A 72,089-nucleotide genomic window follows, 5' to 3' on the forward strand; every position below is an offset into this window, starting at 1 on the left:
TCAGTCCTTCATGTAAGTGAGATTTAGTTTTTTTTTAGCCTTCCTTTTCCTTGAGAGAATCCATCAGACCAAGTCTTTGTTGGCTCAAATGAGTAAAGGATCAGACAAGTGCTTAATGAAATAAACTAAGAACAACACAGCCACAAAGATTTCTAGGCATCTATGATGCTTGGCTGGTGAATCATGATAGACCACTATGGGAAGGTAGCTGCACCCAGCCAAATCAAATCAAGGTGTACTAAATGCCTATCCTATAGCTCAGTAAGTCTGTTTTTGTTAACTGTTGAATGACCTAAGTGTCTCATTTTGTTCCAATATCAAACATTAACAAAACATTAGTGCAAGTCAGACCCAGTCTAGAACCCCTCAAGCATCCAAGGATATATTTCAAAGAGTCAATGGATTTTGATGGGGGAAAAAGAAAAAAAAGAATCATTATTTTTACTAATCTCTAACTGAAATTTAGTATTTCATTCAATTATTAACTTAAAAATTACTTGGCTAAAATTGAAGGAGAAAGTCAATAATATTGAAGGAGATGTGGAAAAATTGGTACATTAATTCATTGTTTGTGGAATTGTGAACTGATCCAACCATTTTGGAGAGTAACCTGGAATTATGCCCAAAACATTATTGAACTACCTTTACCCTTTGACCCAGCCATACCACTTCTAGGTCTATTTCCAAAGATGATGAGGGGAAAAGGGAAAAGATTCTAAATGTTTATAGCAGCTCTTTTTGTGGTGGCAAAAAACTGGAACTTGCAGAGATGCTCATTAATTGGGGAAAACCTGAACAAGTTGTGGCACATGATTGGGATGGAATACTACTTTGCTATAAGAAATGCTGATCTCAATGATCTTAGAAAGAAAGCCTCTGTGAAATGATGAAGAGTGAAATGAGCATAACCAAGAGGACATTGGATACCATAATAGCAATATTTTTTCAAGAACAACTTTGAATGAATGAGTTATTTTGACTATTATATATGCCCAAACCAACCATACAGGATATAGAAGAAAGATGCTATCTGAATCCAGAGAAAGAACTGATAAATGGAAGTATGTATAGAATAATTTTACATATGTGTGCATATTTGTGTCTAATGGTAGCCATATCTAGGGTAGAGGGGAAGAAAAAAAGAAATTAACATAACTTTTTGTATATTTAGAAGGAATAACAAGTTGTACATAGTAGAGTTGCAGTTTTATCTTCAATCATCTTTTTTTGTTATACTATGTTATGAAAATTTTTGCTTTATTCCAGAAATTAAAAATTAAATTCAATTTTTAAAAAAAATTTAAAAATTACTCTGAAAAGAGTTGTATAGTTTCCAGGGGTCTTTTTGTTACCACAAAAGAACTCCTATAATTATTTTTGTACCTATAGGGCCTTTTCCCCTTTCTTTGATCTTTTAAGGGTATTAACCTAAGAGTGGTATAACTGGGTCAAAGGATATGTAGTATTTAATAACTTTTAGTACTTATTCTAAATTGCTTTCCTGAATGGCTAAGTTCATTTATGGCTCCATGGTTCATTAATGGACTTTTATTCCCACTGCCTCTCTTTATCAGTCTGGTGGATATAAAGAAGAATCTCAGAAATCCTTCCATTGCCAACAGTCTTTTTTTGTAGTGCCAAGCAGAGACAACACAAACCTAGAAATTAAGTGATTTCCCATCAATTGTGTAATAGCTGAACAAATTATTGTATATGAATGTGATGGAATACTATTGGCACTGTAAGAATTGAAGGAAAAGTTTCATAGAGAAATGGAAAGACTTGCATGAAATGATGCAGAGTAAAATGCATTGAACTAGAGGAAAAAATATATGTTTACATCAATATTATAAAAAAATAAATTCTGAAATATTTAGGAAATCTGATTAACTAAATCATCAACCATACTTTTAGAAGCCTAACCAATATGAATTCTGCCCATCTCATGACAGAGAGTTGATGGATCCACAACAAGAAACATATTTTAGGATGTGACCAATATGGAAATCTATTTTACTTGACTGTTCTCATGTGTTACAGAGGTTCTGTATTTCTTTCTTTTTATCTCCCCAGTGAATAGTGGAAAGTGAAAAAAAAGAAAAAAATATATTGTTGTTTGTCCTTCATTTTCAAAGAAGACCAATAATATCATGAGGTGATACCTTGGCTTGTACATGAATTGTATTTAATTAAGGCCGAGTTGCAGAAAGTCATCAGCCTCACTCTCTCTTCCAGAGTCAGTGAAGTCCGGTGGCAAGACAAAAGTCAGGATGACTAGAGATGGCCCAGCATGCAGTGGATGACCTTGGAGTTTTTGATGTCTGATCAAACTCTAAGCCCTGTAGAACACCTATTTCAGCTGCTTCTTCATAGCCATTGGAAGTCATCACATGCTTAGGGTAGACATCCCACTAAGTCATTGACATGTTGTAGGCCTATTGGTTAGCCTCAACCTGGTTTAGCCCATCTGGTTTTACTGGGTGTGGCTGCTATGTATGCTACAGCATCTAGGAGCTAGAGGTGAGATCTAGGTGACAGGGGAACAATAAAGGTGGATGAGCAGCTTCAAAAAGGCCTGAGCAAACACTCACCCCATAGGTACTAGTCCTCTCTAAACAACTGATACATCCTTTATATTTTTTAAAGGACTTCCATTAGGTTTTATCACACTGTCAAAGAGGTCCATGACACCAAAAATATTAAGAACCTCTGCCACGGATGAATGTTGAGTCAACTACTGACAATTTTAATTTCATGTTAAAGCATTAAGAATCTGAAATCTGGTCCCTGTTATGACGTTCTTTCTGAATATTTAGTGCTCTTGCAGAGGAACTGGGAAGGACATTGTGAAGCAACTGGTTCTATTCACGGGTTTCAAAGTCTTTTAATTTTTTTTAATTTTATTATTTTCTTAATAGGTTAATATAAGATATCAATGCAATCAGCTACACTTAATTACTCTTTTTGTTTAAATTAATTCAATAAATAAATAAATTAAATACTTAGTCACTTCCTCTAAGTTATCATTAGAATTCCTTGCCATTCACTTTTCTTCTTCTATGGTCAAAGTTAATATGCACTTCATGTTTCTGTTCCTGTTTTGTTCACTCTGAATTTATCACATAGAATTTTCAAGATTTCTATGTATTCCTCATACTTGGAAATCTTCACTGGTCTGTACTATTTCATGTAATTAATATATCATAATTTATTTTGCTATTCCCAATCAGAGAATCATAAATCTAAAACCAGAAGGGACTTCAGGAACCATCTAGTCAAATTTCGTCATTTTATGGTTAAGGAAACTGATACACAGAAAAGTTAAGCATTAGATATAAAATCTGACTTCTGAGGCAGTACACTTCCCACTGCCCAATCTTTTATTGGAAATTTATGTATTTTCCCATCTTTTTAAATTGAATAAAATTTTTGCTATGGAAATCTTTGAATAAACAAACTTTTAAACTTATTATTAAGTAAGATTTTTAGGGCATATTCTAAACACTTTAATTATTAGGTCAAAGGGTATGATTATTTTTGTGGCATTTAGTGCGTATTGCCATATTGTTCTTTAAAAGATTCTGCCGGGGGGGCGGAGCCAAGATGGCAGCTGGAAAGCAGGGACTAGCATGAGCTCCCCACCGAGTAGCATCAAAAACCTATAAAAAATGGCTCTGAACCAATTCTAGAACTGCAGAACCCACAAAACAGCAGAGGGAAGCAGGGATCTAGCACAGGACACACTGGATGGTCTCTGGGTGAGGTCCAGCCCGCACGGAGCTGGGAGTTGGGAGCCGAGCGGAGCAGAGCCCAGCATGAGTGGCGCAGACCAACCAGACCAGGAGGCGGGTGGACTGTGCCCTAGTGCCCTGAATCAATGAGCTGTGGCAGTTACCAGACTTCTCAACCCACAAACACCAAAGACAGCGGAGAAGGTTAGTGGGAAAAGCTGCGGGAGTGGAAGGAGTTCAGTTTGGCCACCGCCCCTGGGGGCAGCAGAGGTGTGGCAGCTACAGAACTACAGGTGCAGTTGCTTCTGGCCCCAGGCCCACCTGGTGGGAGGAATTAAGTGGCAAATCAGAGCAGGAGTGAAGAGCCTGCTGAAGATCTAAGTTCAGTCAGGGTTGGGGGTTCTTGGGGAAGGAGGAGTGCTGGTGTGGCAGAGCTAGCACATTGCACCAGGCATGGAACATAGTTCTCTAAACTCTACAAGCAGTCATACCCCACTGAAAAACACAAGGGTCAAGTTAGTTGGCTGGGAATATGACCAGGCAGCAAAAGCACACCCAGATTCAGTCTCAGACTTTGGATTCTTTCTTTGGTGACAAAGAAGACCAAAACATACAGACAGAAGAAGTTAAAAAAGTCAAAGAGCCTACAACAAAAGCCTCCAAGAAAAACATGAACTGGTCCCAGGCCATGGAAGAGCTCAAAAAGGATTTGGAAAAGCAAGTTAGAGAAGTAGAGGAAAAACTGGGAAGAGAAATGAGAAGGATGTGAGAAAACCATGAAAAACAAGTCAATGACTTGCTAAAGGAGACCCAAAAAAATACTGAAAAATATACTGAAGAAAACAACACCTTAAAAAATAGACTAATTCAAATGGCAAAAGAGCTCCAAAAAGCCAATGAGGAGAACAATGCCTTGAAAGACAGAATAAGCCAAATGGAAAAGGAGGTCCAAAAGACCACTGAAGAAAATACTACCCACAAAATTAGATTGGAGCAAGTGGAAGCTAGTGACATTATGAGAAATCAAGATATTATAAAACAGAACCAAAGGAATGAAAAAATAGAAGATAATGTGAAATATCTCATTGGAAAAACCACTGACCTGGAAAATGGATCCAGGAGAGATAATTTAAAAATTATTGGACTATCTGAAAGCCATGATCAAAAAAAGGGCCTAGATATCCTCTTTCAAGAAATTATCAAGGAGAACTGCCCTGATATTCTAGAGCCACAGGGCAAAATAGAAATTGAAAGAATCCACCAATCACCTCCTCAAATAGATCCAAAAAAGAAATCTCCTAGGAATATTGTCGCCAAACTCCAGAGCTCCCAGATCAAGGAGAAAATACTGCAAGCAGCCAGAAAGAAACAAGTGGAGTATTGTGGAAACACAATCAGAATAACCAAAGATCTGGCAGCTGCTACATTAAGAGATTGAAGGGCTTGGAATGCGATATTCCAGAGGTCAATGGAGCTAGGATTAAAACCAAGAATCACCTACCGAGCAAAACTGAGTATCATGCTCCAAGGCAAAATATGGATTTTCAATAAATAGAGGACTTTCAAGCTTTCTCAATGAAAAGACCAGAGCTGAATAGAAAATTTTACTTTAAACATAAGAATCAAGAGAAGCATGAAAAGGTAATCAAGAAAAAGAAATTGCAAGGGACTTACTAAAGTTGAACTGTTTTGTTTACATTCCTACATGGAAAGATGACATGTATGATTCATGAGACCTCAGTATTAGGGTAGCTGAAGGGAATATGCATATATATGTGTGTATATACACATACACACACATATATATATAAGTGAATGTTTATGTACGTATATATGTATGTGTATATATATATATATATATATATATATAGAGAGAGAGAGAGAGAGAGAGAGAGAGAGAGAGAAAGAGAGAGCGGGCACAGGGTGAGTTGAAGATGAAGGGAAGATATCTAAAAGAAATAAAATCAAATTAAGGGATGAGAGAGCAACATACTGAGAGAGGGAGATAGGGAGAGATAGAATGGGGTGGATTATCTGGCATAAAGGTGGCAAGAGGAAGCAGTTCTGTGGGAAGAAGGGAGAGGGCAGGTGAGGGGGGAATGAGTGAATCTTGCTCTCATCAGATTTGGCCTGAGGAGGGAATACCATACATACTCAATTGGGTATCTTACCCCACATGAAAGAAGAGGGAAGAAGATTAAAAAAAAGGGGGGGATGATGGAGGGGAGGGCAGATGCGGGTGGAGGTAATCAAAAACAAACACTTACGAAAGGGGCAGGGTCAAGGGAGAAAATTCAATAAAGGGGGATGGGTTGGGAAGGAGCAAAATATAGTTAGTCTTTCACAACATGAGTATTGTAGAAGGGTTATACATAATGATACGCATGTGGCCTATGCTGAATTGCTTGACTTCTTCAGGAGGGTGGGTGGGAAGGGAAGAGGGGAGAGAATTTGGAACTCAAAGTTTTAAAAACAGATGTTCAAAAACAACAAAAAAAAAAAGTTTTTGCATGCAACTAGAAAATAAGATACACAGGCAATGGGGCGTAAAAATTTATCTTGCCCTACAAGAAAGGCAGGGAAAAGGGGATGGGAGGGGAGTGGGGTGACAGAAGGGAGGGCTGACTGGGAAACAGGGCAACCAGAACACCTTGGAGTGGGGGGAAGGTAGAAATGAGGAGAAAATTTGTAATTCAAACTCTTGTGAAAATCAATGCTGAAAACTAAATATACTAAATAAATAAATAAAAAGAAAATTTAAAAAAAATTTAAAAAAATTTAAAAATTAAAAAAAAAGATTCTGCCAGTCTGCAATCCCACCAGCAATGAATGAATATATTGCCTCTTCCATAATCCCCTCATGTTTTAATTTCATTCCTTTAATCATTTCCCCTAATTTAATGAGCAGGAGATGATACCTCAAAGTTATTCTAATTTGCAGCTGTCTGATTATCAGTGAGGTTTAATGTGTTTTGAAGTGATTATTAACAATTAGTATTTCCTCTTCTGAAAATTATAGGTCTTTATCCTTTTATCAAGTTCATTCTGTTTATAAGATTCAAATATTTGTAATATTCTCAGTAACTTTTTTCAATAATTGTGTTCAATCTTTTCAGTTACACAAAATAGTTGCAAACTAGACATGGAACTAAAATTTCAAAACCTAACTGAAAATACCCAGCAGAAAATTAAAAAGGTGAAGACTTTGTTTTATGGCAAGAGCATAATTTTTATGCTAAATAAAATATGAGAATTAAGAGAAATGTCCAACATTGAATGCAGGATTCATTTTAATAACAATAGTCCATATGTATGTACCATTTTGTGGTTTATGAAATATTTTCTTTCATAATAATAGATAATTATAGCTATTCATTTAGTGTTTACTTTTTTTGAGGCACTGTGTTAAGTGCTTTACAATTATTATCTCATTTAACCCTTACAACAACCCTGGGAGGTACGTGGTTTTATTATCACATTTTACATATGAAGAAACTGAGACAAATAGAAGTTTAGTGACTTGCCCAGAGTCACACAGCTACTGAATGCCTGGATTTGAACTGAGCCCTTCCTAACTCCGGGCCTAGAGCTCTATCCACTGTTTCCCAACCTTACCCTTGACAACTAGACAAAGTTGGTGAAGAAATTATGTCTCAGGGAAGGTAAGGAACCTGTCTATGGTCAAGACAAGTGTCAGAAAGAGGACTCAAAAGAACCTAGGTCTTCTAAATCCAAATCGAGTAATCTTTTCCCTACTCGAGCCTACAATCTTTTGGGGTAAAAAATCTTCCCATTATAGCTATAAATGCATAAACATGTGCAGGAAGAGTGGTACAATGGACAGAATACTATATTTGAAGTCAGAGGATGTGGTTTCACACCTAATCTCTGCTACTTCCTACTTCTATGATTTGGACAACTCACTTTGCTTCTCTAGGCTTCAGTTTCCTTGGCTCAGAACTGAAGGATTTGGAATAAATACCTTCTAAGGCCCTTTCAACTCTCAATTTATAATCCAACAAATCCAAGAAATAATAAATCATTTCCAACAATGCTCATCAAAACTGCTGATTAGATTACTCAGCAAAGAGTCTTGTTCATACCAGGAATTACTAAATGTTTGTTCGATTAAATTCAATTGAATACAATTGAGTTACAATTCTTTTTTCTGAACTTAGAGCAACCCTTAGATGATCAGACTTTCAACCTTCAACAAAGTGAGCTTTCATTTAATGACATACAGAGCACTGTGATGGACAATTGGGAAGATACAAAGTTTATTTGCATTTCTGTTGTTTGTATCCTTGCTTTAGTTAATGGCTTCAGGTCACCCAGAATTAAAATTGCAGGTTAATTGCACCTATGCCCAAAAGGCTATAAAACTGAGAATACTCTTTAACCCAGCAATACTGCACTAGGTCTTCAGCCCAAAGAGATCAAAGAAAAGGGAAAAGGACCTATTTATACAAAAATAGTTATAGCAGCTCTTTTTGTGATGGCAAAGAATTAGAAATTAGAGGGATGTTTATCAGTTGGGGATTGGCTGAACAAGTTGTAGTATATAATTGCGATGCGATACTATTGTCCTATAGTAAATGATAAGCAGAATGGTTTCAGGAAAAGCTGGGAAGACTTATATGAACTGATGCAAAGTGAAGTGAGTAACAGCAATATTGTACAATGATCGGCTGTGAATGAGTTAGCTATTCTTGGCAATACAAAGATCCAAGACCATGCCAAAGGGCCAATGATGAAAAAATGCTATCCACTACTGAAAGAAAATGGATGAACTCAGCAATTTAACTAAGAGGTTTCAGCTACACCATAATCCTTAGAATATAGCATCAAAACATATCCTAATGAAATTTACCTCCATCAAAGTCTGAAGGGATAGGTTGGTTGAGGTAGTTTGATTTGACTTACCTGGCATGTGCCACCTATACTCATTAATCAAAGGTTGTTTCTATGCCACGGTGATACATTAAAGGATATTAACAGAAGAATAGAAAATATGTAACTATTCAAAAGTAGAATTTAATAGTTGGTTTGTACTTTTTACACAGAACCCATATAAACACTAATCAATATTTGTTTTCTGATAGATCATGCTGATCAAAAGTTATTTCTCAGTTTACAGCCTTTGGTGCAACATAATATTCTACCTCAAGCATCATTCCTGGGTAAAAATGAGCTTGCTCATTGTTCATATGTGCCTGATTAACATCTTACGGTGAAGATCGTATCTAGAAAGACTACAGTTCTACTTAAAACAAACCAATCAATCTACCTACTAACTCATTTCCTGTGCATCTGGGCCCCTTTTCTTCCAGGATATTTCAATAAACAAGGCCAAAAGAAAAAGACAGTTGATCTGGTGGGGCTGTAGAAAGAGCACCGGGGGAATAATTTTGGCTTTAAAAAACTAAAGGTATCAGTAGAAGAAAAAAATGTTACAAATTGATTTTCATGGCCTTATGGTATAACATTATGAACTTGGTTGTGCAATGTTGTAATTCTGGGCATTGCCCCCCTCCAACCATCTGTTAAGCCATACTGTTTACAGTTATGCTTCTTGTGCTTAGTTTTGTTTGCTAAGAGAGTTGATATAAAAACACTGCCTAAATATGTGGTGACATATGTCAATCACTGAGGATTTTCATAGTCATTCTTTCATAGGAGCTCTGAATGATTAAGAATAAAGTGCTTATAATATGGTTTCTCCCACCAATATTCTTTGTGCTCTTCTTAGAACATATTTGGTGTACTCATAATATGTCAATTCATCCCTTCTCAATTTTATTTTAATAAGCATGTAATAGACATTACAATTTTCCATTCTGATCCCAAAATTATGAGAATGGGCATTCTAATGTCTTCTAAGAAGTGATGCCAACCTTTTAAATGCTTACTTAAAAATGCCTTAAGAGCCTCCATTAAACAAGATGAATGTGGGAGAAACATTTGATGTTGACAAATAATGTACCTGCTTGACTGGAATTTTTGATGAGACATTTGCTGACTATGAAGCTCTTTGAAATTCCAAGTAAATGAAAGTTGAGAATTGACATATGTAAATATTTCTGCTACATGATACACTGCAAAAATATGATTATGTCAATTCTATAAATAAGTATTTTCTCTACCAAATACATTCATTATAGTATTATAAGGGAAACCAAAAAAATCAAAATTCAGCAAGTAAAGAATATTTTATTTGAAAGTTTGTGTCACCTTGATAAAGGGAGATAAGAATTTCTGCTTTCCTTTTTTGCTTTTCCTGATATATCTCTAAAACAGATAATAATTTAAAAATGGAAAACTCCAATAGAAATGGCTGCACCAATAAGGGCTTACACTTGGAGAGCTTTACAATTAAGAACATGCTTTCAAGTACTTGATATCATTTAATTCCTACAACAACTCCATTTTGCTTATGAAGAAACAGAAGCTAAGAGACCGAGTGATTTATCCAAGGTGATTGAATTATAAAATGCCAAAGTTGTGACTCAAATACGGATGTTCAGACTCCAAATTCTGTCTGCTTCTCCACTGCTTTACTAAATGTAAGGGAGCAAGGCACAAAAAGTAGATCTAACTAAATCTAATCTGGGTTCTAATCCTTCCTCTGATACATACTAAATAAAGTTAGGGAAGGAAAGGAAATAAACATTTATATAGCACTTACTATATACCAGGTACTATGCTAAGTGTACATTACAAGTATTATCTGATCCTCACCACAACCCTGCAAGGCAGAAGCTTTTATTCCCATTTTAGAGCTGAGGAAATTGAGAATTTTCTTACTGAGGTTTCCCCCAGACCAAAGAAATTAAATCCCGTCCACAAAAGAAAATCCATAGTACTGATATTATAACATTGTTAAAAAATCAATTGAGATAGTGTATGGGAAACTTTGGTTAGTTATTGTTCTTCCTGCTGGAAGAGGACTAAAATGACATCATTATGTTGGAGTCAAGTCACAGTGTGTCTGACTGTGGCTGATCACACTAATATGAGCCCAGAAGGCTCTACCACAAGTTGGGCACAAAAAATCAATATGGACACTGGGAGTGGAGATGTCTCTAAATTCGCATATCTCACAGTTCTTTTGAGCTACTGCAATTCTGCTTTGCTCGTACAGCGTAGCACCTTGCTCATAGAACACAGCACCTTCTCTGATGAAGGCAAGTCATGCTAGGCTGTCCTTTGCTAGTGTGTCCCATGTCTCACAATCATTCCAAAGCTCTTCAGAGAGATCTTGGGAGTTTACTTGCATTGTTTCTTCTGACTACAATGTGAGTGCCTGCTTCCTGTGAGTTCTCTGTAAAATAGTCTTTAGACAAATCTACATTCAGCATTTGAACAACGTGGCCAGTCCATTGGAGTTGCACTCTCTGTAGTAGAGTTTGACTGCTTGGCAGTTTAGTTCAGAAAAGGTCTTTAATATCTGGTACCTTATCTTGCCAGATAATCTTCAGAATCTTCCTAAGACAATTCAGGTGGAAGGGATTCAGTTTCCTGACGTTGTACTGACATGCTGTCCAGGCATACAACAATGAAGGCAACACAATAACTCTGTAAACCTTCAATGTGGTAGGCAATCTAATACCTCTTGTCTCACACACCTTCCTTTGGCACCTCCCAAACACTGAGCTAGTTCTGGGAATGTCTGTATCAACCTCATTATCAATGTGTACATCCCTGGAAAGTATACTGCCAAGGTGAATGAACTTATCCATAGTATTCACAATCTCTCCATTTGCTGTAATTGATGGTTCCATGTATGGATGGTGTGGTGCTGGCTGATGGAGTACCTGTCTTTTCTTGGTGTTAATTCTTAGGCCAAAATTAGCACAAGCAACAGAGAATCGATCCATACTTTCTTACATCTCAACTTCAGAGGCTACAATGGGAAACATATGGGAAATTAATTAATGGGAAACATTAGTGGGAAACATTATGAAACTATTAAAGTACCATATACATGTCAGCTATTATTCAATCCAATTCAAGAAACATTTATTAAGTGCCTGCCATTTGACTATCACTATGAGAAGTGCCTGAAATACCAACACAAAAATACAACAGCCCCTGCTTACATTCTTCCAGGGATTAGTGATATTTTGGATTTTGTCACTCCTTTAAAAAAAAATCAACTTCCTCATCATGTAATGCATAGTACATATGTGGAGTAGCTTGATCAAATATTCAAAATGCCATATGTTCTTATAGACAAGTGCCTTATTTGCAAGACTTTTTCTTGCTCATGCATTCTGCTTTAACTGTCAAAAATAATGTGTCAATCTTAGGCCATTATATTCCATGATTAGTTTGACTAGATTATTAGCATGTCAATCAATTGGCAATTAAGTGAATCATGAGCATTTTATCCAGTTAACTACTAAACTGAATACATTTGTTTTTGTGGTCTTGGTGGCCAGACTAGATCAATTATTGGATTTGTAATCTTTTGCTAAACATAATACCAATGGGATAGCCAAGATACCTTACTTTATTGACATAGGCAGTGCCTTGGAATAAAAGCACTTTGAGAGCACAATATGCTTATTTGTTTTAAAGGAAACAGTATATTCAAGCCATGTTCAGTGTAAAGAATACACATTACTTAACAATTGTCCTTCAAAATTTTAACCATGTATCTAACTAATGTGAGGTTATATGGGTATGAGGTATGGAAAATGATTTCAGGAGGATCAGAATTACAGATAGTTCAAATAACAATGGAAAACACATGGTTGGACTAAGAAAGGGGTAGAATGTCATCAAAAATTACTTACACACAAGAAATGATGTAAAACATATCACCCACAAAATATTTAACTGGAAAACGAGAATTGTTGGTTGCTCAAGTAATGAGGACAGACAATAAATGAGAAATCTTTAGTACTAGAGTGGCATCCTGAGGAAAGAAAAAAAAATCCCATGCATTTAAGTATCTAAGTATCTAACAAAGATAATTAATTAAACTTAAGATAAATATATCTTCCTAACTATGGCAAGGAATAAATTATAAAGAGAAATTGCTTTCTTTTAAAAATGTTTTCAAAAAAAGAATAAGAATGCTATGGAAATGTTAACTTTCAAGTGCTACCAAAAATACCTTATGCAAATTAAAAGAAATATTTTTTCATTGAATACTTTATTGTAAGTCATTGTTATACAAATGTACTTCTCTTAAGACAGTAACAGGAGCCCTGAGGTGTTAACGATTAAACATCAGCTTTGTTGGACTGAACATGTGATCAGAATGCCACATTCTAGAATCTTCTAAACAAGAGAGATTGTAACTTCCTTCATATGAGAAACATTTCTAAAATGTTATGGGCTCTTTCATTTTTTTTTTGAAGTAAACTAACTATAAGTTAAATGCATTAGGAAATTCATTGTTAAGAGAAGCCAGGGTTGGATCTTTTGTAAAAACAGGAGCTACAATAAAATCCTTGTCTACATTGTGATTAATCCTCCCTTATTAACCTACTTTCTACATTCGGTTTGTGTTAAGTGGATCATAGCCATACTGTTGTTTAAACTAGGCCAAGAAAGACATAACAAGAAAAAAGAAACAGAGCTTTTAAGTAATGTAACACCAACAATAAAGAGACAGAAAAATAAATAGGAAGGGGGAAGAGTGTGAAATGTTTAAACACCAAGCTGGTATTTTATCTTTGATGCCAGAGAGATTTTTGAGGTAAATAGGGAGCTTCTGGACTTTATGGAGTAGCAAAGTGATATGGTCAGTGTTACAATTTAGGGCAATCACTTTGGCAGCTGAATGGTAAATGGATTGGTGAGACTTGAGGCAAGAAGAGCAATTAATAAGATATTACAATACCATAGGCAAGAAGTCATAAGGTGAGCTGGAGTCTTGCCTATGTGAGTGGAGAGAAACCGGTATACAGAAAATGTTGGAAAGCTAGAAATGAAAAAAGCAACTGTCATTTTATTGGATATTATAGTGTGAGGGAGAATAAATTGTTGATTATAGCACTGATTTTTAGATCTCAGAGTGGGAGGATGGTGGTGCACTTGACAGTAATAAACAAGTTAGGAAGAGGGATGGGTTTGGGGTAAAGAGAAGCATTCTGTTTTGGGCAAGAGTTTGAGATACCTCTAGAACATCCAGTTTAAAATGTCCAATAGGCAGTTAGTTATTCACAAGTAGAGTTCAAAAGAGACTAGGGGCTAAACATATAGATCTGAAAATCATCATAAGGCTGATAATTGAACCCATGGAAGCTGATGAGATCTCCAAAAGAAAAAGCCTACCTAAAAAGGATTAGAATGGCATTTAACGTACAAGGTGTCCCTAAAGTCTGGATACATAGGAAAATTGACAGCAATGTGGAGTTATTGCATTGAGTTCACGCGAATCTTGCAAAGCGCGTCAACCTTTGCATCACAAATGATGGAAATCATATTGAAGGTGTTATTTGTTAATATGCTATTTAAATAAAATGTTGTTGAAAATTTCATTCATTTCTTGAAAATATGCATTTTTGCCTATGTGTCCAGACTTTAGGAACTCCCTATATATTATAGAAAATATTAAATAATAAAATAATTAGCAAGAGTACTGAATAACCTCTTCATCTTTACCTTAGCTCAATACTATTTAAACACTTCCCTCAGGATACCTGTCTTCTGGCAAACCAAGTTTAGGCTCATGTTCTTGTGGGTAGGCATCTCCTCTATGAACAACAGTAGTAATTGCAGTGGAGCACCTCCCAAAATGCAGCAAGCATTAACTAAGGGACCCAGGAACTCCTGAACTACTGAGGCAACCATTTGTGAAAACTCCATCTCTCATGATTACTCTTTCTTCATATGCTCAGGGAAAGACACAAAGCCCACGTTCAGGCTTTCCTAGGTAGCACACGTGCTTGAAGCCATGTGTTAATATCTGCCATAACTATTTACGTGGGACTGTGGAAGTGACGAGGAAAGATGGACCCCCTTCCTATGAATTCCATTCCAGAGAATTCTAAACGACTTACAGTTTCAGTAGCAAGGAAGAAGAGGAGAGCAGCAGCTATCTTTCCTTTTAACTTCTACTGAATTAGCGGCTCTTCCTCCTCAGTGGAAAAAAAAGAGAATAGTTTTTTATCATCTCAAAGTGTAAGTTCTTCAGCATTGAAACATATGTATCATTACTGTTGCATTTACAGACCTACACTAGGCATTTCTGGGGACAGCTGGCAGGAGTGAGGAGACAAACCGCATAGCACAAAAAGTTGTTTTGAGGGTATGCCAAAGTCCCTTGTAAATGTGAGTAGTGGGTCTAAAGTTCTAGGGACTTTCCTTACTCAAGTATTAGGAATCAGAACTGGGAAGTCACTGTGATCTTGGATCAAGCTTAGAGCATGGTAGTATCCTCAACGCCATTAGAGTTGTCCTTCCTGCACTGAAAGATTAAAAGAAAATCATAGCTGGAGCTATCAAGTCTTTAGGCTTTACAAAGAAAATTCATATGACGATAACAGATTTAAAGCTTGGAGAGATCTCAGGGGTCATCAAATTCAATCCTTCATTTTACAGATAGGAAAACTGAGACCCATTTGCAACTGAAGCTCTGTGGGAAGGAGGCTGTTGCTTCTGCATAAAAGGCAAGTTGCTAAATAAGATGCAGGTGTTTACAAGGCAGCTGGGAAGTATAAAAATGTGGGGAAGGAGACAGGGTAATGGGAGATGTAAATAGGGTAGATAACCATGTGGAGAGTTTAGGCATTTGGGATAGGCTGTGAACCCTGGGGTACTTAGCCAATGGGGAAAAGGGGAGTGAAATGAAATCAGAAATAGGGAATAAAAAGCCATATATTTGTCTCAATCGGTGTGCCTATTTGTTGGACACCCGCTCTTGCAAGAACGTCAATAAAAGTCCTTCCAAACGCACCAGCGGCTTCGTGGAGTTCTTGGTAAGATGTTTGTTTCTTACAACTCTGCGTGGTTTCAACTCCATGGAACAAAATGCACCTTCCAGGAAAAGCTCATCAGTTCTAATCTTACCACCTTACTACTTACACAAGCTTTGGATACCAGCTCCCTCAGCCTCCTTACCCCACTGATCAGAGGGCTTTAAGTAAGAGTACTTCACTACTCCCAAAGGCTTCTTTTATAGAGAGCAAACAACAAACCCCCAGCTCACTTCCCTTTGTATCTGCAGCTCTGCCTGCATTCCACCAACAAGATGACCCTTAATACATCTGCTTTCCCTCCCCCTGCTTTCTAGTTCCCTTTTGTTTCTTTTTTCCCCATTAGATTGTAAATTCCTTGAAGGCAAGGACTATCTTCCTTTTTTCTCATTTAAATCTACATCTACAGCACTTAAAAGAATTCCTGGTACAGAATAAATGCTTAATAAGTGTTTATTTATTGAACTGAAAAAAAATTAATCAACTTGTCCAAGATCACAGAGGTGGTAAGCATTAGAGGTAAGCTTTGAACTCAGGTCCTCTGACTCCTGAATCATTGTTTTTGGATCATTCCTCTCTTCCCAATGGAAGGATATTGACTAAGAATCGCAAAAGTGCTCTTCTACTCTTCCCTAGAAAGACCTAATTCCTTCTGCCTTCCCCATCACCATAGGCACTAATACAAAACTTCACTTCTTGGGTCCAAAATACAGGATGCTCAAAGTACTTTCCCAGACCACTTTGTTACTCTTCATGAAAGCCTTCATGAAAAACATAACATAAATAGATCTTTCAAAGAAACAAAGACATCTATGAGGTAGACTTGATGTAGGAGAGAATTCTGGGTAGAATGTATAGTCTGTTCAAAGGTGGAGATATGAGAGATATGGGGATCAAAGGGAGACAGAATAAACACCTCTAACCACTACTTCTTCCCCAATCTTTTCCAAGAGAGACTAATTTCTACCAGGAGGGGAAGCAGGCATTTGCAGGGGCCTGAAGCAATTCAAAACTTAGAGAGTTGAGAGACTGAAGAGCACTCCTTTCCCTCACCAGCTCCTCCCCTTCCATCACATAGGCATGGGACATTGATCCTCATCATTAATACCAACTGGCTTTGGAACTGGAGTTACATGTGTCAGAGGTAGAATTTGAACCCAGGTCTTAATAACTCCAAGGTCAAATCTCTTTTAACAACAACTAGCATTTCCCAAAGTGTGGACGGCAGATTCTGAGGGCTCCCTCCCCGGTACTTTATTTTTTTTTTTATTAAGATTTTTTTTTATTTTCAGTTTACAACACTCAGTTCTGCATCATTTTGAGTTCCATATTTTCTTCCCCCTCCCTGCCCCCAAGACAGCATTGAATCCGATATACCTTGTACATATAACTTTGCATTGAACTTATTTACACAATAGTCAAGTTGTAAAGAAGAATTATGACCAATGGAATGAATCATGAGAAAGAAAAAACAAAACCAAAAAGAAAAAAACAAAAACAAAAAGAAAAGAGAAAAAAAGACAACAAACAGTTTGCCTCAATCTGCATTCAGTCTCCATAGTTCTTTCTCTGGATGTAGATAGCTCTCTCTCTCATGAGACCTTTGCAGTTTTCTTTGAAATTTGTATTACTGAGAAGGGTGAGGTCTGTCTGTGGTTGTGTATAATGTTCTCCTAGATCTGCTCCACTCACTCAGCATTATATTATGTAGGTTTTTCCAGGTGATTGTGAAGTCCATATCTTCCCCATTTCTTATAGCACAATAGTATTCCATTACTTTCATACACTGCAAGTTGTTCAGCCATTCCCCAATTGATGGGCATCCCCTTGATTTCCAGTTCCTTGCTACTACAAAAAGAGCTGCTATAAATATTTTTGTACATATGGGTCCTTTTCCCACTTGTGTGATCTCTTTGGGATATAACCCTAGAAGTGGTATTGCTGGGTCAAAGGGTATGAACATTTTTATAGCGCTTTGGGTATAGTTCCAAATTGTTCTCCAGAATGGCTGGATCAGTTCACAACTCCACCAGCAACGTAACAGTGTTGCAATTTTCCCACATCCCCTCCAGCATTTAACATTTTCCTATTTTAGCCAATATGACAGGAGAGATGTGGTACATAAGACTTCTTCTGATTTGCATTTCTCTAATCAGTAGTGATTTCGAGCATTTTTTCATATGCCTATAGATATCTTTAATTTCTTCCTCTGAAAACTGCCTGTTCATATCCTTTGACCGTTTCTCATTTGGGGAATGACTTGTATTCCTATAAATTTTGCTCAGTTCCATGTATATTTTAGAGATGAGGTCTTTATCAGAGACACTAGTTGTAAAGATTTTCTCGCTCTTTCCTTTTCCAGTTGGCGTGGGAGCAGTGGCGAGTGTGACTCTGGGCCAGCCCTTGCTCTCGGGCTGAGCCCAGATGTTGGTAACTATGAATTGTATTGGGTCTGTCTGTTGATATTTGTAATTTGTTTGTATTTTGTTCTGAAGTTCAGGATACTGGTTTTGTTTTTCCCCCTAACTAAAGAGATGACACAAACAGGTCAGGTCTAAAAAAATTTAATTTTATTCTATGTTTGAAGGAAAGTTAAAATACCAAAAAATGAAATCCTGGCACATAAGAAATTGAAAATGAAGGTTTAGCTTAAAGGGAAATATTAAAACTGTTTAATGTGATGAGAGAAAAAAAAGCATTATGAGGGTGTGAAATAACTAATTAAAGTATATGACATGTGGCTAAATAAAAATCATGTGCAATTTCCAAATTAACATATCTGTTATTTATTTATATATCTCATTTAAAAGAGTAAATAATCAGAAAGAATTAGTATTCGTTGTGCAAACAAGAGGGGGGGAGAAGTATGATAAAACAATTTTATAAATAGTTGCATAAGACTGCCATATCTGGAATATACGATATGCATATATGTAACATATAAAATGCACGTGTATATGGATGCATACACAGATATATGTATGCATGTGTGAATATGGGTACAAATGTGTACACATGCATGCATGCATGCATGCTTCAGTATATATGGCGATAGAAATATCCTCTACCCCTCCCCAATCCACCTGCCCTCATGTATGTTGCTAGTTTTTCCTTAAAAGGAAAATCTTGCATAATTAATTGGTTCAGGGGACCAAAGACTCAGGCTGCTAACAATACTTTCTGGTTTTCCGAGTATAAAACAGCCCCAAAGAACTCCAGGCCTTCTCTGATGCTTAGCTATTAGACCACCATAGGCTCCTCAGAAGCGTAGGAGCTGTGCCTAGCTGAATCAGTTCTTTAATGCATATCTTTACTGAGTATCCTTTCCCCCATAATGCTAAATAAATCTCCTCTTGTTAACTGTTGAATGTCAAAGAGCAGTTGTGGGAGCCTTTTGTGCCGAGCATTTCTTTTATGTGTAGCAGTTGTTTTTAGCAGTCTCATACATGATTTATATTGCACTCCCCTTTAGAGATACCCTATATGTGAGCCAAACAGACTTTAAGTAAATCTTTCCCAGGTTGCCAGGATGGAGTATAAAGGGCAGAAGAGTGCAACGAAGAATTCAGACCTTCCTTTAGGTGCTCTGGATCTCCTAGCACTGAGGCTAATGACTGAATATACGGATTCACGGCAAAGTGACCTAGAGAGGGAAAGGGTACAGTACCCCAGGCCTTTGGGCCTAGGAGTAGTTTGTAAATATTAACTATATAAGTACATACATGTATTTGTGTATACATACACATTCACATGTTATGTACATGTGTTTATATAAACACATTTTATTTCCTCCAATTTCTATTTAATCCCAGTCCTTTACACCAATGGCAAAAGTCTTATCTACTTAGCCCAATAGTCCACTGACCATGTTAAAGTATGCAGAGAACTGATCCAGCCATTCTAGAGAGCAATTTGGAATTATGCACAAAGGGCTATGAAAATGTGCACACCTTTCAACCCAGCAATACCACTTCTAGGGCTGTATCCCAAAGAGATCACATAAGTAGGAAATGGATCCATATGTACAAAAATATTTATAGCAGCTCTTTTTGTGGTAGCAAAGTATTAGAAATCAAGGGGATGCCTATCAATTGGGGAATGGCTAAACAAATTGTGGTGTATGAATGTAATGGAAAACTATCGTGCTTAAGAAATGAGGAGCATATGGACTTCATTACAACCTGGAAAGACTTATATGAATTGATGCTGAGTGAGGGGAGCAGAACCAGGAGGTCATTATATGCAATAACAGACACACTGTATCTGTAAAGACTGACTTTGATACACTTGGTTCCTCTCATCAATGCAAGGTTCAAAGACAACTCCAGAAGACTCACGATAGAAAAAACTATGCACATCCAGAGAAAGAATTGTGGAGTCTGAAGGCAGATTGAGGCAAACTATTTGCTCTCTTCTTTTTCCTTCTCTTTTGGTTTCATTTCTTCTTTCTCATGATTGAGTCCATTGGTTATAATTCTTCTTTTCAACTGGACTATTATGTAAATAAGTTCAATGCGAAGGTATATGTAGAACCTACATAGGATTACATGCCATCTTGGGGGTGGGGAACGGGGGAGGAGAGGGAGGGAGAGAAAATTTGGAACCCAAAAGCTTATGGAACTGAGTGTTGTAAACTAAAAATAAAAAATAGATTTTTTTTAAAAGTATACAAAAGCCCTGTCAATTTTTCTTTTAAAGTTTTTCATAGCTATCTCTCCTTCATTCCTGTTGTAACCAGGTGAGTTTTTCATACTCATCACTTCACACCTGGCTTGTTGCAATGAAATCCTAGCTATCCCCCTTTACACCAGAGACAGGAAATAGAAGAATGGGTATATAATGAAATGAAAAAATAAATTCACTATTTTATACTGTACAAATTGATTACAGGAGATTAATGTTAACCCAAATGACTCCCTTTGTAGAAAGCAAATGACTGAGGACAGCATTTTAACATTTAGAATTTTTTCTTATTTTAGCTAGTGCCTATAGCTAAAAAAAAAATCTTCTCTGCGTTTTTAATATTTTAAACTTTACTGTTTGGAATATGATTGTGAATGGAAAATCTTTAAAGCAGCACTAAAGTCAATGTTTTTATTGCGCCAATTAATAAAGCAATAATCAAAGGGTAGAAGATGAAGTTAAGAAAAGGAAAAAAAAATAATTTTCAACCTTCCAAATACCATGTTCTTTTCCAACATTGTGTGCTACTATATGCGAATTTATTCTTAATGTGTTGGAATTTTTATTGGTATTGTCTTTTTACATTAATATCCTTTGAATATCTCAAAGTACATTACAAGGATGATTTCACAATGACTATGGGCAGTTGGACTATGGATATTAGTGTCATTAACCCCATTTTGTGTTTTGGTCTAATGATGTGAAAGGTAACCTAGCCAGCTTCAGGTTATATACAAAGCAGGTCAAAGCTGCAGTGGGAATAAAGTAATTAATCTCACTTCTAACCCTGTGCATAGTTTCAGTTATTTTTCACTTTCAACTTTCATTTTCATATAGATTTGCTTCCTAATTCCATTAAGAATCATAAATATTCCACTAAATCTTCCAAGAGGAATAGTGTGATGAGAATTATTCCATCCACTCATATTTCTTATAGATTAAATAAGTATATAATACATTCTCAATTATCCATGATACTGAAGGATAGGAGGAAATCAAGTCTAATCAAAGTCTTTAAACACTAATTTAACTATGCCTACAAACAACACATTTTTCAAATTGTTGGCAAATAGACAAATAGGAGGACACTATTGCTACTTTTTTTAAAAAAGTTTACCATTTATTCCATACTGGAGATGATGCTAATAACCATAAAATTAAAAAACAATGAAGGATCACAATCTGATAACCAACTTGATAGCTAAGAATTAATAAGTTGTAAGCTAATATAGTATATATCATGCTAGACCTAGAGTTAGGAAGACCTGAATTTGAATTCTACCTCCAAAAGCTTATTATCTCGTTCTGAGGAAGTTCCCTAACCATATTTACCTCTAGTTTTCTCATCCATAAAATGGAGTTAATAATAGTGTTGTTGTTTAAATGAAATGAAATATTGGACATAAAGCATTTGCACACATTAAATCACTTTATCAATATTATTATTACTATTAACGACAAAAAGTCATACCTTTTTTTACTGAGGTTGATATGATTTAATTGTTTCTCTCAGAATCCAAAAGTAGGAAATATATGACTTTAAATTGCAATTCTAGAAGAAAGTCAGTCCAAAGGTTACCTTGAAGATGTTTTATCCTATAAATCTCTGATGCCAGTGCATCATATTCACAAGCTAATCATGATCAAAAATATCTCCCAGGAATCAGAGAGTAAAATGCAGCATTTTTCTAAACTGTCTAGCATATCCACATGTCTCTGTCCTTACTTTCAATCAGTTCTACTAGTTAGAAGCTATGAAATCTCTATTGTTAAATTTTACATGCTTATAAATTTTTCAGTTATAGAAATTTAGTAGTCGTGTGAAGGTGAAAGTAGTTGAAGAAGAAAAAAGAGGAGGAGGAAAAAGGGGAGAAAGAGGAGAAAGAAAAAAAGAAGGAAAAGGAAGAAGAGGAGGAAAAGAAGAACAAGAAGAAAAAGAAGGAAGAGGAGAAGTAGGAAAAGAAGAACAAAAACAAGGAGGAGGAAGAGGAGGAAGAGCAGGAGCAAGAGGAGGAGGAGGAGGAATAAAAAACTTATTCAAATTCAATAAAAATTAATAAATATCTGAAAGTATTTATGAAAAAAGTCATACAGAATTGCTCAGGGAAACTAATGCACTGAATGGAATTTAGGGTTTTGTGTGATGAGAATTTTCCAAAGCGAGTGAAAAATCTCTTCTACTTTTCAATCCACAGGGAATCTGTGGAAAGGCACAAAATGATGCTGTTCTGTAAAGCAGGTTGTACTTGAAATGCTCAATAAGGCCACGTTTGATTGAGTACTAGGTTAGAGTCAGCCACTTAATCTTCAAGCATCTGTTGAGACACACACTGAGAGCACTTATGCCAACATTTGAAAATAGGGCATGCTTCTTCAATTACATTCCAGTTGTTCTTTACACTGTCTCTAAACAGAAAAAGACAGAAAGAACTCACTGTGATGAAGTATCTATATGCAAAGCAGGGAGGAGGGCTTGGCAATGTGAGAAAAGATCATGGGATGATAAATCTAGAGATAAAAGGGACCTCAGAGGCCATCTAGTGCAACTGCTTGTTTTAGAGATGAGTAAACTGAGGCCCAGCAGGTTTCAAGGATTGGCCCAAGGTCATATAAATAATATTTGTAGGAAGTAGGATGAGAACCCAGGTTTCTTGACTCCCATGCCTGGGAATACTGTATTGTACCACCCTTAACATTCGACATTTAATCATAATCTCACCACTTGATTCTCTTCATCCTCAGACTCCTCTTTGATAAGAGAAGAGAAGTGATCTACAAGAAATGAGTGGTGAAAAGAGAAGGAAAAATGTTCTTGAAATGGAGGAAGATAAATGGTAACTAGGATTATTTTTCATAATATAGTGCATAATATAGTGCAAAGATCATTAGACTTAGAATCGAGGCACCCTGATTTCAGTTACTGGCTGTGTAAGCACAGGCAATTCATTGGAATTAATCTGTATGTATGTATGTGTGTGTGTGTGTGTGTGTGTGTAGATATATATATATATATGTGTGTGTGTGTGTGTATGTGTATACACAAACATGTATACAATACACACAAATACATACATCTGTGTATATGATTAATATGTGCACATGTATACTAATATTTTATATATTACATATACATGTGTCCATTTGCTCAAGAAATCACTTATATACTCTGTATCTCAGTTTCCTTAGCTGTAAAATGGAGATACTATTAATACTTTCATTAGTCCTACTTCATGGTGTTGTCATGAGTAAAATGTTTTAGCTTTAAGAGCTGTTTTTCTTATCATCAATTAGAATGTAAGCTCACCGAGGGTGAAGACTGTTTTGCTTTTGTTTCCCCTGTGCTTAGCACATAATGCCTGGTACATAGTAGAAACTTTAAAATACTTGTTGATTGATCGGTCACATTATGTATCAGAATGCAGTGGGGACATTCAAACTTCTATTCTCCTGATGCCTCATTTAGCTGCCATTTTATTTCTTTCTCCTGATAGTTTTAAGATCCTCAGAGAGGAACAATAGGGGGAAAGGATGTAATTTTGGCTCCCCATATACCACAGAGGCAGTTGTGGTATATATAGTACAATGATCTCCAGATATCTAGGTTTAGGTCTTAGCTCTGTCATTTATTAGCCATATTAGCATAGGCAAGCCACTCAACCTCTCTAACACTCAATGTTCTCATCTTTAAAATGGTCATAATATTTCACTTTAATAAATATTTAGAACCCATTGTGCTAGGTTCTACGAATGCAAAGATAAACATGAAACTGTCCCTACCCTCAGTGAATTTACCACAGGGAGGTATAGCATAAACAAAGATAAATAAATACAAGTTAATTTGGGGAGAATTGAAAAGGTAAAGAAAGACCAAACTGAGGAGGTGAGGCTTAGACTGTGAATGAGACACAAAGAAGATAGTGATTCCAAAAGGGTGGAGGTGAGGAAAGAATATAATTCTAGGTATATGAGACAGTATGAGCAAAAGCATGTGAGCATTACTCTCCTCTGTCTCTACAGCAATAGCTACCACATGGCAAGAAGGTATCTCCATAGAGCAATGGGAATTTTGTTACAACTTCTACACCAATTCCCCATAGACTGGTCCTTTTATGATTCTGGCAAAAAGAAAATCAAACCAATAAATAATCTGATGAATAGTCTCCCATTTCCCTTAAAGGGCATTAGTTAGACTATATATAAAGTACGTGTCTTCTATACCATTTCTCATCTGCTGGTAAAAAGGTCCTGAATTTTTTAGGGGGATTGCGACATATTAAACTGTGTTACTAGTCCCTACCACAGGTCTGGGTTTTCTGTAAAGTAGCTAAGAGTCCATCAGCCCTGTCCATGCAACTTCTCCAAGGGCCTGAGTAGATGGGGGACTTACCTTGCACTACCAACCATTTGATATTCCCAGGCTCTCCAGCTAATAACTATCCCTCCATGGGACCTCCATAAAAGAAACACTACATAATTTTGACCTTTTTTAAAGGTCTCTACTTAGGGAGTATACCTTTCTTCATTAGGGGATAGATAAATAATCGCTCTTACCTTCATACAAAGACTCAATATTACTATCAAGTCAGCTAAAGGATCCTATTTGTTCCAGATGTATTCACATTTACCATAATTATAATCAATAAAACAAAAATTTTATTAAGCTATAAAATGACCACTTATCCTCCCCCATATCAGGAAAAATAAAAGAACTTCCCAATAATTCCATTCTCCAGTCGCAAAAGTCTTTCTAGAAATGAGCTATCCAAACAAAAACTGGGTAAACCCACCATTTAAACCCCAGGTTATAGAGAAACTTCTTTTTTATTTTTAATTTTTAATTTATTTTAGTTTTCAACATTGATTTCCACAAGATCTTGAGTTACAAATTATCTCCCCATCTCTACCCTCCCTCCACCCCAAGATGACATGTATTCTGATTGCCCCTTTCTCCAGTCTCTCCTCCCTTCTATCACCCCTCTCCCTCCGCCTTATCGCCTTTCCCTTTACTTTCTTGTAGGGCAAGATAGATTTCTATACCCTATTGCCTGTATTTCCCAGTTGCATGTAAAAACATTTTTAACATTTTTTCAGAACTTTGAGTGCCAGATTCTCTCCCTAATTCCCTCCCTACGCACCCTCCCTAAGTAGGCAAGCAATTCAATACAAGTTATACATGTATGATTATGCAAAACACTTCCATAATAGTCGTTGTGAAAGGCTAACTATATTTCCCTCCATCCTATTCTGCCCTCCTTTATTCAGTTTTCTCCTTTGACCCTGTCCCTTCTCAAAAGTGTTTGCTTTTGACTACCTCCTCCCCCAATCTGCCCTCCCTTCTATCATCCCTCCCTTATGCCTTCCCTCCTACTTTCCTGTAGGGTAAGATACCCAATTGAGTGTGTATGTTATTCCCTCCTTAAGCCAAATCTAATGAGAGCAAGATCCACTCATTCCCTTTCACCTACCCCCTTTTCCTTTCATCATAAAGCTTTTTCTTGCCACTTTTATGTGAGATAATTTACCCTATTCTATCTCTCCCTTTCTCCTTCTCTCAATATATTCCTCTCCCACCACTCAATTTTATTTTTTTAGATGTCATTCCTTCATATTCAACTCATCCTGTGGCCTCTGTCTACATATATATATACACACACACATACACATATATACACATATATACGTATACACATACATATATATGTATATGTGGGTATGTATGTGTGTGTGTATATATATATATATATATATGTATATATATTCCCTTCAAGTGCACTAATACTGAGAAAGTTCTCATGAGTTACAAATATCATCTTCCATATAGGAATGTAAACAGTTCAACTTTCATAAGTCCCTTATGATTTCTCTTTCTTGTTTCCCTTTTCATGCTTTTCTTGATTCTTGTATTTGAAAATCGAATTTTCTATTCAACTCTAGTATTTTCATCAAGAATGCTTGAAAGTCCTCTATTTCATGGAAAATCAATATTTTGCCCTAAAGTATTATACTCATTTTTTGCTGGGTAGGTGATTCTTGGTTTACATATCCTAAGTCCTTTGATCTCTTAATATAGAAGCTGCTAGATCCTGTGTTATCCTGATTGTTTTTCCACAATACTCAAATTATTTCTTTTTGGCTTCTTGCAATATTTTCTCCTTGACCTGGGAACTCTGGAATTTGGTTACAATATTCCTATTCTTTTGCAATCGCTTTTAGTGGATTCTTTCAATTTCTATTTCACCCTCTAGTTCTAGAACATCAGGGCAATTATCCTTGATGATTTCTTGAAAGATGATGTCTAGGCTCTTTTTTTGATCATGGCTTTCAGGTAGTTTGATAATTTTTAAGTTATCTTTCCTGGATCTATTCTCCAGGTCAGTGGTTTTTCCAGTGAGATATTTCACATTGTCTTCCATTTTTTCATTCTTTTGGTTCTGTTTTGTAATTTTTTGATTTCTCATAAAGTCACTAGATTCTACTTGCTCCATCCTACTTTTTAAGACAGTATTTTCTTCAATGATCTTTTGGACTTTTTTTTTTCATTTGCCTTACTCTGCCTTTTAAGGAATTCTTCTCCTCATTGGCTTTTTGGACATCTTTTGCCATTTGAGTTAGTCTATTTTTAAGGTGTTATTTTCTTCAGTATTTCTGGGTCTCCTTTAGCAAGTTGTTAACTCATTTTTCATGATTTTTTTTGCATCACTCTCATTTCTCTTCCCAATTTTTCCTCTAATTCTCTTACTTTATTTTCCAAATCTTTTTTGAGCTCTTCCATGGCCTGAGGCCAATTTCATACTTTTCTTGGAGTCTTCTGATGTAGGATGTTTGACTTTGTTGACTTCTTCTGGTTATGTGTTTTGATCTTTTTGTCACCAAAGTAAGATTTTATAGTCTGAGTCCTTTTAGGCTGTCTGCTCAATTTCCCAGCCAATTACTTTTGAGCTCTTTGTGGAGAGTGCTATGTCCCAAGCTTCAGGGGTTTTGTGCTGCTGTTTTCAGAGTTACTTCTATTCTGAGGTGGTATGACACTCCTCTCTTGGCCTGTGCTTTTGTCTGTGAATGCAAGCACTCCTTTCTGCCATGTAACTACCAGGAAGACTCCTTCTCCACAGCCACCAGAAGCTCTGCCACCGCAATGCTCCTCCTCCCCCCAGGGATTATAACCAGGACTGCAACCTGGATCCAAGCAGGGCGAAGCAAGAGAACATTGCCTTGGCACCAGCTAAGAGATTCCTGCACTCCCACTCTGATCAGCAGCTTGATTCCCCACACTGTCTGTGGGTTGGGAGCTCTGGAAGCAGCGCTACAGCTGCAGCCACCTCAGCTGCCTTGGGACTGGGATGGTTCATGCCCTTCTCTCACCCAGATCCAACAGTTTTCCCACTGACCTGCTATGTTATCTTTGGTGTTTGTGGGGTGAGAAGGCTGGAAACTGCCACAGCTCAGTGATTCAGGGCCCTGAGGCCTGCTCTTCCCAGTGTGCTCTGGCCCTGTCTGCCCTCGCATGGCCCACACTGGGTTGCACCCTGCTCCAAGAACGGTGATATAGACCCTTCCCAGCAACAATCCATGCCATATTGGGCTGGAGACTTGTTTTCCTCTGTTATTTCAGGGGTTCTGTAGCTCTAGAATTTGCTTAGAGTCTTTTCTATAGGTGTTTGGAGGGATTTGGGGGAGAGCTCAAGCAAGTCCCTGTTTTCACACTGCCATCTTGGCTCCACCCCTTAATTCCTAGAGAAAATTCTCATGGGGTAACTATTTCATGTCCTGGAAAACTGGATAGGTGATAGAATAAAGGAGGTCTAGAGGAGAAAGGGGGAGTGGAACCAGTATTTATTAAGTGACTACTATATTCTAAGCTTAGGTATAAGTGTTTTACATTTATTCTTATTTGATTATACTACATTTAAAATTAAAAAGCAAATGTGCATACAGAATATACCACTTTTTTAAAAACCTGAATAATCTTGATAAATGCAGCATATCAAGTAGAGGCCGAGGGGCCATTTGTCAGGGATGTTGTAGGATATCCCTTCAGGGAAAAGAGTTGTACTTGATGACCTCAAAATTCTTTCTAGTTACAGAATTTTATGACTCTTTAAATGCCTCTGTTCATTGCTTACTTTTTACTGTATTGACTTGACCTCTCTGAAAATAATTAATAATTTGCTCCAGATGATGACAGGAGGTTAAAAGTGAGGAAATCTTTATACCAATAGACCCTAACTCCCTAGAAAAAAATATCTAAAGGTACAAAGAAGACAAAATTTGTGTTCAACACAGAAAGGGGCATTAATGAACACTCATCAGGAAGGATTTGACTTCTAACTAATGCTTTCACTAACCCATTTTATACACATATATACACTACACCAAAAACTTCCAAAGAGTTTTTTCTTATATCTCTGAAATTTTGCATTCTCTTTCATCTTTTTGTCCGTTATTACTTATGCATGGATGCTTGGAATTTAGATTTTCTCTTCTCTTTTCTTCTTCTTCTATTTCTTCTTCTTCTTTTCTCTCTCTCTCTCTCTCTCTCTCTCTCTCATACACACATGCACACAGATTCACACACACAGGAATCTATGTGTTTGCACATAATACAGCTTTGGATTTAGTTTTCTTAGATTAAATCAATACTACTTTTTATTGATTTTCATTTATAAGTATATTGACTATGAAATGAGAATTCTATGGACTTGTTAACCAAAACCGTATCACAAGTCCACGAGACATGGCATTGCAACTAGATTTATTACAAGGGAAATGAACATATATGTGGAACCCTAAGTCAGAGCAAAGAGTTCACAATTCTTACAGAAGCTTGCATATTTATAATAGTATAGTAAAGGAAGGAGGAGAAGACAAAAATTTCCTTCTAAAGGGAAATGTCATGGGAGGGGAAAAGGTTCAGTAAAGGTGGGAAAAGGACAAAATCCCTCCCAAAAGAGAGGAACAAGTTGATGGCAATAGCTGCATTCTTTTCCCTTGGGAACCTGTTAAGTTATGATGGTAGGATAGTGTGCTTATCTACAACAATTACAGATGCACAAACAGTTTCTCAGCCTCATGCAGACTGTTTAGCACCTGTCTTTACTCCTAAGGACCCATAGAGAGTCCAGCTTGAGGTACAAACAACAAATTTTGTCAGTGCACAATGGACTTCATCCTTTGCACATTCAGGGCCTCCTACATATTCCATGTCCAGTATTTTCGGAAAATATGGTAACTCAAAAAAGCAAGTTCATGGGACCCCTCAACAAACTTGTCTTGATGGAAAATGATATTTCCAAATAAAGCTAGCTTTGTTGTAAACAGAACAAGGAGCCACTTGCTTGAAATATGCTAGGTATTCCAATCCTCCAAAAAAATGTTCTTCTGAAATGTATCAGAGTACCTACAATTCCACCAGTACAATCCCATTCTATTCACTCCAGAAGATTTTTTCTTGGTCAGAGAAAAGGCATCTATCAAATACAAATACCTTTAAAAGGTCTGATAATTTAAAGTGGTATCAACTAACATTTAAAAGGAGGAGGGAATTATGATAGCTAGGTGAGAAAACAAGACTGTGTGGGAAATATGTATGGAAAAGTACTCGGAGGAAAAAAAGAAACAGGCTTACCCGGAAGAAAAAGTTGCTAGGAAGATAAGTAGGAAGTAGGGAGGAGAAAAGGGAGGGAGAGAGAGAAAAAAAAATTTGTCAATAAATAAATAATCTCTAACTACCTAGCAATAAGGAAGTAAAAAATGTTGAAGATCTGAAGATTACAGCCAGTGCACTGATCACTTGATCTGCTGATCATTTGAGGGAAAAAAAAATAATACTCTAAATTGCCTAAACCTATAAAATATCAACCTCTTCATATAAAGCCAAGAAATAAGATAAAAGCTATAAGAAAGAGGAAAAAAAGTAAAAAAGTGAAGAAACAGTGGCTGCATGAAAAAAGGGGAGTTCAGAAGTGGCAAAGTTATCAGAAACAGCAGGAAGAGATTAGAAGTAGTGACAAAGGTTTGCCAGTGACTCATAGACACAAATAGCTAGCATTGTCACACACTCCCCATTCTAGATCAGTAGAACTAGTGGTGTCAAGGAATCCATTGAGAGGGAGGGGGAAATGTATAACCTTTAGATGTCAGCAAATGGCTTCTATTGAAATAGCACATGGCAGTCTTTAAAAGCATTTTCCTTTTAACAGCACAAGGTGGAAAAGACAGGTTTTGTTACTCCTATTTTATTCATGAATAACTCAAATCTTAGAGTGTTAGCATAATAGAATTAGCAGATCTAAGAATCAAACTTGCAGACTACCAACTGGTCTGATATTTGTTACACTTTGCCCTACTATCTCCGTAGAAAAAAATATGGGATCAGAAGCAAAGGAAAAACCGGGAAAATGCCACTTAGAGAACATATCATTGGACATGGAATAACATGAATAGTTGGGATAAACTGGAGACATCTGGTATGGCAAAGAGAATGCTTAGTAGAAACTTGGTCACCATTCTCAAACATGTGGAACACAGGCATTTGGAATGAATATCATACTGCTCAAGTCTTATTTTGCTCCTTCTGTATAATTATCTTTACATTGAAATATAAGAATACAATCTGGACTTGTGGTTTCATTATTATAGGAAACTCCCAGATAAGGAACTCCCCAAATGATAGAATCAGTATGGTAAGAGTAGGTAGGTGTTGAGTGACCCTAGGTGATCTTGATGAGTTTAGGACATCAGACTCATTCAAACGATATTTGAAAGTACTGAAAGAATTACTTGATGAGATCTCAGGCACATTTGAAAGATCATGAAAAATAGGAAAGGTAAAACAGGACCGAAGAGGCACCAACATTTTTACCAAATTAAAAAAATGAGGGGAAGAAACAGTGGAGTCTACAAAGTACAAACCATGTGCATTCAAAAAAAATCAACTTTGCAGTTGCAAGATTGGGGAAGTATGGCTAGACAGATTACCTGAGAAAAAGATCTGAGATTGTAGTAAACTCAAAGATCAATACAAATAAATAGTGTGATACAGCACCAACAAAAAACTAAAGATTTCTTGGACTATTTTAAAGAAGCATAGTCTCCAGAATTAGGGAGATGACATTATACTCCTATGATACTCTGCCCAAGTGAGATCATTTTCAGGTTATTGTGTTCAGACATGTGTTGGAGACAGCTGTAATGACTTGAAAGAGATGATTATTAAATTTTCAAGGTGAGAATTTACACTTTAGAAATTATGATTCAATAAAGTGAGAGGTCAATTTATTTTGTTAATTGTATAGAAGAAAGTGCTCAAATTGCAGATTACACTTCAAAGTGTTTTTGAATAATTCAACCTCACTAGAACCAGTTGTTCAACATTTACCAGCATACCCTAGAATTGTTTTCTAAATCTTGTTTGAATTTAGCAGGAGTGCAGTAGAAGATTATGTGAATGAAATCACAAGACTGGAGGTTGGTGACTACAGGATAATAGTAATTCTCCTGGCATTTATATAGCACTTTAAGATTTGCAAAGTACTTTATTTCCATTATCTAATTTGCATTTCACCCTTAGTGTTATATAGTTTCTGTTATCTAGCCTTGAACTCTTTTTACAGATGTAAGTTAAAAGAATGTGAATTTCTTTACTGAAATACCAACTTTTTACAAATTAATCCAAATAATTATAATAAATGATTTAATTATACTAATTATAGTGTTCATGTCGAAAAGACAAAGGCAGTTTTCATCTTCAGAAGTGACAAGCTGGGAAAGAGGGAATGGAAAATCTAAATATAAAAGATTAATTTTATGAAAAAAATAGATCACTTGAAAAGTCACAAAACTACTTTTTTCTACTCATTGCTTTTAACACTTCACTCCCTCTTCTTAGTATCTGTCAGGATTTCTATCAATGTGAATTTAAAATAAAAGCACATCTGATAAACAGTGAATATCAAAATGTGCAAATGGTGAGAACTGGAAATTTTAAAATAAAAGTACTTAAGAAATGTTTAATATCCCAGTTAGAAGCAAATGCCATTTCCCAAATACAAGGAAAAACAACACTGATTCCAAACAAGGGTTCTTGTTGTTGTTCTATTAGAAATCCCTTTGGTCAATCTGGTAAAGTCTAATACTACTCTCATTTTTTGCCTACATTCAAAATGGAAGGAAATGGTATATTTCAGTTAGAGGTAAATAAAAAGAATTCAATTACAATTGAACCTCAGACACTCACAAGTTATATGACCCTGGACAAGGCGCTTAACTTCCATCTGTAATATAGAGATAATAATAGTATCTACTTTCCAGGACTGACAAGAGCATAAAATGAGGTAATATATTCATGAAATCCTTTGCAAAAACTAAAGTGCTATATAAATGATAGTTATTGCTATTCTAAAACAAAGACAAGAAAAGCCTCGAAACAAATATGCATAATAAAGCAAAGCAAATTCCTAAATTGTCCAGCTACAAATTTTAATGTCTTAGTCTTCATTTTGAGTCCATCACCTCTCTGCCAGGAGGTGAGCTGCACACTTTATATTTGGTCTCCTCCCTTGCCCCTCATATCACCTTTCTAAATCCTTTTCTAAATTATTTTATTTTTAATTTATGGAATAAAACAAGCATTTCCATAACATAGTATAGCAAAAAAATATGATTGCACATGAAACTACAAATCCACTATGTACAACTTGCTATTCCTTTTAAATATATACTAAAGTTATCATGTAAACTTCTAATTCTAATACAGATAGAATTTATGCATTTAGTTCCAGTTATAAAAACAACCATTCTTGCTACTTGAGCTATGAAATAAACAACTGATAAGAATGATTTTTTTTTCAGTTGAAGAGCAAAAGTTTGCATCCCAATGGTAGTGTAAATGAATTTAGAAATTAAGAAGTTGAGAGAGAGGGGTGGAGCCAAGATGGTGGCTGGAAAGCAGGGACTCACTTAAGCTCTCCCCCAGGTCCCTCCAAACACCTGTAAAAAACACTTCTGAACAAATTTTATATATATATATATATATATATATATATATATATATATATATATGTATATATATATATGTATATATATATGTATATATGTGAGTGTGTGTGTGTGTGTGTGCATACATATATATATATATAACATATATATACACATGTATATGCATATATATGTGTGTGTGTGTGTGTGTGTGTGTGTGTGTGTGTGTGTGTGTCTACTGAGATAGGCTAGTGGGAGGGAAGAAAACAAAGAAAAACAGAAAGCTATGCAGCAACCTAAAAGAGTAAAAGGAATAGCAAGTTGTACATACTGCATTTGCAGTTTCATGTACAGTCATCTTTTCTTTCTATACTACTATGTTTTGGAAATGTTTGTTTTATTTCTTAGATAAAATAAATAAAATTTAAAAAGAAAACTTAGCATACATATAAAATTTGTAACTTAGGGGGTGGAGCCAAGATGGCGGCTGGAAAGCAGGGACTTGCTTAAGCTCCCCCCCAGGTCCCTCCAAATACCTATAAAACATGGCTCTGAACAAATTCTAGAGTGGCAGAACCCACAAAATAGCAAAGGGAATCAGGGCTCCAGCCCAGGACAGCCTGAATGGTTGATGGGAAGGTTCTATCACACAGACCTGGGAGCAGAGCACAGCCCAGTGTGGGCCATGCCAGGACCAATCAGACAAGGAGACAGGCAGAACAGGCATAGCACCCAGAATCAGTGAGCTGTGGCAGTTACCAGACTTCTCAACCCACAAATGCCAAAGACAACAGAGAAGGTTACTGGGAAAAAGCTCCTGGGACAGAGTGAAAGGAGTTTGTGGTTGGCCACTGCCCTGGGGGCGGTGGAGGTGGTACAGCTCTGAAGCTGCTTCTAGAGCTACAACTGCAGTTGTTTCCTGGCCCCAGGCCCACCTGGTAGGAGGAATTAAGTGGCAGATTAGAGAGGGAGTGCAATGCCTGTTTTGCCCTGCCTGGATCTGGGCCACAATCCTGGTTGGCGGTACTTGGGGGAGAAGGAGCACTAGTGTGGCAAAACATGCTGTGTAGAAGTAGCTCTGAAAATAGCAGGGCATCCCCTCAAGCTTGGGACAAAGTACTCTCTGCTCTACAAGCAGTCCTACCCTGACAAAAACCTCAAGGGTCAAGTAGTTGGCTGGGAACATGAACAGGCAGTGACTTTGGAATCTTTTTTTGGTGACAAAGAAGACCAAAACATACAGCCAGAAGAAGTCAACAAAGTCAAAGAGCCTACATCAAAAGCTTCTAAGAAAAATATGAATTGGTCTCAGACCATGGAAGAGCTCAAAAAGGATTTGGAAAAGCAAGTAAGAGAAGTAGAGGAAAAATTGGGGAGAGAAATGAGAGTAAAATTATCAGGGAAAACTGCCCTGATATTCTACAGCCAGAGGATAAAATACAAATTGAAAGAATACACTGATTGCCTCTTGAAAATGATCCCAAAAAGAAAACTCCTAGGATTATTGGCACCAAATTCTGGAGTTCCCAAGTCAAGGGGAAAATACTGTAAGCAGCCAGAAAGAAACAATTTGAGCATTGTGGAAACACAGTCAGGATAACACAAGATCTAGCAGCTTCTACATTAAGGGATTGAAGGGCTTGGAATATGATATTCTGGAGGTCAAAGGAGCTAGGATTAACCAAGAATCATCTACCCAGCAAAACTGTGTACAATGCTCCAAGGCAAAATATAGATTTTCAGTAAGAGAACTTTCAAGCTTTCTCAGTGAAAAGACCAGAGCTGAATAGAAAATTTGATTTTTAAATACAAGAATGAAGAGAATCATGAAAAGGTAAACAAGAAAGAGAACTCACAAGGGACTTACTAAACTTGAACTGTTTTGTTGACATTCCTACATGGAGACATGATATGTGTAATTCATGAGACACTTCTCAGCATTAGGATAGTTCAAGGGAATATGCATATAGAGAGAGAGAGACAGAGAGCCCTGTAAGAGTTGAATACGAAGGGATGAGATCTAAAAAATAAAATAAAATAAAGGCATGGGAGAGGAATATATTGAGAGAAGGAGAAAGGGAGAGATAGAATGGGGTAAATTATCTCACATAAAAGTGGCAAGAAAAAGCTGTTCTGTTGGAAGGGAAGAGGGGACAGGTGAGGGAGAATGAGTGAATCTTACTCTCGTTGTATTTGACTTGAGGAGGGAATAACATACACACTCAATTGGGTATCCCATCCCACAGGAAAATAGGGAGAAGGGGACAAAAAAGGGAGGGCAGTTGGAGGAGGAGGTAACCAAAAACACTTTTGAAAAGGGACAGGGTCAAGGGAGAAAATTAAATAAAGGCGGACAAGATAGGATGGAGGGAAACATAGCTTGTCTTTCACAACATGACTGTTATGACAGTGTTTGCATAATGATACATGTGTGGCCTATGTTGAACTACTTGCTTTCTTAGGGAGGGTGGGTGGGGAGGGAAGAAGGGAGAGAATTTGGAACTCAAAGTTTTAAAAGCAGATGCTCAAAAAAAATTGTTTTTGTATGCAACTTGGAAATAAGATATACGGACAGTGGGGCACAGAAATCTATCTTGCCCTACAAGAAAGTAAGGGGAAAGGGGATGTGGAGGGGGGGGGAGTGTGGTGACAGAAGGGAGGGCTGACTGGAGAATGGGGCAATCAGAATATAGGCCATCTTGGAGGGTAGGAATGGGGAAAAATTTTATAACTCAAAATATTGTAGAAATCAATGCTGAAAACTAAAAAATATTAAATAATAAAATGTGGAATTAATAAAAAACAAGAAAAAAGAAGTTGAGAGATAGGAAATAGTTGAATTGAACATGCTGAGGATAATATTTTGGACCATTCACAAATGATTCATAGGATTTTTAAGAGTGGGCAGAGAAATTTGTTGACAAAAGAGGGCATTTTCTTGTCTACTTTTTAAGGATTGCTTTTAAGACAATATTTCTATATAATTGAGATCACAGGATTATAGGCATTATTTATCGAATATGTAAATATTTGTAAAATCATAGAGATATGTGAGAGATTCTGATTTATATTAAACTTGAAAACAGAAAGGCAGAAGTTCTTGAAGTGAGAATTAACATTTTTTGTTGTTATCTCACATTCATTTTCCAATATATCCCTTCTCCTCCTCTATCCAAGAACCATTCTTTATAACAAAGATTTTTTTAGGAGAAAAGTAAACACAGTTTAGCAAAATCATCTAACACAGAGATGTCAAACAAACATGTGGTCCAGGTGGCCCAACAGATCAAAGTGTATTTGGGAAATATTCAGTAAAACAAATAAAAATACAATAAAACATAGATAATATTACGTATTAAAATTAAGAAAATATGCATCCCAAAGATATCCTTATGTATAGATTAGTGCCCCCTGTTTCTATTTGAATTTAACCCCACTAATTTAACATATCAACTGTGATGGTATGTGAGCTGACATATGTCTTTTTTATTAGTCTTGAAGTGATATATAAATGCTAAATATTATTATTATTATATTTAATATTATAGCTATGGATCTAGAACCCTAGATTCTGTCTAGTCCTTTTGTGTCATAGATCAAGGAACTGAGACCAAGAGAGGATAATTGACTTAACCCAAGGTCACAAATAGTAAGCAGCATAGCTAGGATTGAAACCTAGGTCATCTGACTTCAAATTCAGTGAGATTTTTAAAATTTTTTTTTATTTTTCTCAATTATACATAAATAAAAATTTTAACATTTTTTTAAGTATTGAGTTCCAAATTCTATTTCTCCCTCCCTCTCCTCCTTCTTCCTTGAGAAAATAAGCAATTTGACATAGATGATACATGGGCAATCATGCAAAACATTTCCACCTTAGCCATGTGGCAAAAGAAAACACACCCAAAAGAAACAAAAACAATAGAGAAAAGAAAAAGAAGTATGCTTCAATATGTATTCAAAGTCAATCAATTATTTCTCTGGAGGTGGATAACATTTTTCACCATAAGTCATTCAAAAATGTTTTAGATTATTGAATTGCTGAGAATAGCCAGGTCATTTGCAGTTGATCATTGTACAATACAGCTGTTACTGTGCATGATCTTCTCCTGGTTCTACTCATTTCATTTTGCATCAATTTATGTAAGTCTAAACAGTTCGTGTAAGTCCTTTCTGAAAGTATATTGCTCCTCATTTCTTGTAGCACAATAGTAACATATTACAACTTGTTCAGACAATTCCCCCACTGGATTACTATGTTCAGTTACAACTGTATATTAATCTATTCCACTGAAACACCACTCTATTTCTTAGCCACTCCCAGATTAGTTTGATGATTACTGATTTCTATTACAGTTTGAGATCTATTACTGCTAAGCTAACCTTTCACATTTTTTCAATATTTTTTCAATAATTCCTTGATATTCTTGACCTTTTGTTCTTCCAGATGAACATTGTTATTATTTTGTTCTAGCTTTACAAAACAATTTTTGGCAATTTGGATGATTTGGTAATTTGGCACTGAATAAGTAAATTAATTTAGGTAGAACTGTCATTTTTATTAAATTGGCTCAGCCATGAGCAATGCTCATACATGAGCAATTACTATTTTCCAATTGTTTGGGTCTGATTTTATTTGTGTGAAAAGCATTTTGTAATTTTGTTCTTATATTTCCTGGGTATGTCTTGCCAGATAGACTTCCAAGTCTTTTGGATTGTCTACAGATATTTTAAATAGAATTTCTTTTTCTATCTCTTGCCACTAGACTCTGTCAGTAATATGTAGAAATGCTGATGGTTTATATGGGTTTATTTTCTATCCTGTAACATTGCTGAAGTTGTTTATTGTATTAATGAATTTTAGTAGATTCTCTAGGGTTCTCTAACCATGCAACCATATCATCTGCAAAGTGGCAGTTTTATTTTCCCTTTGCCTATTCTAATCATTCAATTTCTTTTTTTCCTCATTGCTATAGCTAACATTTCTAGTACAATATTGAATAATAGTGGTGATAATAAGCATCTTTCCTTCACCCTTTATCTCATTGAGAAGGCTTCTAGCTTATTCTCATTACACATATTTCTTGCTGATTCTTTTAGATAGTTACTACTTATCATTTTAAAGAAAGTGCTTTTTTTCTCTATGTTTTCTAGCATTTTTAATAGGACTGGACATTGTATTTTGTCAAAAGCTTTTTATGAATCTACTGAGGTAATCATATAGTTTCTGTTGTTTTCCTTATTGATATGGTCAATTTTGCTAATAGTTTTCTTAATACTGAAACAGCCATTCATACCAGATTTAAATCACACCTAGCTATGATATGTGCTCTTCATATATATGTGTGTGTGTATTTATGTATATATATACATGCATATGTGTATATATGTATATGTATGTATGTATATTCCTGTAAACTCCTTGCTAATATTTCATTTCAAAATTTTGCATCAGTAGTCATTAAGGAAATTAGTCTATAGTTATCTTTCTTTGTTTTTGCTGTTCCTGGTTTAGGTATCAGTGACATGTTTTGTTTTGTTTTTTCAATAGAAGGAATGTGGTAGGAATCCTTTGCCTATTTTTCCCAAATAGTTTGCATAGTATTGGAATTAATTATTGTTCTTTAAATGTCTGGTCTCATTCACTTGTGAGTCCATCTTGTTCTAGGAAGTTTTTAGGGAGTTTATTTGCGGCTTGTTCAATTTCTTATTGCAAGATATGGCTATTTAAGCATTCTCTTTCCCTTTCTGTTAATCTGAGTAATTTTTATTTTTGCAAATGTTTACTTAGATTGTTAGATTTAGATTTCCAGGAGCCAAAATGACAGAGTAAATTTCCTGAACTCTTCCAAATTTATATCCAAAAACTATAAAATCATGTCTCAAAATAAATTCTGAAAAGGCAGAACCAACAAAAAGATTGAGTGAAAGAATTTTCCAGCCTAAGACAACTTAGAAGGTCAGCAGGAAGAGTCTAGCAGAGTGCAGACACAGACTAATGGCTAGCCCCACTCCCCACCACCCACATCCCTGTATCCTGGGAATGTCACCAGCCCCGCTTCAAACATACAGACACATACCTCATCCCTGTGTCCTGGTGCAGCACCAGACAAGTGACCAGACTCCCTCCTTCTTCCCACCCACTTTGGCCCCAGCACAGCACAAGCCACCTATCCCCTTGCAGAACCCAACACAACACCAGATAAGGGGCCAGGCTCCCCCAAAGCACCAGCTCAGCACCAGGCAAAAAGCTGGGTTCCCCGTGACTCTGTTACAATACCAGGCTAGCAGCCAAGGCCAGCAGTCTCCCATACAAGAAGTTTGAGACAGTGTTCCTTCCACCCTAGGAGCAGACACAACTTTAAAAGTAATGAGATATGATAGAACAAAGGAGGACTTTTTTTTTAAAAGAACCTGACAGTAGAAAGTTATTATGGTGACACAAACTCAGAAACGGACAATGCCCAAATGCCTATATCCAAAGCCTCAAAAAAATGCAAATTGGTCTCAGACCCCAAAAAATAACTCCTGGAGGAGCTCAAAGAGGACTTTGAAAATCAAATAAGGGGGAGAAGAAAAATTGGAAAAAAAGAAATGAAAATGATGAAGAGAACCATGAAAAAAAAGAGTCAATAGCTTGATAAAGAAAGCATTTTAAAAAAAGAAAGAAAAAGATGTGCAAAAATTTACTGAAGAAACCATTTCCTTAAAAAGTGGAATTGGCTAAATGGAAAGTGAGGTAAAAAGCTAACTGAAGAAAATAGCTTCTTAAAAATTAGAATTGAGGAGCAGTTAAGTGGTACAGTGGATAGAACACTGGTTGTGGAGTCAGGAGGACCTGAGTTCAAATCTAGCCTCAGATACTTACTGTGTGACCTTGGGGAAGTCACTTAACCCCAATTGCCTCCAAAAACAATCAGAATTGAGCAAATGGAAGCTAATGACTCCATGAGACATTAAGAATCAATAAAACAAAATCAAAAGAATAAAAAAGGAAAAATGTAAAATATAATATTGAAAAATGACTGACCTGGAAAATAGACCCACAAGAGATCATTTAAGAATTATTATACTACTTGAAAGCCATAATCAAAAGAAGAGACTTGGATATCATACTTCAAGAAAATATCAGAGAAAATTCCTTTCATATTCCAGAACCAGAGTGTAAAATAGACACTGAAAGAACCCACCAATCACCTCCTGAAAGAGATCCCCAATTAAAAACTCCCAGGAATACTATAGACAAATCTCAGAACTCCCAGGTCAAGGAGAAAATATTGTACACAGCCAGAAAGAAACTATTCAAATATCATGGAGCCACAGTAAGGATTATACAGAATTTAGCAACTTCAAATTAAAAGATCAGAGTGCTTGGAATATGATATTCCAGAAGGCAAAGGAGCGAGGATTACAACTAAGAATCACCTCCACAGGAAAACTGAGCATTATCCTTCAGGGGGAAAATGGTCATTCAATGAAACAGAGGACTTTCAAGCTTTCTTGATGAAAAACCAAAGCTGAAGCAAAAACACTGATCTTTAAATACAAGACTCAAGAGAAGCATAAAAAAATAAAAAGAAAAGAAAAAACCATAAGGGATTCAATAAGGCTACACTGTTTGCATCCTTGCTTGAGATGAGATGATACTTGTAAATCTTAAGAATTGTATCACTAGTAGTGCAGTTAGAAAGGATATACATAGAGAGTAGGTGCCTGATATGGTGACTTTGATGGGATGCTATTAAAAATAATAGTAAGGGGCAAGAAAGATGATTACACTAGGAGCAGGAGCAAGGGAGAGGTAGAATAGTAGAATAGAGAGGTATAGTAATCTATCTCACCCAGAAGAAAAGAGGGAATGGGGTTAAGAAAAATGTGGAGGGACAAACAGAAGGGAGGCCATATGGGGGGAAGCAGTGGTCAGAAGTAAAACACTGGTGAGAAGAAAAAAGGTAAAAGGAGAGAGAACGATAAACATGACTAAAAATAGGATGGAGGGAAATACACGGTAATCATAATTGTGAAAGTGAATGGGATGAACTCACTCAAAAAAAAAAACAGAAATGGCTAGAAGAGTGGATTGAAAGCCAGAATCTTACAATATGTTGTTTACAAGAAACACACTTGAAACAAAGAGACACATACAGACTAAAGGTAAGGGGCTGGAGCAGAATCTGTTATGTTTCAGCTGAGGTAAAAAAAAAAACAGAGATAGCAATCATGGTCTCAGACAAAGCAAAAGCAAAAATAGATCTAATTAAAAGAGATAGGGTTGTTTTAGATCATTTAAAATAACTAGAGAGTATAAAATACCTGCAACTATATGAACAGAAACACAAACACTTTTACACAAATAAAGTCAGAATTAATAATTGAATTAATACCTATTGTCCACGGGTAGGTAAAGCTAATATAATAAAAAAAGACAATTTTCCCTAAAAATCCATTTATATACTGCCATCTCAATTAAATTACTAAAAAAATTATCTTACTGACAAAAAATAATAACAGAGATCATTTGGAAGAACAAAAGTTCAAGAATTTCAAAGAAACCAGGGGGGAAAACATGTAAAGGAAGCTAATCCTGTATTATCAGACCCTCAACTACATTATAAGGTAAGGGTATTGTTGAAGTGCAAAATAGATAATTTTATTGTTTTAAATTAAAATGTTCTTGTATAAATAAGACATATGCAGCCAAGAAAAGAAGGAATGTAGAAAACTGTGGGAAAAACTTTCATAGACAATCTCTAAGATAGAATGTGACTGGGTTGAAATATTGTTGTGGTGTAGGAAATGATGAGCTTGTTGATTTAGAAAAACATGGAAAGATTTTGACTTATGAAGGAAGATGCTATCCACTTTCAGAGAAGCAGATGACAAATGGAAATAAGCATAATACGATCTTCTATGTATATGAATATATGTGTATATAGGTATATTTATAGATATCTATGTGTATATACATATATATGTATGTGTTTCTATATCTAGAGTTACAGATTTACAGATATAGATATATGTGCACTTAATTGTAGCCTTCTTTAGGGAGTGGGGGAAGAAGGAGAAAAAGTAAAGTAAAAGTGCACAGCAGAAATAAAAGAAAACCTACAAGGAAGCAAAGCAAAGCTGGACAGCTTTGAAAAAAAATGTGTTACATTTATTATGTAGGTTTTTTTGAAATGGAAATTTATTGTCTTATGTTGAATTTTCTCCTATGTTCTACTGTGGACGTGGCAATTTTTCCTCTTTTTATTTTGCATTAAGTTTAAAATAAAATTAAAAACTTACCAAAAAAGAGGTAGGGAATGTTATCATGCTAATGTGTACCAGAGACAATGAAGTAATATCAATAGTTAACATATATACACCAAGTAATATAGCATCCAAGTTCTTAAAGAAGTTAAGTGAGCTACAGGAGGAAATAGACAGCAAAACTAGACTAGTGGGGGCCTCAACTGTCCTTTCTCAGAAATAGATAAATCTAACCACAAAGTAAACATGAAAAAAAAAGTTAAGGAGGTGAGTGGTATGTTAGATATGACAGACTTCAGGAGAAAATTGAATGGGAATATAAAATAGACCTTTATCCCAGCAGAACATGGCACCTACACAAAAATTGACCATATGTTAAGGAATAAAATCCTCATAATCACTTGTTGAAAGGAAGAAATATTAAATACATCCTTTTCAGATCATAATGCAATAAAAATTGCAATCAATAAAGGGCAGGGGAAAGACAGATTTAAAATTAACTGGAAACTAAATAATCTAATCTTAAAGAATGAGTAAGTCAAAGAACAAGTCATAAAAATAATCAATAATTCCATTAAAGCGAATGAAAAAATAAGACAACATACCAAAGCTTATGGGATGCAGCCAAAGAAATATTTGGGGGAAAATTTAAAACTCTCAACTCTTAAAATAATAGAGAAAGCGTAGATCAATGAATTGGTCATGCCAAAATAACAACAAAAAACTAGAAAGGAACAAATTAAAATCTTCTATTAGATTCCATAAGCAAATTAGGAGAGCAAAAAATCTGTCTTATCTATGGAGAAGGGAAGAATTTATGACCAAAACAGAGAACATTATGAAATGCAAAATAAATAATTTGATTACATTAAATTAGAAAGGTTTTTCACAACCAAAACCAATGTTACCAAGATTAGAAGGAAAACAGAAAGCTTGGAAATCATTTTTATAGTTAGTGTTTCTGATAAAGGCCTTATTTCTCAGATATATAGAGAACTCAGTCAAATTTATAGGAATACAAGTTATTCCCCAACTGATAAATGGTCAAAAGATATGAAGAGACAATTTTCAGTTAAAGAAATCATGGGGCAGCTAGGTGACGCAGTAAGTAAAGCACTGGCCCTGGAATCAGGAGGACCTGAGTTCAAATCTGGCCTCAGACACTTGACACATGTACTAGCTGTGTGACATTGGGCATGTCACTTAACCCCAATTGCCCTGCCCAAAAAGAAAAATAAATCAAAGTTATCTAGAGTCATGAAAAAATGCTCTAAATCACTATTGATTAGAGAAAACAATAATTAAAACAACTCTCAAGTACAATCTCACAGTTATCAGATTAACTAACATGACAGAAAAGGGAAATGATGGGTGTTGGAGATGTGGAAAAGTTGGGACAACAATGCATTGTTGATGGAGTTGTGAATTGATCCAACCATTTTGGAGAGATTTGGAACTAAACCCAAAGGGCTATAAAATTGTGCATACCCTTTGATCCAGCAATACCACTACTGGGTCTATATCTCAAAGAGATCATAAAAAAGGGAAAAGGACCTACATACACAAAAACATTTATAGTAGCTCTTATAGTGTTGGCAAAGAATTGGAAATTGAGGGAATGTCCATCAACCGGGGAATGGTTGAACAAGTTGTGGTATATAAATGTAATGGAATACTATTGTTCTATACAAAATGATGAGTAGTGGATTTCAGAAAAAACCCCAAAGGGCTTAAATGAAATGAAGGTGAGTGAAGTGAGGAAAACTGGGAGAACAAACAGCAACAATGTGTGATGATCAATTATGATAGACTTAGCTCTTCTCCGCAGTACAATGATCCAAAACAATTCCCAAAAACTCATAATGGGAAATGCTCTCCAAATGCAGAGAAAGACTATGGAGTTTGAATGCAGATCAAAGCATACTTTTCCACTTTTTTGCATGGTTTCTCCCTTTCGCTCTGTTTCTTCTTTCACAGCATGACTAATGTGGAAATCTGATTTACATGATTGCACATATATATAACTTATATCAGATTGCTTGCTGTCTTGGGGAGGGAGGAGGGGAGGGCAGAGAGTACAAAAATTTGGAACTCAAAATCTTATAAAAAATTAATGTTGAAAAACAAACCAAAAATATCCCCAACTAAACATTATATTGGAAGTCCAGAAAATCAAATGTGAGATTAATAAAATTGAAAGTAAGAAAACTATTGAGCTGATAAATAAAAGCAGGTTATGGTTTTATGAAAAAATCGGTAAGATGGATAAACAAAGGTTAATTTGATTTTTTTTTGAAAAGAGAGAAGAAAACCAAATCAACAGTATGAAAAATGAAACAGGAGAGTTCATCATCAATGAAGAGGAAATTAAAGCAATTATTAGAAACTATTTTGTCCAGTCACATGCCTAAAAATCTGACAATCTAAATGATGTTGATGAATATTTACAAAAATATAAACTGCCCAGACTGAAAGAAAAGGAAAGAGAATATTTACTTAACCCCATCTTGAAAAAGAAATTGAACAAGCCAATAATGAACTCCCTAAGAAAAAAATGCTGGGGCCAGATGGATTCACAAGTGAATTCTACCAAATGTTTAAAAACAATTAATCCCAATATTATGTAAACTATTTGGAAAAATAAGGGTACCAAACTCCTTTTATGACACAAATATGGTGCTGATACCTAAGCCAAGAAGAGCTAAAAAAAAAAAAAAACTACAGAACAATTTCCCTAGTGAATATTGATGCAAAAAAATTTTTAAATAAAATACTAGCAAAGAGATTATGTCAATATATCACAAAGATCTAGCACTATGACATGTGGGATTTATACCAGGAGTGCAGGACTGGTACAATGTTAAGAAAACTATCAGCATAATTGAGCAGTTCAATAACAGAACCAACAGAAATCATATGTTTATCTCAGTAGATGCAGAAAAAGCTTTTGACAAAAGATAGAAACATCCCTATGAAAAAAACAGTAGGGAGCACAGGAATAAATGGAGCTTTCCTTAAAAATGATAAATAACATTTGTCTAAAACCACCAGCAAGCATCAACTGTAATGGGGATAAGCTAAAAGCTGTCACAATAATATCAGGGGTGAAGGAAAGGTGCTCATTATTATGAGTGGTATTCAATATTTTAATAGAAATGTTAGCCATAACAATAAGAGAGGAAAAATAAATTGAAGGAATTAGAATAGTCAACGAGGAAACAAAACTATTAATCTTTGCAGATGATATGAATGTACACTTAGAGAATCCTAGAAAGTCTACTAAAAAGCAGTTGAAGTAATTGACAATTTTAGAAAAGTTGCAGGATATGAAATAATCTCACATAAATCATCAGCACTTCTCTATAGAACCAAGAAAGCCTAGCAGCAAGAGATAGAAAAATTCCTTTTAAAATAATGGTAAACAATATAAAATACTTGGGAGCCTATCTGACTACCCAGGAATTCTATGAACAATTACAAAACACTTCACACAAAGTCAGAACTAAAAAACTGGAAAAACATCAATTGCTCAAGGATAGGCCAAGCCAAAATAATAAAAATTACAATTCTACCTAAATTAATTTACTTTTTCAGGGAAATAGATTTGGTACACAAGATACAATAGTAAATGACCATGGTAATCTACTGTTTGATTAACCCAAAGACCCCAGCTTCTGGGGTGAGAACTCACTATTTGACAAAAACCACTGGAAAAATAAGAGCATGGTAGAAATTAGGTATAGACCAACATTTTTCACCATATGCCAAGATAAAGTCAGAATGAGTACATGATTTTGACATAAAGGTTGATACCATAAGCAAATTGGGAGAGTAATAGTTTATCTCTTACATCTACAGATAAGGGAAGAATTCAGGAACAAATAAGATGTGGAGAGCATTACAAAATGTAAAAGTGATAATCTTATTATATTAAATTTTTAAAGTGTTTGCATAAACAAAATGAATGCAACTAAGATGAAAAGAAAAGCAGAAAGTGGGGAAACAATCTTTAAAGCAAATGTCTCTGATAAAGGCTTCATTTCTCAAATATATGGAGGACCAAATCAAATTTATAAGAACAAAAGTCATTCCCCAATCGATAAATGGTCAAAGGATGTAAAGAGGCAGTTTTTAGATGAAGAAATAAAAGTTGTCTAGAGTCATATGAAAAGCTGTTTGAAATCACTATTGATTAGAGAGATGTTAATCAAAACAACTCTTGAGGTATCACCTCACACCTATCATATTGGCTAATGGACAGGAAAAGAAAATGATGGATATTGGAGAAGATGTGGGAAAACTGGGACACTAACACTCAGTTGGTGGAGTTGTAAAATGATCCAATCATTCTGGATTGCAATTTGGAAGTGTGCCCTGAGGGCAATCAAACTGTGCATATTTCTTGCTCCACTAATATCTCTACTAGATCTGTATCACAAAGAGATTTTTTTAAAAATGGACAAGGATTTACTTGTACAAAAACATTTACAGCAATTCTTTTGGTGGTGGCAAAGAATAGGAAATTGAGGGAATGTCCATCCCAGGTGGAGAGCAGCTGAACATGTTGTGGTATATTAATGTGGAATACTATTATGCTATGAGAAATGATGAGGTGGCAAATTTCAAAAAAAAAAAAAACCTGGAAAGCCTTAGTTGAACTGATGCAAAGCGAAGTGTGCAGAAGCAGGAGATGGTTGTACACAGTAACAAGAACAATGTATGATAATCAACTATGAATGACTTAGCTATTCTCAGAAATACAGTGATCCCAGACAATTCCAAAGGACTCACGATGAAAAATGCTATTCATACCCAGAGAAAGAACAGGTGGAGTCTTAAGGCAGATTAAAGTATTTTCACTTTATTTTTGTGTGTTTTTTTTCTTTTGATCTTTTTTCTTCTTTCACAACATGTCTAATATGGAAATGTTTTACATGATTGCATATCTATAATCTATGTCAAATTGCTTACCATCTCTGGGAGGGGGACAGTAACGGAAATAGAGAGAAAATTTGGAACTCAAAATTTTTAAACAAATGCTAAAATTTGTCTTTACATGTAATTGGAAAAAATAAAATATTATTTTCAAAAAATTCTAATATGTTTATCCTGCAACAATTACTTACTAGTGAATAGATGATGAATAATCAACAAAAAGCAGAGTGCAATTTTAAGTTGTTTTCTAAAATTCCCGCTCCATTTGTATATGTATACATTTACTAGAAATTTTTAATGAGAAAATTAAAATTATATAATAAATGCAGATGTATGTTGAATGGTCACACAAAAAGTAGATTATCAGATCTACTGGCATATGAATTGGCAAAGTAGCTATTAAAATTGCTTCAATTTCCTCTCCATTGGTGGCGAATTCAAGCTTTTTGTTTTGGTACTGATAATCTGGCTTTGTTCTTTCTCCTTTTTTAAAACAAATTAACCAATAGTTTATTTTTTTCCATTAAACCAGGTCCTAATTTTATTAGTTCAGTGGTTTTGTTACTTTCAATTTTGTTAAGCTCTTCTTTGATTTTCAGGAATTTCAATTTGGTGGCTAATTGGGGGGGGGGTTTAATTTGTTCTTTTTTCAGTTTATTTAGTTGCATGCCCAATTCATTGATTTGCTCTTTCTCTATTTTACTGATGAAAGCATGTAGAGATATAAAATTTCCCATAAGTACTTCTTTGGCTACATTCCATGACATGTGTTATGTTGTCTCACTATTGCCATTATTGTTAATGGCACTATTTATTATGCCTATAATTTGTTCTTCAACCCACTCATTATTTAACTTTCAATCGATTTTTCATTTATATTTCTATGCACCTTTTATTAAATTGAATTTTTATTGCATTGTAGTCTAAAAATGATGTATTTAATTTTTCTGCTTTTCTGCTTTGATTTTTAGGGGGTTTTTGCCTTAGTACATGGTCAATTTTTGTGTAGGTGTCATCTACCACTGAGAAAAAAAATATTCGATTTTCTTGAGAGGCCTATTACATCTACCTTGTCAAAAATCCTATTCAGCTCTTTAACTTCTTTCTTGTTTATTTTTAGTTATGTTTATCTAGTCCTGAGAGGCAAAGTTTGAGGTCCCAAACTCTTATAGTTTTACTTTCTATTTCTTCCTGTAACTCATTTAACTTTTCCTTTAAGAATTTGAATGCTATGGCATTTGGTGTGTATATGTTTAGTATTGATATTACTTCATTGAAACCCAATAGATTTTTGTTCCAGCCTGCATTTTGACTCTGTGTGTGTCTCTCTGTGTCAAATGTGCTTCTTGTAAACAGTGTATTATTTGTTTCTGGTTTCTAATCCATACTGCTATCCACTTTCATTTTAAATGTGAGTTATTCCATTTGAATTCACAGTAATTATTATTAACTGTAGTTCCCTTCATCTCATATCTCATTTTCTCCTGCTTATCCTTCTCTTCCCACCTCCTCTCCCCTCTTTTCTCCTCCCTTCTCTCTCTCTCTCTCTCTCTCTCTCTCTCTCTCTCTCTCTCTCTCTCTCTCTCTCTCTCTCCCTGTCCCATCCTTCCTCAAAAGTCTGTTTTGCTTCTGACCACCACATACCTTCATCTGTCCTCCTTTTTATCAGCCCCCCCTCCTCCCCTTCTCTTATTCACTTCCTTTCCTACTCCTCTATAGTGGTAAGATAGATTTCCATACCCAACTAGGTATGTTATTCCCGCCTTGAACCAATTCCAATGAGAGTAAGGTTAAAGTATTACCTGCCACCACCTCCATCTTCCCCTCCATTGTAAAAGCTCTTCCTTTCATGCCTCTTTTATGTGAGACAATTTTCCCATTCATACTCTCAATTCCCTCTTCTCTCAGTACATCCCTCTTTCTTACCCTTTCATTTAATTTTTTGAAATCATCCCATCATAGTCATCTGACACCTGTGCCCTTTGTCTATGTATACACCTTCTATTTGCCCTAATAATGATAAAATTCTTAGGAATTACAAGTATCATCTTTCCATATAATAATGGAAACACTTTAACATTTTTGGTTCATTATGATTTCTCTTTCATGGTTACCTTTTTATGCATCTCTAGAGTCTTGTATTTGAAAGTTAGATTTTCTACTCAGCTCTGGTCTTTTAAACAGGAATGCTTCAAAGTCCTCTATTCCATAAAATACCTATTTTTACCCCTAAAAAATTATACTCATTTTTTTCTGGGTAGATGAATCTTGGTTGTAAACCTAGCTCTTTTGCCTTCCAGAATATCATATTCCAAATATTCTGATTTTTTTCATGTAGAAACTGCTAAATCTTCTGTTATCCTGACTCTGGCTCCACAATATTTGAACTGTTTCTTTGTGACTGCTTGCAATATTTTCTCCTTGATCTGAGAGCTCTGAAATTAGGCTATGCTATTCCTGGGAGTTTTCATTTTGGGATCTCTTTCAGCAGGTAATCAGTGGATTCTTTCAATTTCTATTTTACCTTCTGGTTCTAGGATATCAGGAAAGTTTTCCTTGATAATTTCTTGAAAGATGATGACTAGGCTCTTTTTTATCATGGTTTTCAGATAGTCCAATAAGTCTTAAATTATCTTTCCTCAATCTATTTTTCATGTCAATTCTTTTTCCAATGAAATATTTCACATTTTCTGTTTTTTCACTTTTTTGGTTTTTATTATTTCTTGGTGTCTCATAGAATTATTACCTTCCACTTGGCCAATTCTAATTTCTCCTTATAAGTGCTAGCAGTCCTCCTAGCCCTGGGCCTGTGCTCAGGTCTTCCTTTCTCCTACAGCCACAATTGTTAGTGATGCCCTCTGTCTTAGAATTGAGACAAGGGTCCCAACTTCTCCTTGAGTGACCATAAGCACTCCTTTCTGCCTTGGAACAGCAACCTAGGTCCTTGCCACCCTGGAGACACAAGTGCTATTGTTCCTTTTGACCCTAGGACTATAACCAGGAACTATGTATAAGCAATGTAACAGTGTCCCAAATTCAACCTATCAAAGGTTTCCCTGAAATCTTCTCTTCACCAATTGTCTCACCACCAACCCCCACCATTACTGGGCTGAGAGCTCCCAAACCTACTGACCCTCAAGGTGTAGCCTGTGCTGTCTGTGATACATTCTCAAGGCATACTACCACCCTGATGAGATAGACCTTTCTGATGGACCTACTAAGCTGTCTAGGGCTGGAGAACTGTTTCACCCTACCTTTTGTTTGTTCTACTACTCCAGAATTAAATTTAGAGTTGTTTGGCAGGGATTTAGGAGAGCTTGGTGCTTCTTTATTCCGCTGTATTGGCTCTGCCTCACCAATCCAATGCTTTTAAAGTGGCAGCAAGGCTTAATTGCTAGAGAACTGGCATCTAAGCCAGAAAGACTTATGGTCAAGTAACACCTCTGACATTTACTGTCTCTGTGACCATAGATGAATACCTTAACCTCTTAGTGATCTAGATAACTCTTCCATTGAGTAAGTTGCAAAGAAGCATGGACCTGCAGTGGTAAAAGGAATTTCCTCATCTATAATGCCCTTATATTATTTACCTCAGAGATCCAGTTCTTATCTCTATTTCTATTATTGCAAATTGAAAGATGTAAATTTTCTCCAGTCTTCACAGGACCTACATTTCTTCACCATAATCAAACAACTTTTAATTCCTGTGCATTATTCTTTTCACTTACATTATTGTAGTTATTGAATATATTACTTTACTGATTGTTTCTGCTTCATTTACTCTGCATGAATTATTATATGTCTTTCCGTGATTCTTTGTATTCATCATACTCATCATTTCTTACTTTGTAATATTATTCCATTATATTCATGAATGGCATATTGTTTAGCTTTTCTCCAATCATTGATACTTACTTTGCTACCACAAAAAAGTGCTGTTATGAATATGGGATCTATTTTTCAGGCTTTGACCTCTTTGAGATATATGTCTAAGAATAGAGTAGGGTCCTCAAATATAGAAATTCAAGTTATTTTTTAATTATACTTCTGAATTGCTTTCTCGAATGGTTAAATGAACTCACAGTTCCACAATGTATTAGTGTACTTATCTTTCTGCCTCTTTCCAATATTTATCTTTTCCCCATCTTTTGTTACTTTTATCAATTTGCTGGGTATGATGTAAGATTTGAGGGTTATTTTGATTTTCACATCTCTTACTGTTGATTTGGAGGAAAATTATATGCAGTTGTTGATAACATGAAAGTTGTTCATATCCTTTGAATTCTGAGAAATGCCTCTTGTTCTCATGTATTGTGTTAGTCCCCTGTGTATTTCAGTGATCCAATAGGTATTTGATGCAAGTATTTTTCTAAACACTTTTCTTTCTTCTCCTGGCTAGATTGATTTTATCTCACTAAAATTTTCAGTATCATCTATTTTAACTTCCGTTATTCACTATTCCTTGTGTGTTTAAGCATGGTTTCTCTGGCTATAGTGGTGAAAAGGACCTGATATGTTTATCTTTCCGTTTTTATGATCTAACTTTTTATAATCAGGTCAAAATATACATTCTCAGCTCATTCAAGTGCAAAAAGTAGATCTAAGCCTAATTTCTGAGAAATTTCTTTTCCGTTTTCTGAGCAGAATAAGACTATCGTGATAGACTTGTTGGTGTTAAAGCCAGATATTGTCCCAATAATACTGAATCTAAACTCCACGCTTTAAGAAAACACAGTAATAAACAGAGACTTACGATGTAGTCCTTGTAGTAGTAAATTTCCAATTGAGGATCAAGTACCCATCTTTTGCTGAAATCAACTAGGGTAACATAATAGCAAAATTTTCATAGGGTAACTTATAATTGGTCTTATTGCAGGTCCCATTGATTTATAAGAGCAGTAGAAAATACTAGGTAGCATGTGACCCTGCCATCCATGGGCCGCATTTAAGTAGATGATCTATCACAGAACTAATTCTCAGGATGTTCCTTTTTTCCTCCACATGGTAGCCCAATAATCTTCACTTGTCTCCCTGCTGGAGGTCAGGCCAGTGCTGAAGGCTCCAGCTAAAACAAGCATCTGAGGCCCCAGCACACAAAGCCAATGATCAGACCCCTGACTCCCAGCACAAGAAGCTTGGGAGAGTACCCCTTATGTCCCAGGAAGGCAGCTCAACTTTAAAAGCTATGAGATAGGTAAAAAAAAAAAACAATGAGCAAAAATCAAAAATGGAAATGGACCATAGAAAGCTACTATTGTGACAGGGAAGATCAAAACACAAATTCAGAAGAAGACAACATTGTCAATATACCTGCACCCAAAACCTCAAAGGGGAATATGAATTGTTCTCAATCCCAAAAAGCTTTCTTGGAAGAGTTCAAAAAGGATTTTAAAAGTCAAATAAGAGAAGTAAGAGAAAAATTGGGAAAAGAAATGAGAGGTATGCATGAGAGAGTCAATAGATTGAAAAAGGAAGCACAAAAATTGACTGAATAAAACAATTCCTTAAAAATACAATTAGCCAAATGGAAAACAAAATCACTGAAGAAAATAGACAAATGGAAAAGGAGGCACAATACTTCCTTAAAAATTAGAATTGGGCAAGTGAAAGGTAATGGCTCTATAAAATATCAAGAACCAAGCAAAACCAAAAAGGTGAAAAAAATAGAAGAAAATACAAAATACCTCATTATAAAAACAACGCACCTGGAAAATAGATCCAGGAGAGATAATTTATGATTCATTGAACTACCTGAAAGCCATGGTAAAAATAAAAAAAGAGCCTGGAGAGCATGCCTCAAGAAATTATCCAGGAAAATGGTCACAATATTCTAGAATCAGAGGGTAAAATAGTCATTGAAAGAATCCACCAATTACCTCCTGAAAGAGATAACAAGGAATATTGTAGCCAAATTTGAGAATTATCAAGCAAGGAGAAAATGTTGCAAAGAGTCAGAAAGAAACAATTTAAATATAATGAAACCACAGTCAGGATTAGGTAAGACCTAGCAGTTTCTACATTAAAAGATGGGAGGGCTTGGAATATGATATTCCAGAAGGTAAAAGAGCTTGGATTACAACCAAGAAACAACTACCCAGCAAAACTGAGCATAATCTTTCAGATAGAAAAGATGGATAGTCAGTGAAATAGGGGATTTTTCATAATTCCTTATTAAAAGACCAGAGCTGAACAGAAAAATTCTAACTTCAAATATAAGACTCAAGAGAGGCATAAAAAAGGTAAACAGGGATGAAAACAAACAAGCATGTTATTCATTAAGGCTAAACTGTTTACATCCGTACACAAGAAGATGACACTTGTAACTCTGGAGAGCCGTATCTTTATTAGGGCAATGAGAATGGGTATACATAGACAGAGGGTGTGGGTATAAGTTGAATTTGATGTGATGATATAAAAAATTCATTAAAAGGTTAAAAAAGGATTGCACTGGGAAAAGAGGAAAGGGGGAAGCAGAATAGGGTAAATTATATAACATGAAGAGACACAAAAGACCAGAAAAAAACAGTAGAGAAAAAGAAGGAAGGGGGTGAGCATTGTTTCAACCTTATTCTCATTGGATTTGGCTCAAAGAAGGAATAACATACACGTTCAGTTGGGTATAGAAATCTATCTTACCCTACAGGGATGTAGGAGAAGAAAGGGGAAAGAAAAGGGAGGGTCTGGATAGATGGAAGGGCAGAAAGGAGGCTAGAAGTAGTAAGGGAAGAGGAAAAGAAAAGGGAGGGGGGGCTGATAGAAGGGAGGATAGATTGGGGGAGGCACTGGTCAGAAACAAAACATTGGTGAAGAGGGAATGAGTGAAAGGAGAGAGAAAAGTATATAGGATATATATGTGTATTTGTATATGAATAATGTGGAAATATGTTTAATATGATTATACATGTATTGCCTATATCAGATTGCTTGACATCTTGGAGAGTAGGAGGGAAGGATGGGAGGGAGAAAAATAATTTGGGACTCAAAAATCTCATGAAAGTGGATATTGAAAACTATCTTTACATGTAACTAGAAAAAACAAAACACTATTAAGTGGGGGGAAAAGAAAAAAATATTATATAAAGACATAAAGTTTTGCCTCCAAAATAATGCCATTTGTGTTATTGTTACTGCAATGGTTGACTCACTTTTTTCCTTATATTGTGGCAGAGTAATAAAGTACTGAGGTATTTTAAAAAAAATTTCTCCCTCTAGCCAAAGTTATTCAAAGCATCTCCATTCATTCTCTCTCTCTCTCTCTCTCTCTCTCTCTCTCTCTCTCTCTCTCTCTCTGTCTCTCTCTCTCTCTCTCTCTCTCAGCATTTCTTCTCTTTTTTATAGCCAAGTATCAGTTTAAGACCTTTTAGTAATGTATGGTGCAATATATTGATTTAACCCTCATTTTTTGCCAGAATACTTTCTAGGTTTCCATTTAGTATTTTGTGAATGAGGAAGTTATTTCTCTAGAAGTTTATACTTTAGGTTTACCTATGCTGACCTGAAAGTTTGGTTAAAGGAGGCAAACAGGCTAGGTGATATGAAAATTCCTATTGTTTATTCCCTTAAAGCTAGCAGATACATACATGTATGAAGCCAGACAAAGAATGAGAAGGCTTAAATACATTTTTTCGGTCCCAATTCAGCATGCCTGCATTACTTCAATTTTATGATCTCCATGTGTGTTTAACCATGACACAAGAAAAGGACTTTTCTAAAGTTGAATAGGTTGTAAATATAATAAGATAAGAGAGTTGACAAGGGTCAGTTGAAACTACAACCCAGCGTTTCTGTGTTTAATTTACCTCTAACATAGTATATGCCCATAAAATATTAAGCAAGATAGTTTCTCGGGTTAAGGGTCTCATCTTTAATGGCTAATGGAGGAAAGAATGTTCTTAAGTCAGCTTGATCTGGCCTTGTTGACATAGGAAAAGGTATTCTCCGAGTAAATTCAGAGGATGAAGAAGCTTAGGATCAGGCTCTTCTTCTGGTTAATCAGTTCAGGTTCTAGTCCTTACTGAAGTTACAAAAATGATATTAAATGGTCATCACCTAACAGGAGGCTTTGCTTGTTGTTTTTGTTTCTTTGTTTGTTTTATTCTTTGTTCCTCTAATACACAGTGAGTTTCACCACCTTCTTCCCGGTTTTTGCTCCTGGAGTTCTTTTAACCTGAATTGCTGTCTCTTGAATTTCCAGGAGATTGAATTAGAATCAGAAAGACCTGCGACTCTTAGGGTTGCATACCTAGGGATAGTCTCAATAAAAGAAAATACCCTAATTAACTTCATGGAACCTCTGCCTAGATCAGGTTACTGATACTAAAAGATTCCCTTACTGTCTATCATTTCCCACGATCTCTTCATGACTTTTCCCTTTTTCTGGAAAGCTTAACCCCAGTTAATAAAATGTATTTTTTGCTACTACTGTGGTTCTCATTCCCCTGAAGCTCTTATAACTGAAACCCCGGTACTGTGCAAAATACACATGGCATACTCATTACAGGATTATAGGGCCCCCAGTCCAAGGTCAGAGCAAAAAGAGTAAAGGAGTAAAAAATATCTTCCAATAAACCAAAAATGGATGTGCAGTCAAAGGGCCATTTAACAATAATGGCTTATGGGCAGAGAGACCTTTTGCATCCCTGGATGGCCATTATGGACCCATGTGGTCAAGTCCATGCTTGATTTATAGGTGGTCATAACCCCTATTCTCCTCCATCCTGACCACCACCAAGAGATTCAGTAGAAACATGGAGGTCTAGCAAAGGTGGAGGAAGAAATCTGGGATGCTCCCCTCATAAGCATTCTCTCCAGAAGCTAAAAGCAATCAAGAGTGGAAAGATATTGAGCCATGGAGAGATTAATATATCATTCATAGATAAGCAGCAGAGAATGCCTCTGTGATGAAAGCTGAGCAGTTGGAGGACTAATAAGATAAAAGGTTCGCCTCTGTGGTGAGAGCTGAGCAGATGAAGGAAGAAGAGGATAAGAGGTTTGCCTTTAACATGAAGGAGACCCTCAGAAAGTATTCTCAGACCACAAGGATTTCCCAAAGTTGCACAAAGGCTAAAATGTGCCTAGTGTAAGTGTGGGTTGGAGGTAGGTTTGTGGTGTTCCTATCTCTACAAGAAATGCCATATCTAAGATTGTGATGGAGGGATCTTTAGAGCAGCCCTCTTAGAGTGGTAATTGTTTTGCTCTCTTGACTGGGTTTTACTCTAAGAATCCCTAGTGGGGCTAGATCAAGGACAACAGAATGCTGCTACATCTATGCAGAGAAAAGAGCTTCTCACTTGTTTTCATCTCACCAGGTTATCTTTCTAACCCCTCACACTTTAGGGTGTTGAATAGATGTTGGCCATGCCTGAGGAGAAGCCCTGAAAGTTCAAGATTGGAAGTACATCTGCAAAATGTGCCTTTAGCTATGCCTGAAGACTAGCTGCATACAAAAATTCCCCAACTGGTTATAAAGTCTTAGCACATGTAAATTTCTACTCCACTGTCCCTTGTCAGGGGACTGAAAACCCAAAGTTCCTTGTTCAGAGATTGTAATGTAGAAAACAAGGAATTTTTTGAAAGACTATATACAGAAAGAAAGGATGAATTAGGAATTCTCTCTTGGTTTCAACTCTATTACTTAATGTCTAAATCTATAATTATCCATACCTGCTTAGCCAAGTAGTAAGTATGGCTTGAGCCTAGCCAGTCAGCACAGTCACTTTATCAGTAATGACTACCTGGAGATCTACAAGACTCTAAGAAGAGTTTTCATAAAATGAATCACGTAATTGGGTTCACTGTAGTCTCTGTTCAGATTGATTCAGTGGAGCCAGAAGATTACACTATAGGCTACCATTCTGCAAGGTCTTAAGTGGGGCTTCCCATTGCTGCTAAAAATATGAGTTTATTCCTGTTAAATATTGGTTCTTTTTGCTACCAAGTTGTCCTTATTATCCCAGAACTCTCCCAGTTTGATCTCAGTTCTTCTGTGGGTTACAGTGATTTATTGATCAAGATAACATTCATTTAGTTAAGAAAAATGTATCATATTCTAAAAAGTCTATTTTTAAGCTTCTTTTGAGATTTTAATAGAACCAAATCAGAAAATCACAGAGCAGGAATGGAGTGAAGATACTATTTTTGCAACTCCTACTTGGACAAGAAGTTTTACAGTATACAAGGAGTATTCAAATTTATCTTTGAAGACTTCTAATGGGATGATATCTAATAATTCTTAGAATAGTCCATTGTACTTCTGGGTAGCTCTGGCTATTATGAAGTTTTGCCCTACATTAAGCTTTTATAACTGCCTTTATAAATGGTGTGAAAGACACAAGTAGCTCCCACTTATTGAATACCATTCCTTGTATGTTTTTAGTCATAGTCAATGGATCATAGATACGATCTCTGGTATGAAGCTTATACCACTTGAATATAAACTATGGGTGTACATCAAAGACTACCATTTTGATATTAATGGTGCTATTGAACAGTTCTGTTATACAAATTGTTCACTGGGGTTTAGGGGAATCAAACATCTTCACTTTTATAAAGGGAATAATTATCCTGTCTGACCACATTGCGAAGATACGTCCAGATAGCTTTTACAGAGCTTCTTGGAAAGCTTGGCCATTTCCTTTAATGAGATCTCTGAAAGGCCACAAGATTTTTAGGTTTCTATTTCAGAAGACTGTCATTATCTACTGTTCCTATTGGGGAGGACTAAAGGGAGCTATTAATCTTTTATGTATTTTCCAGTGCAATCATTTTTTTTTCCAGGAGGGCATTTTGGTTCAGTGAGAAATTGTGTGTGAATTCCTTAGCAGTCTTTGAAAAGATTTTTGCCTACTGCTACATTTTCTTTTTTTGTTGTTGTTGTTGATTAAAATTTAGATGAATTTCCAATGTACCAGAATGATCTTTTACGCATTGCATACTCAGACTTTGACTATTCTTTGGCTAGACCACACAGAGTGTGTTGGTAAATGTATGCAGGTCACTCCTAGAAAAGTCTCTGAGTTTTATTTAGAAAATCTCTTTACCCTCTGTCCTAGTTCCAAGGATGCCTATGGAAACATTTGCTTTAGTTTTGGAGTTCTGAATTCTTTTTTGTGGCCCAGCTAATAATATCACATTGCTCTGTGGAAAATATCTTATTCCTCTTTCTGGTGGAGATTGTATCACTTAGAGATTTTTCTTTCTTACTTTTGCTAACAGTACTTCAGGCTGGAGCTAGGAATGTCCAATTCACCTGCCTACCTTACTACATCTATGCCTTCATTTCTCAATCAATACATTTATAGGGAAAGTACTCATTACTGACTTTCTACCACTACCAGCAGCCAACCCCATGAACTATATATACAGAGCCCTAACTAGAAATTTTTGTGCCCAGGCTGCCTATCATTAAATAAATCCAGGACAAAGAGCATGAAGTTTAAAGTCAATTGAAAGGGAATGACGGAGTAAAAAAACCAAGATTCTGGAACACTGGGGTAAAATAATTTCTAGGGAGACTGCTGTAGCAAAGCAGGTTCACCACAGCCTGCCATCTGGTAGTTTCCTATTTTAACTCATTATTCTTGCTAACTATGAATAAGATCTGTTGTTTCTATGCTGCTGAAATATTACAAGTACTGTGGGTACCCTCTGAATTTGGTGCCCTCTATTCAGCATGTTGGGCCAAAGCCCCAGTTGCCCTGACATAGTTATAAGTCTTATAAAATGAACTATATGTGTGACTAGGAGTTCACTGTGAGTTGTCTTGGACATTACATTTTTAAAATATTTGACCCAATTTCCTGCCAATGGTAGATACTTAAGGAATAATAATGATAAATACCACAACAACATTTGTATAATGTCCTAAAGTTTGTGAAACATATTTGAATTATTTTATTCTCACAACACTCTTAGGAGGTAAGCACTGTTATTATCCCCATTTTAGCAATGAAGATACTGACACTGAAAGAGTTACTTTCCTAGGGTCACGCTTGTAAGTATCTGCAGTTGTATTTAAATTCAGGTCTTCCTGACTCCTTGTCCAGTGCTCTATATTTTGGTTACTTAGTTGCCCCCAAATAGTCATCAAATTGTGTTATCAGGATTTCAGGATGCAACCCTTGGTAAATAGTACCCATAGCTGGTGCCTACTCTGGAAACAACACTAGACCAGCTGTGGGAGCAGCAGGTCAGCCGTAGGTCAGCTATTCTTCCTGCTAAACACTATAGCAGTGCTGAGAGGCGTGCCTCCTAATGGTGACTCCATCTATGAGTGATGGGAAGCAAGGAGAGCCTGTTGACATACGTGTAGCAAGATTTCAATCCTGGCTCAGAAAAGTCCTTAGGATGAGTCTACAAGGTTTAAAAGAATGAATAGATGGAGCAGTGGATATTGGTCTGGCCTAGACTTAGGAAGACCTGAATTCAAATCCAGCCTCAGATCAGCCATGTGACCATGAGAAAGTCATTAAACCTCTTTGCCTCAACTTCCTCATCTGTAAAATGAGGATAATAATAGCACCTACCTCCCAGAATTGTTTATGGAGTAAATGAAATAGTTAATTGTAAAATATTTACCATAGTGCCTGGCACACAGAAGGTAGTGTATCAATAATAGCTATTATTATTCATTGCTATTATTATTAAAAAGGTTTTTACAAACAACATCTTGTTAGTATTCACAACTACCCCAAGAATTGTGTATTAAGTTTAAAACTTTAAGGTTATCTCATCAATATGAGCACCCATTCAATGGTTCAGATCGCAATTCATAACTTCTATAACTTCTAATCCTGTATGACTATTTTCTATATTCTCCTGTAAATCTTCCATATGAAGTCTGTCCAATATACTTGAAGCCTTCCTTATGAGTTCTTGAACTTACGTAGAAAATAGTGTAACAGTCAGGCTTTCTACCAATTATTCATTAGTTTTCATTTATCACCATGACTCTTCTTTTCAAATAGGCATGTGTATGAGTCTATACATGTGTATATGCATATATGTGTATATACATATGTGTATGTGTAGATATATACATACACATATATGTGCAAATATACATAAACACACACATCCTGTATGCTCCTTATATTTTCTCATGTCTTCATTTCCTGTTGGGTAGCATTAAAGTTTAATTATCTGGAGATTATGGTATTCTGTAAGTTGCTGTTATACCCAGCCATCAATAATGATGTAGTATAAGTATTATTCTTTCCTTTTTGCAAACTGAGGTACAGTAAGGATAAGTGACTTGCTGTATTAGGAGGGCAGAGTTTATAATCTCAAATAGGATCATAAACATGTCTGAAAGGTTCGGAACCGCCGGATATAAGAAACTCTCAAAGTAGAAGGCAGAAGAATCAAAACATATATTTAGGCTCCACAGTAACCAACCCATGAACCAGCAACCCCATTTTGATATATTGATCAAAAGCTTCCAGGCCCAATAAGTACGCCTTGAAAGAGTAACTGGGAGGCTACAGAGAAGCATGATTGCGTAAAGCAAAATCATGCTTCCCCCTCTATGGTAATAAGATTACCCACTGGCCTGAAGTCTTTGTTCAGCTTCCTCCCGTAGGTCAGCTCTGCTACTGGCAGCTCCTGCTTCAGCTGTGGCTGTGGCTGCGGCTGTGGCTGTGGCTGTGGCAGCCTCTGGCTCCAACGCGAGCTGCTTTTAACCATCCAGCTTCTGCGGGGGTGTAAGGTACGCCAGGGAAAGCACAGGTTCTTTCAATCTGCTTAAGCAAGGTGAAGGGGTTGACCGGGAAAGCACAGGTTCTTTCCATCAGCTTAAGCAAGGGAAGCAAGGTGGAGGGGCCGACAAGCTTACTCCAGTCCAACATACAAACAGCATTCAGTTCAGGGGAAAAAGCCAAACTAGTCAAGGGCACTTGTTGACTAAGTGCTAAGGAGCCCATTTTTGGTTGCCAATACACTCCACCCCTTGTTATAGGATACATAATCTAATCAGCCATGTATCCTAGAACATACATTGTGATCCAATTACAAAGGAAACTAAAACATATCATTCATTATAAAGCAAAACATATCATTTGGTGACATTCCTAAATATTGGTTTACGATTCAAATGTGATCCACCCCTAGGTCCCAGCAAGATAATCTCTTCAATCAATCATCCCCAAAATAATTATTAATAATTCAAATGTCCACCCCTAAATCCTTGTATCCATTACATAGGATCAATAATATCATAATAATAAAACAACATAGCAAAGATAACACAAAATAAGTAAACATAGAACACTATCATCATTCCCACCCCCCCTTGAATGATTGGGGCTCAAAATCTTGGGGTAAGGGGTGAAGGTCTCATTTTCCATAGCTTCTTCTTGCTGAAATTGGATGTAGAGATGGCCCTGCCCCAAAAAGTCCCATTCCAGAGGTCAGTTCTTTAACGAGCTGGCAGGAATTCCAAGAATGCTATGTGCTTAGGCAGTCACCAGGAAGTGCAGGGTGCTTAAGCCTAAAGGAAACAAAACTAGCAACAACGTTAGCCAAAACAAAGGACAAAAAGAGTAGACAAGTATGGACTATTATTCTTCAAATAAAATCATCTCAAGTTTGGTTGAGATTTCAGTTATGCAAAGATCCAACATCAGAGCCAAACTCAGGTGGGAAATGTTTCTTTTCAAAAGGAACATAATGAGGAAGCCAAGAGGATCCCACCCTAGATAGAGACTAAGATTGTCCTCTCAGCCTTTCCCCAGATGCACAAGGAAACACAATGGGAAAATTAAACTAAGAGGATCCCATCCTAGATAGAGACTAGGATTGTCCTCCCAGCCTTTCCCCAGATGTACAAGTTTTCATCCGTTAATCACACAAGGTCACCTTCACTCTGAGTGGCTTGTGGGCTTGCAGGAGCAGTTCTTATTTCCCTATTTCTCCTGTTATCAAGTCCTTTATCTCTATACATTCTGTATAATTCATTGGTTGGAATTCCATCTATCATTTCAAAACCTACCCCTGCTCTCAATAGAGCAGTAAACATTTCTTTCCTTGTTACTCTCCTTTGGCGCCAAGTTTGCTGGTTATTCACCCTTCTCTCTCGAGGAGATCTATCCCTTCCCCAGTCACCTAAGTCATGTAACTGTAAAATCTTATTTATCACTGTTGTAAGATGGCTCCCTACTTCTCCAAGTAATAAATTCAAAATTAGTTTTTTATAAGCAGGGGGAGCTGTCCTAATTATTAAATTCCTATGAGGCAGTCCCATTGGATCATTGTAATATTTGTCTGCGGTTCCTATCATAATGGCAGTCTTCATCACCTCCTCCTTTAGTCTCATGATACAATCTCTAAGTGAATACCAGAGTCTGTGCTCAGTGGGCCACATAGAATCAGTAGCATATCTCTTATTGCATCCCACAGCGGCTAACGCCAACAGAGTAGTCCTGCTATCACCATCTCCTTGCTGATGATGTTCCCTAAAAGCTTGTTGAACTAGAGGATCATGGCTGATACCTATGAATCTCATACAGTCTGTCCTATCTACTGATATTCCACTGGCCCCTTGATCACTGAGTCTTACCATCCAAGATATTAATGGTTCTCCTATTCTTTGGCTGAATCTACTCAAAATATCTGTGACCTCTTGCGGTGAGAAATCTTCCTGAATTTCCCTTGTAACTGAATCTTCACCTCGGGTTTCTGTCTTCCTCCTTTGTATGGGTCGAGCCCTTGTCTGATCATTTAACCATCTCCTGTTCTCTGTGTGAGGGACATCCTGAACCCCAGTAGTGTTTTGTGCCTCAGCCCCTAACGTTGTCTCATTTTCCCCCCACTCACTTCCTCTGCCACCATGGCTAGGACGAAGCAGGCAGTCAGGCTCTTTCTGGGCTGGGTTGAAATGCACTCTGGGCTTTTTTGGTCTCCTGTTGCTCTTAGCCACATTAATAGAAAAGTTCTCATTTGAGTCAGTTTGGTCTCCTGCTATCTGAGATTCCCCTTCTTGCTGTGGGGTAGGAGTGCCCCCATGTCTTTCACTTAATCTCAATCTTTCGTATACTAGCCGGTAGGCTGATAACACTATCCAGCTTTGCCTAGATAGTGATGCCCCTGACTGAATCCCAACTTCTTGTAAACACTTTTCCAAATCCCTAGGATCTCCTCTCCGTAGCCTTGGTTCCCAGTTTTCACAGGGTCCAGCTTTTTTAGCCAATTCTTTTGCTAGGGAGGAATAAAATGGATCCTCCCATCCTGGGATATTCATCTCTTCCTCTGAAATTGTTCTGCTTCTAAATAGAGATCTTATACCTAGCGATCCCATCCTCGTCGCCAAATGTATTAGGAGGGCAGAGTTTATAATCTCAAATAGGATCATAAACATGTCTGAAAGGTTTGGAACCGCCGGATATAAGAAACTCTCAAAGTAGAAGGCAGAAGAATCAAAACATATATTTAGGCTCCACAGTAACCAACCCATGAACCAGCAACCCCATTTTGATATATTGATCAAAAGCTTCCAGGCCCAATAAGTACGCCTTGAAAGAGTAACTGGGAGGCTACAGAGAAGCATGATTGCGTAAAGCAAAATCATGCTTCCCCCTCTATGGTAATAAGATTACCCACTGGCCTGAAGTCTTTGTTCAGCTTCCTCCCGTAGGTCAGCTCTGCTACTGGCAGCTCCTGCTTCAGCTGTGGCTGTGGCTGCGGCTGTGGCTGTGGCTGTGGCAGCCTCTGGCTCCAACGCGAGCTGCCTTTAACCATCCAGCTTCTGCAGGGGTGTAAGGTACGCCAGGGAAAACACAGGTTCTTTCAATCTGCTTAAGCAAGGTGAAGGGGTTGACCGGGAAAGCACAGGTTCTTTCCATCAGCTTAAGCAAGGGAAGCAAGGTGGAGGGGCCGACAAGCTTACTCCAGTCCAACATACAAACAGCATTCAGTTCAGGGGAAAAAGCCAAACTAGTCAAGGGCACTTGTTGACTAAGTGCTAAGGAGCCCATTTTTGGTTGCCAATACACTTGCCTGTGGTCACACAATTAGTAAGTACTAGATATGTAATTTAAATGCAGGGCAACCCTGATTTCAAATCCAGAGATCAACTAGAAGAAGGAGAACTACACCAGTGGTCACATTATTATAATTAATAAATGAATCATAAACTGTACAGTAAATTCTGTATTGTAAGCCCAATTCATGAAATTAAAAGGAGCTTCATAAAGAACTCTCAATCTTACTTTTGTGATAACATTTATAATGTTCAGTCTTCCCTTATTGATATTTATTTTCCTGAATCTATGTAACCAACAATCATAATAACAATAGCTAGTGTTTATACAGAGCTTTAAAGTTAGCAAATTGCTGTCATATATTCCCATTTGATCTTCACAGTAATCCTATGAAGTGCTTCTACTAAGCCCATTTTACAGATGAGGTAACTGAGGGGAAGAAAGGCTAAAGACAGATAGACAGACACAGAGACAGAGAGGCAGAGAGAAAGACAGAGATAGGGACAGAAATAGAGAGACAGACAAAGCAAATTGACAGTAGATAAAAATGATAGCTAGATCAGAGAAGATAGATAGATAGATAGATAGATAGATAGATAGATAGATAGATAGTTGGAAGAATGGATGTCATATCCAAGGCATTTCTGCAAAGGTTGAAAATTTACATTTCAAACTGAATGATTGATGGGCAGGGGATGCAGAAGAGAAAAATAAGAAATGAATAGTGCCAATCAAAAACTACCCTGTGTATCAAGTGCAGGTGTGCACACTATATCTGTCAGGGAAGAGCTTCCCAGATCCCTACTTTAAACTATCTTTAGCCCCAGGAATATAAATAAGCAGCTCAGTGTATCTCAATGAGATTCCAAACTGTCTCATGAGAAGTGGAACATTTGCTCCTCTTACTCTGTTTCCTCAGAGGATCTATCTTGTGATACCCACATTACTTGGCCCTAAAGTAAACTGAAAGGTATTGTTCTTTTGTCTCATTTTTTAAAAAGTGGAATGTGCTCCTAGAGGTCAGGAGAGAAGACAGGACCCTTTTTGCTCTTTCTCAAAATTATACATTCTGCCTTTTTCAAAGGAAAATACTTTAGTGTCACCACATTTTTGGGTGAGCCTATTATATCTAGGTGGGCTCAATCAGGCTTCATCTTATTTACTGGGTATATTCTCATTCTGCCCCCATCCATGTATCCTCTTCCTAGCATCCTTACCCACCACCTTCCTCCTTGCTTTCCAAATATGAGAACATAATCAAATCAATACTGCCATTGCTACTGGAAATAGGTTTGTCAGTCTGCTTTCCTGTTCTGCTCACATTCCCTGTGACTTTGCAAACCAAAATGCCCCTCACTGGTCACTAGCCCTCTACATATTACCTTTCCCCAGAAAAATATAAGCTCCTCCAAAACAAAGACTTTTTCTGGTTTTTTGTTTGTTTGGTTTTGAATCCCTACCATTTAGCACAGATAGTAAACTTGGCACAAAGCAAATGCTTAATCGATGCTCATTCATTCATTCATTCCTTTAATCCTTCATTCATTCATTTATTCATATTTGCTTATAAATCATTTTAGAATATTTGCAAGAGACTTCTTTACGTTTCTTCATCATATCTCACGATTTAAAATGAAACATTTTTCTATTTGACACATCTTTCATGAAAAGTACTAAGAAAACATATGGAATCATTTATTATGATCATTCAGAATTTGTTTCTTTAAATGAGGATATTTTAATGAATTTCAGTTTTCTGTTGGCCTAGTTACTCTAGCAGAATGGAGAAGAAAAGCAAACAAAGAACTGCTATAATGGGTATGTATATATGCATGTATGCATGTATATGTATGTGTTTACATACATGCAATAAAATACACCTATACATACGAGCATACCTTTATGTACATATATACATATTCATTCATATATGCACACATATGCATACATGTGTACACACACGTATACACATGTATGTATAGGGGTGTGTGTGTGTGTGTATACACACAAACCCCCAAATCAGATTACTCCACTATTACTTCCTTCTCTTCTGCCCCTACACAGATATTAGGAGAGGATATTATGCAGCTAAGCTCACTTTGCCTAGTCCAAATTTATGTTACTGAATCCCAGTTTGGCCCACATCATAACTAGGTCATTCTTTTATTCTTTCTTAATTGATGCTTCATGCCATTCCCCACTACAGCTATTCCAAAGGAGCTATTCCAGAGGAGTTCTCTCCCCAAACCTCCCCAATCCTCTCAATTGAAAGACTTCGTCTTATACTTTACTCAGAAAATATGATTCATAAAGTTTCTTTTGTTCCCCTTATCGTCATCTTAAAACTCTTTAATATCTCATCCCCCATTCTCTCTTTACTCGGTTTCTCTTGGACATGTGGCCCTTCTATGTTACATATCTCACCTTTTAAATTTAGATTTATTCCTAAGCCCTGTCCTAGGCCTTCTTCTCTTTTATCCCTATACTTCCTCACAGGATGACTTATCAGCTCCCATGGGATTATTTTGTCTATGCTGATGACTTTCAGGTCTCTCAATAGATAAACAGACAAGATAGACAGAAAGATAGATAGATAGATAGATAGATAGATAGATAGATAGATATGGATATAAAGGGATAGAGATAAATAAATATTGTATGTATATTTAGAGATAGAGTTTTTTAAAAATTTCTCTCTATCTGCTTCTATTAGGTAGTTCATAAATGTTCATTCCAGACACATATTTGCATGCATATACATTTAAATACATTTGCATATATAAATGTATACATAGATGCATACACATATATACATACATATGTGGCTATAAATGTTTGTAAGTATGTATAAATGAATATGTATTGTATGTATAAATATAAACACATATAAATGCATATGTATATATATGTTAATAGATATCTGTATTTATTTAGCTACATACATAGGGTAGACAAATATAGATACCTACGTATAGATACATATGTAGACATATTGACATACATGTATTTTTATCCATCATATAGTTAGTTAACATTTGAAATAAAGGTAAAGGAGCATTTTTCTGAATCTACTGCCCTGACAAACAGGCACGTGGTAATGTACTATAGGATTTCACAAATTCAAAGAATATTAAAGCTTGAAGGGTCCTAAGAAATCATTTTGTCCAAACCCATCATTCCACTTTTGAAAAAACTAATTTCTCCAAAAGAGAAGTCACTTGTTCAATGTCATATTAATATCAAATGACACAGAACATCAAATTCATTGATCTCTATCTGGAAGACACTTCAGAAATTCTTGAGTACAACAATGAGTCTCAAGAGGGACTTTCCCAGGTCTATAGAGAGAGAATCCAAAGAGGGATTTGAGGCCAAATTCTCTGATTCCAAGTTCATCCCTTTTTCCTATCTACTATGCTGTCTTCTCTATTAGAAGAATATGATTTTAACAAATACTTAATGGATCAAACAAAGGGAACATTTATCTCATCTATTTAAAAAACTTCTAAGATTTGTATCTTATTGGTGTTAAAACTGTCTTGAAAGTTGAGGATCTCAATATCATTATACCTTTATAAGTGGCCTTGTTTAGTTGCTATGACTTCAAAATGACATCACGGGTAGTGTTAATCTGATCAAAGATCTTCCCCACCCATTCAATAGGGCTCAGATGGGCCTAGGTAGGAAAGACTGATTATATCTTTGTTCAGTAGGCCCCAAAGCCCTACTTACTAGGTGCTAAGCCATGTAGGTGTGAAGCCCTCAGGGCCCTAAGGGGAGTTGCTAAAACCAGAGCCAACGGTATATGCCCTGAGTACTAGTGAATCAGATGATGGCTAGGATTGTATAAAAAGAGAGACCAGAACTGGGAACAGCACAGAAGAACTTGGAACAGTGGAACTGAGAGCAGCAGGATTCAGAAGAAGTTTCAAGAGTGCAGAGCCGAGAATGCTGAACAAGAGAGAGTTACACAGATCAAGGAACTCAGAGTCAGCAGAGCTGCAGGAGAGAGTGCTGAGCTGAGAGTTAGGATCTGTGAGTGATCATTTTATAGGGAGGCCCTAGCATCAAGGGGAAGCTACAGTATGGCTTGGCTCCTTGCTAAAATATTTTGTTATAATTTCCTTGTTACTATGGTGAGGTGAGCGTACCGGTTTTGGAATATTATTTCTACAATATCAAATTGGGGGCATTGGTCCTTGAATCTGATCCTCTGGAGTCTAAATAAATGTTATACTTCCCCTGCCTTCTACCTAGAGAATTCCTTATACTTCACGATTAAGAACAATTCAGGAATGCCCATGGTCCTCTCAGAGGTCATGAATTTTGCCTTACTGTTATATCACCTAATGGCCAATCTTCATGTGTGAGTGTCTCCAAATTAGCTTGACTGATTCTCAAAAAGCATGTACATAGTCCATTTCTGGGCACATCCATGAAGCTTAGGAAGACCTACCAGAATTTGGACTCTGCTATCCCAGGTCTTCTAGAACCCAGAGTGTAGTAGGAGCAATATTCTACTCACTCCTTCCATTCAAATCTGGCTAATTTTTCCTTAAAAGATAGTGAGATGATCCTAAAGTCACAGCTGGCTTAGAGGACTAAAGGTTCAGGCTGTTGACATCACTTCTTGGTCACATGAGTATAAAGCAGCCACAAGAACCACCACCCCTCCCTGTGCTCTCTAATACTTATGGTGAATAATAACGGGCACTCCAGCAAGGGAGCTTCACTCAAAAGTATTGACTTGAGACATCCTCAATGCTTTTCCTTATTTTATGTCCTTCTCCTGCTGTGTCTAAGTAAATCTCCTTTTGTTAACTCCTGAATGACCTATCAGTATCTCATTGTGGTCTAATATCAAACTTATATTAATAGGAGATTGGTCTGAATCCAGCCTAGCCCAAAACACACTGTCATAGACATGCTACAATGACACAAAGCATAGGCCTCTGGTAGGTGGTTTTACTTTTTCAAAAGAAAAAGAAAACAATCAGAAATAACAGCAGTGCAAACCTACAAAACACCATGACCAATTTCACATGTGATTGTCAGGATGTTTTTGACAGCTGATAAAGGCTTGAAGATTGCTGGCAACAGCAAGTGCTGATTTCTATGGGATGTCTTCATACTACCTGGAGAGCTAATGGAAGAGCTGCTGGGTCATATCCAAAAGGCTGACACAGGGATATGGCAAAGTGACAAGCCACCACTGTTATAGGGTGTCTTTGTGAATCCTGGATGTCTGATCCCCTGGTAGCTTCATTAACATAATGGAGAGTAGGATTTATTCTGTGCTGGTTAAGTGGTTTTAAAAGGACTGATTATATGCTGCTCTCCTTGGAGCATTAATTTAGCCTTGAAATTCTTCAGGGCACCAAGGGGACTTGGTTAAATGGAACTGCAAAGTGGGCTGCTGAGGTTCTCCTGAGGAGAGGAGATGCAATTTCAAACTATTTGAAATACTAATGATTCAACAATCCATTGCCTAGGCTTTTAAATATTGACAACATATTCTGTTCTACTATATCACTAAAAAAAAAGCAGTAAGTAAATTAAAAGGGATACAGCCTCTCAGTGACTGGTGTTTGGGGAACAATTGGCTAGAATGTGATGATAAGGTGGTGCTCAGATTTTGTTTGCTTTAGTAGCTGCATACATGATGCAAAATAAAATTGTGTGCTCTCATAATTCAAGGTTCTTAAGCCAACTGCCTTGACCATGTTGTTTTTGTCTCAGTAGCATAGCATCTTCTTGTTCTAAAACATGAAAGGCAAGCTGTATTATAGATCATTAAAGGCAATTACCTTCACAATATTTTCCATTCTTTCTCAAAAGATCAAAGCTGGAAATATTGCTTAGGACTATGAATTCCCAAAGAGAATGAGTATACCAAATTTGTCTAAACATAAGTCTTATATTTCTCCTGACATGTGACTTGTATTAAAGCTAAGTATGCCTATAACTAATGATATTTTTCAGTCCATACTTATGTGCATTTTTCATTCACTTCAAAGAGATCTCACTTTAGGGGTGTATCCTGTATTCATCTTGGGGCATATATATATACACATTAATACATACATACATATACACACGTATATTACTCTGATCAGGGTTATGAGTATAAATTAATTTTTGACATTTTTATATAACAATGAAAAGTTACCTAAAAGAGGTCTGAGAGGTACTAAATATGATTTTAATACATAGAAAAAACATGGTGTACTGGAAAGAGAGCTAGGCTTGGACTCAGAAATACCTGAATTCAAATTCTCTGTCATATATTATTTGTATGGCCATGGCCAAGTTTCTTCTTAAACTTCTATTTCCAAATGTGTTAAATGAGAGAAATAATACCTGTAGCACCTTCTTCATAGGGCTGCTGATAAGCCCCATTGATATAGGAGAGGGAAAATATTTTGTAAACCTTAAAACATTATATCAATGTCAACTAATGCTAGGCTTATCTACTTGTATAAGCTTTGTCTTTTACCTTTTAATGCCCTAAGCATGATGGGAACCTTACACAAAGCATGTATAAGTATACACAGACTTTTTCATTGGGCTGTGTATACATTGAGCTTAATAAGAATTTAAAAAAATTATTCTTATTTATAAATAAAATATTCTTTCCTAAAACTATTTTTGAAAATTATATATACATTGAAGTGATTATAGTACACAGACCAGTTACTGTCAGAGTATGTCTGGATGTGTTAGGTACTGGAATAATCATAGAACATTTCCTGGAGGAGTGGTTTCATTTCCCTGAGTGAAGAAGTTGTTGAAAGGGGACATTTCAGAAGTTAAGTCAGTCACCTAGCATTGATTAAGAACCTAATATGAGGCAGGAACTAAGGCTAAGTTCTGGGGATACAAAGAAAAGCAAAACATAAAACAAAACAACAAATAAACATCAAAATTATTATACGCCCAGCAGACTAATTTGCAGGTAATAATCTGTTTGAATTCTTTCTTAAAACATTGCTCCCAATCTCAGCAGTAACATAGACTATAATTTTAAAGAATGTACAGGTCAAAGAGCAAATAATAGAAATAATCAGTAATTTCTTTAAGGAAAATGACAATAATGAAACAACATATCAAAACCTATGGGATAAAGCAAAAGCAGTAATCAGAGGAAAATTTATATCTCTAAGTGCTTATATGCATAAAAAAGAGAAAGATCAGACCAATGAATGAGGTTATAGTAGCAATTTAGATTTGAAGATCTTTCCCACCCATTAATAAGCCATGTGACCTGCTTACATCACAGGAAGCCTAAGTCACATGTGGTAGGAGGAGCTTCCTGACAGGAAAAGGAAGTTATGTCACAGGAAATGGAGGGAGAGAGAGAGAGCTCATGAGCAGTTATGGCTGCTAATGGCCATCGTGATAGCTAGAGCTGAACAGACTGTGACTTAGCTGTACTGTTTTGGGATGACAAAGCTCCATGTAGTGATATTGTGTATTGAATGTTTTACTGCTCTGATATGTTGGGTAAATGGCTTGTGGGATATGGTTCTCTGGTGTCTGAATAAATGGTTTATTTTTTCCCACTTCTATGTAGAGAGTCTCATACATTTGGCCATACAGAACCACATAGG

The sequence above is a fragment of the Trichosurus vulpecula genome, chromosome 2, assembly GCF_011100635.1.
Source record: "Trichosurus vulpecula isolate mTriVul1 chromosome 2, mTriVul1.pri, whole genome shotgun sequence".
Classification (NCBI taxonomy): domain Eukaryota; kingdom Metazoa; phylum Chordata; class Mammalia; order Diprotodontia; family Phalangeridae; genus Trichosurus; species Trichosurus vulpecula.